Consider the following 69,261-nt stretch of genomic DNA (forward strand, 5'->3'; position numbering starts at 1 on the left):
GAGGGTGAGCCTGTAGGACATCCAGCAAGATGAATCCTGTGACCCAAAACAAACTACAGCACAGGTTTAGCACTGATTATAATATGGGATCAGAAAGACCCACAAAACAGCTTAACCTTCCCGTCACACACCTCTCCCGAACCACTCGATTTCCACACTGTAAGAGCGCAGCAGGTTCAGGCAAGACAGTGGCGCCTGTCTGACCTTCATCCCCAATGAGGCCGAGGAGAACAACCTGCTGCCTATAATTAGCTGCCTAATTGGTGGAAGACGATTGGTGGGGAGACAGTTAAAAGGCACGAGTGGGAAGCCTTCAGCCTGGTGCTGCCTGGGGACAGAGGTCAGTTGTGCTGAGCAGAGCAGGAGGGAAGAGCTGCTGAGCTGCGTCAGGGGGAGGATGTCTGACTGCTGAGCCTGGGAGCTGTGAGTCTGGCTGTCTTCACAAAGACCTGCTTTGAAGACGACTGCAAGTCTACCTAGAGCTCAGAGAACAGGTTTGTTTTGTGGTTTCTGGACTGCTTTATCCCAAACTGTGAATAAAGAGCACCGTTTCCTTACCTTGTGGCTGTGAAAGTTTGTTCTGAGAGCTGCCTCACTAGGAGGAGGGGGATTGGGGCCATGAACTGAACTGGACAGGATAGGTCTCCTGTCACCCTCTGAGCTGCAAAATTACCAGGTTTAGCTTCTGGTCAGCCAGGGACTCTACTGTCCTGGACAGAACAGCTGGATTCTGCTCACAGAGGGAGAAACTGAACTGCTGGAGGGGCACCAGTGATCTTCCAATCCAGATCAAGGGTAAAAACAGAAGCAATAAAACGATGAGTACCTGCAAAATATGCAGGACCTTGTTTTAGGTGATGGATGTCTTAAGTTAGGCACACCAGTGCTCCTGTGCTGTTAAACTGGGAGAGAAATGATACCCCTGCCCCTGCCTGGCGAGAGCTTGGAGGGGCTTGTTGTAAACTGGTCTGTCTTCTCTGGCTGCAGCAACACTGGGAGCCTCCACTTCCTGCTTTTCAAACCTCCCCTGACCAATCATGTTTCTCCAGCTGGTCAGGTGACTGACAGCTACACTGCATTCTGGGTCATGCAGTTGTGACCAAGTACCATCACAGCAAAAATTGGTCAAGCTATGAGCTGGAGTGTCAAAAGGAAGCAAAATACCGATAAAAGTTCTGGAGAGTGAATTAAGATATAACCTAAGAGAAAATAAATAGGATCGTAGATGGCAGAACTCTTATTCAGCAGCTTTCAATTTTATTTAAATTAACCCAGCTCGTTGACAAGTACATTATCCTTCATCACAGCTTCCCTGCTCTTATCTACCTCCAGGCTCCAGCCCCCTGCAGGAAATCGAACCAGCCCTGGGCTCTCTCTTTTTGAGCTCATTATATACACAGGCTGTGGGCTTGAACAGACAACACCTGCACCAACCCAGGGGAGGTAGCTTATTGGCCACCATCGTCCTCGTGGCCTGCTGGGAGATGTAGTTCATGAAGGCCTGCAGCAGGACAGTGTCAGTGAGAAAGGGACAGCAGGTTGAGACTGCACTCCTCCCTCTTCACACACTAACACTGCCCCCCCCACCTTTATCTCACCCTGTAGTACGAGTCCAGCTCAGAGTGGGCGACTGCTCCGTGGGACTACCAGCAGGGTAGCACATTAGCTTTAAAAGAAAGCAGAAAACATGCGCTCATACACACCCTGCCCTCTGGCAGAGAAAGACTGTTTCTGGACCTCGTCTTCATGAGAAACGCGAGGCAGCCCTTTCAAATCGGAAAAAGTGCCTCCCCTTACTGGAAGAAGGGGGTAAAAACCTCAGCTTAATAAAAATCAAACCAGAGGGAGGGTGTTCAAGTGAGGACAAAGCCAACAGCCCCTGGCCTTGGGCAATCTCAAGCCTCACAGTCCTTTCCAGTCGATTTGTGCGGACCGTGGGAGATACAGGTCGGCTCTTTCCCCTTTCACCATTAAGGGACAACTAGACCTGAGGCCCTCCCACCCCCAGGCAAATTAGTAGTCGCACTACGGGCAATAGGCACAGAGGCACCAGCTCTTACACAGCAGCCCCATGGGTAGGGAATGTAGGACAGAGGGCATGAGGCACAGAGGCTACTGTTCTCAGGAGATACCTATGCCGTTCAGAGCCAAATAGGACACATACCCCTCTCGCCTAGAGCAGATATAGAGGGAGATTCACACAGGCAGGCAGTCGGTGAATTCATGAAAGGAAGGGAGTTGTGATCAGGGACAGAGTGACTCAGGGAGCTGAAGTAAAACACAGCGAACAGTCCAGCAGGGAAAGGTGTCAACCTCTGCCTCCTGAAGCTCGCGGGAGGTGAAATTTCACCACAGTAGGGGTGAAAGGGGAGGTTTGAATATTACAACAGTCGCAAGAAGAGTTTAAGACACAGGTCCGAGCACTGCAGCATAGAAAGGGGCAGAGGCAGAAGCCCAGCCTGGACAGTTGCAATAGAGGAGAGGTGACGTCTCAGGACACAGGTCCACCTGCACCAATACAGTCCAGGGGCCAATTTACAACACCGCCTACAGCTCTAGGTATTACAATACAGTCGAGCAAACTTCAGGCCACATGTTCACAATACAAAACAGTACAGATGACAGTTCACAGTACTGGACAGTACACAGCTCAGCATATTACAATAGAGTAGAGGTGACAGGTCAGGACTCAATTACACATCTTAAAAAACAGTACAGATGACAGTACACAGCACAGAACATAGCTTAGGATGTTATAATACAGTAGAAGTGACAGTTCAACATATTAGAACACAGTACACAGCTCAGGATATTACCATACAGTCCAAGTGACAGTTCACAGCACTGTACCGTACACAGTTCTGGGTATTACAATAGTTGAGCAAACTTCAGGCCACATATTCACAATAGAAAACAGTACAGCTAACAGTTCACAGCACTGGACAGTACCCAGCTCCGCATATTACAATAGAGTAGAGGTGACAGTTCGGGACTCAATTACACATCTTACAAAACAGTACAGATGACAGTTCACAGCCCAGCACTGAACACAGCACAGGATGTTACAATACAGTAGAAATGACAGTTCAGGACACAGTGCAGCATATTAGAATACAGTACAGTTCACATCACAGTACACAGCTCAGCATATTACAATACAGTAGAGATGACAGTTCAGGACACAGTAACACATGTTACAATATAGTCCCGGTATCAGTACCACATATTATAAAAGATCACAGTTGTAAGTTCACAATGCAGTACAGGTGACAGTTCAGGACTCTGTTACACATCTTACAAAACAGTACAGATGACAGTTCACAGCACAGAATATAGCTTAGGATGTTACAATACAGTAGAACTGACAGTTCAGGACAGTTCCACATCTTAGAAGACAGTTCACATCACAGTACACAGCTCAGGACATTACCATACAGTCCAAGTGACAGTTCACAACACTGTACCGTACAAAGCTCTGGGTATTACAATACAGTCGGGCAAACTTCAGGCCACATATTCACAATACAAAATAGTACTGATAACAGTGCACAGTACAGAACACAGCTCAGCATATTACAATACAGTACAGGTGACAGTTCAGGACTCTGTTACACATCTTACAGAACAATACAGATGACAGTTCACAGCACAGAACAGAGCTTAGGATGTTACAATACAGTAGAACTGCCAGTTCAGGACACAGTTCAACATATTAGAGTACAGTACAGGTGACAGTTCACATCACAGTACAGAGCTCAGCCTATTACAATACAATAGAGGTGACAGTTCAGGACACAGTTACAATACAGTACCGGTATCAGTTCCACCTATTTCAAAACAGTACAGATGACAGTTCACAGAGCTTAGGATGTTACAATACAGTAGAACTGACAGTTCAGGACAGAGTTCAACATATTAGACTGCAGTACAGGTGACAGTTCACATCACAGTACACAGCTCAGGATATTACCATACAGTCCCAGTGACAGTTCACAACACTGTACAGGACACAGCACAGAGTATTACAAGAGACTACAGGTGACAACAACACCTCTTCGAATACAGTACAGCTCAGCATATTACAATACAGTACAGGTGACAGTTCAGGACACAATTACACATGTTACAACAGAGTCCAGATATCAGTCCCACATATTACAAAACATTACAGATGATAGTTCACAATACAGTACAGGTGACAGTTTAACATATTAGAATACAGTACAGGTAACAGTTCAGGACACAGTTCAACATATTAGAATACAGTACAGGTAACAGTTCACAACACAGTACAGTACACAGCTCAGCATATTACAATACAGTACAGGTGACAGTTCACAACACAGTACCGTACACAGCTCAGGGTATTATAAAACAGTATAGGTGACAACACCACATCTAAGAACACAGGACAGGTGACAGTTCACGGCGCGGTACACAGCTGGGGCACTTACAACAGTACAGGTACAGGCCACAGGTCCACCTATTACAATAAAGTCCAAGTGACAGTTCACACCACTACCCTACACAGCTCAGGGTATTACAACAGAGTAAAGGTGACAGCACCCCTTCTTAAAATATAGTACATGTGACAGTTCAGGACACAGGTGCACATCCAATACAGTCTAGGGGGTAGTTCACAGCCCAGGACATTACAATAGAGGTGAGGTGATAGTTCACAATACAGTACACAGAGGTGGGTATTACGTCACAGTACAGCGCACAGCTCTTGAGTTTTACAATTGAGTACAGGTGACAATTTGGCACAGGGGTCCGATTACTACTCTGCAGCAGAGTACAAACAGCTGGGTATTGCAACATATAAGTGACAGTTCACAGCACCGTAGGTAAGGCTGAGTTTTACAACACAGTCCCATGGGAGTTTAGCACACAGATCCTCATCTTGCAACACAAGAGATGGCAGAGAGAGTTCAGCACACTGATGAACAGTATTACATCACATAACTGTACACAGGTCTGGATTTTACAAATTGAGGACAGGTGACAGTCTGGGACATAAGTCTAAATATTACAAAGAAATACAGTACCCAGGGCTGAATGTTACTACACAGTACAAGTGACAGTTCAGTATACCAGTCCATGGATTACAACACAATACACAGGGCTGTCTTACAAAACCGTAATCAGAGCCGAATATTATAAGCGTACACCCGACAGTTCAGCCCAGTGATCTGAGAATTAAAATACACCACAGGTGAAGGGTCAACAAACGATTGGGTCACTCTGTTTTACAGTTCAGTACTGGTGAGAAATCAGCACACTGGTTTAAGTAGTCTGGTACAGTCAGGGTGAGAGCTGACCCTACAGATAAGTATTAAAGCAGGATACAGGTAGAGGTTTAGTTGACAGGTTTGAGTATCACCACGCATTACAGTCAGAGAGATACGCACACAGGTTTTTGAAACAAAGGTCAGCGGAGACGAAAGTTCAGAACACAGGTTTCAGTCTTAAAAGCACAGAAAGAAGCCCTAGTTGAAGTTTTTTTAGCACAGTCCAGGTGAGAGATGACCACACCGGTTTCAGTATTGAAGCACAGAAAGCTGAAAGCTCAGCACACAAATTTAAGTATTAAACTTATGTCACTATGTATTAAAATTTAGTACAAGTGAGGGTTCAGCACGTTGATTAAAGTCTTTTAGTACAGCCCAGGTGAAAGCTGACCACAGATGTGAGTATAAAAACATTAAAATGATAAAAAAAATACTATTAAAGCACAGAGCTGTCAATGAGTATTAAAACTCAGTATAGATAGGAGTGTAGCACACACATTTGAGTATTAAAGTACACTACAGACGAAGGTTCGACAGACTGCGTCACTGAGTGGCAAAGCTCAAAACAAACAGTTCAGCACACAAATTTGAGCCGGAAACACACTGCAGGTGAAGATTCAACAAACAGTTGTGTCATTGAGTATTAATGTTCAGCACACTGGCTGCAGTCATTTAGTACAGTCCAGGTGAGAGCTGACCACACAGTTTAGAGCATAAAAAAGGTAATTAAAAAAGGCGAGAGTCAAGCACACAGGTGTCATTTGTTTATTAAAACTCAGTAAGTGTAACGCACAGATTTGAGTAGTGAAGGAGACTGCAGATTAAGGTTCAGCATACATGCACGTCACTGAGTACTGAAGCTCGGTACAAGTGAGTTCAGCACCCTGGTTTGAGTATTAAAGCTTAGTAAAAGTGAGAGTTTACCACGCCAACTCAAGTATTAAAGTTTACTACAGCAGAAGGGTCAGCATACTGGTGTGTCACTGAGTACTGAAGTTTAGTACACGGGTTCAAGTTTTATAGTACAGTACAGGTGAGAACTCAACACAAAGGTGTGTGATTGAGTATGAAAGCTCAGCACTGGTGAGTCTCCAGAACACAGGTTCGAGCGTTTCAAAATGGTACCAGTGAGTCCACTTAGCTGAGGATTACAACAGTACAGTACACAGGGCTGGGTATTGCAATAGAACAACAGAGCTCAGCACAGAGGTTTGAGATTAAAGCACAGGAAAGGTGAGAGTTTAGCACACAGGTGTATCACTGAATATTGAAGCTCAGTACTGGTGATCGTTCAGAACACAAGTCTGAGCATCGCAAAATAGTACCAGTCGGACTTGTGAGCTCACATTACAACAGTACAGGTGACAGTTCATCACACAGGGCTGAGTTTCTAACAGTACAACACAGATCTGAGTATTGAAATACACTGCAGGTGAAAGTTCAGCAAACTGTTGGGTCACTGTGTATTTAAGTTCAGCACACTGGTTGAAGTCCGTTAAGCACAGTCCAGGGGAGAACTGACCACACAGGTTTGAGCATTAAAAAAAATTAAAAGGTGAGAGAGAGTAAAGCACACAGGTGTGTCATTGAGTCAGTAAAGGTAAGAGTGTAGGACACAGATCTGAGTATTAAAGTACCTGACAGATGAACATTGAGCACACATGCACGTCACTGAATATTATAAAGCTCAGTACAAGCTCACCTCCCTGGTTTAAGTAGTTGAGTACAGTCAGGGTGAGAGCTGACCACACAGCTTTGAGTATTAAAGCACGATAAAGGCGAGAGTTTAGTTTTCAGTTTTGAATATTTTCACACACACAGGTTTTTGTATTAAAGCTCAGTGGAGAGGAGAGTTCAGAACACAGGTTTCAGTTTTAATGCACAGAAAGAAGCCCTGGTTTAATTATTTCAGTCCAGCCCAGGTGAGAGCTAAGCACAGAGGTTTGAGTATTAAAACACAGTAAAGGAGAGAGTTTAGCACACAGGTGTCTCACTATTCAACTCTACTTACAAGTTAAAGAGTTCAGCAAACTGGTAACACTGGTTTAAGTATGATAGTCCAGTCCACATGAGGGGTCGGGTACACACTTTTGAGTATGAAAGCCCAGTAAAGATGAGAGTTCAGCACTCGTGTGTCACTGTGAGAATTAATGCTCAGTACAAGTGAGTTCAGCACATTGGTTTAGATATTATAGTACAGTTCACGTGAGGGTTCAGCACACAGGTAGGTCATTGAGTATTAAAGCTCAGTACAGGAGAGTTTCGTATGCAAGTGTGAGGATTACCAGTATTAAGGCTCAGTGGAGATGGGAACACAGTACAGCACACAGGTGTGGGTATTAAAGTATGATATAGGAAAGAATTCAGCATGCTGGCGTATCATTGAATACTAAAGTTCAGTACGCAGATGTGTCTGTATTAGGGTACAATACCCTTGAGAATTGAGTACACTATTGTCAACACTCCACTCCCTACAGTACAGCCACTGATAACCAGGATCAGAACAGTCTATCTGAGCAAAGTACCTCACCCTGGGGTACAAGACTGTGCCCCCCTCTGGAATCAAACCTGCAATCCACAGTCAAAAAGCCCTGTTTAATACTGCAGAAGTGTAGTGTTTTACAGAGCACAAGCAGCTGGACTGAGAGAAAGACACGTCACAGAGACCGACACAAGGAGGAAGAAAGACAGGAAAGAGCTCCTCACCTCCATCCCAACTCCCAGCCATATCCGTCTTCCCACTGTCAAGTTTGTCAACAGCCTGGAAAATTAGGAGAAAGATTGCATGAGAGAGCTTCCGACTTCTATCCCATCTCCCAACTATTATTATTATAATACCTGTCTCTCGCCAACCTGGAAAATTAAGAGAAAAGAATACAGGAGAGGGTTCAATCTTCATACATACCTAACTTCCTACTGTCAGCCTCTGGATATCCTGGAAAATTAGGGAAGAGAGGGACAGGAGAGAAGAGAGAGAATGGAATTTTACCATTACATTCCAACTCTACCTTTCTTCCCACTGTCGGCCTTTGGACATCCTGGACAATTAATAATAATAATAATAATAATAATAATAAATTGCTTACACTTACATAGCGCTTTTCTAGACACTCCACTCATAGCGCTTTACAGGTAATGGGGAATCCCACTACCACCACCAATGTGCAGCATCCACCTGCCAATTAAGGAAAATAATTCAGCAGAAAGAGTCCAACCTATGTCCGATCTCTCCATCCATACTTGTTGTGAACGGACGTGCCCACTGACCTCAGACCTGGACAGCTCCCGGGCTCGGTAACCCGCTCTGTAGAGTGTAGAGGAGAAGGGCAGCTCTCTGCAGATCGCAGTGGCCCTGAAAGCAAGGAAACAGCTCCTGTGTGCTCTGGATGTGGACAGAAGGGACATTATAAGTCCCCCAGTTTGTGTCCCGTCCCCACAGTGAAAGGGATTCCGATGCGTCCCACACCTGACACACCCAGGTGACATTAGCGATGCTCTAACTCCAGGGAGGGTCTCCTCCCAGTGACGACTGTGGGAAGATCTGACAGCACACAGCCGCTGAGAAGACCTGCGCTGCGGTCATGGAGATCAGGAGGAAGACCCTGAAGCAGACAGGACCGTCAGAACCGAGGGACACGGCTCGAGGCTCGCCATGGGTAGTACTGAGGAGTCACTGTACCCGGCAACTCTCGGACAAGACGTACCCATCCTGGTGGACTCGTTGCAAGATTCCAATACAAGCTCCTGTCTCTCCATCGTCTGCCTCTGGACATCCTGGAAAATTAGGAGAAAGACGGACAGGAGAGAGAATCCCACCTCCATTCCAGCTCCCAAACATACCCGTCTACCCACTGTCTGCCTCTGGACATCCTGGACAATTAAGGAAAATACAGTAGAAAGAGTCCAACCCATGTCCGATCTCTGCACCCATACTTGTTGTGAACTGACGTGCTGGTGGACTCGTTACAAGATTCCAAGTGTCGGGATGCAAGGAGTCCCAGCACAGTCCCCGGAAGGATTGAGATGAGTTCAACTGTAACGAAAATGCCGGAGAACACAGGAGACACACACACACGAGGTGTTATTTCCCCACAGAGCCCAGAACCGGAACAGCTTTCCAGAGGTTTTTATAGGCCGAGCCCAGCCATGTTCTTACCCTGAAGGGGGACTGAAGAGTCTGCTTACGGCCCAGTGGCTGTTCTTGATGATGCTGTCCCAGGCTCTCGGCTGTTTCTCTGGTGTCAAGTTCAGAATCCTGCCAGGCCAGGTCAGGAGACCAGGTCAATGACCCCCCCCCCAGACCGGAGCCCGATATCCACACGGAGCGTGCGTGACCCCCAGGTCTCGCGCCAAGGGCAGCGAGACAGCGGTACGAGGCGAACTCCCTCCCTCCGCTGCGGGAGACTGAGAACACCCTGTAGACGGGACAAGAGAGAGGGGAACGGGTACGACCGGGCCCGGAGGAGGCCGGTGCTGTACCTGTGCCCAGGGGTGGGGAGCAGCTCGTCTGCAGAGAGAGACGAGCCCCTCCCCGGCCTCGTGCTGGGAGGAGCTCACCTGCGGAGATGGACCCCTCCCCAGCCTCTTGCTGGGAGCAGCTGGGAGGAGCTCACCTGTGGAGATAGACCCCTCCCCAGCCTCTTGCTGGGAGCAGCTGGGAGGAGCTCACCTGCGGAGATAGACCCCTCCCCAGCCTCTTGCTGGGAGCAGCTGGGAGGAGCTCACCTGCGGAGATGGACCCCTCCCCGGCCTCTTGCTGGGAGCAGCTCACCTGCGGAGATGGACCCGGCCTCTTGCTGGGAGCAGCTGGGAGGAGCTCACCTGCGGAGATGGACCTGGCCTCTTGCTGGGAGCAGCTGGGAGGAGCTCACCTGCGGAGATGGACCCCTCCCCAGCCTCTTGCTGGGAGCAGCTGGGAGGAGCTCACCTGCGGAAATGGACCCGGCCTCCTGCTGGGAGCAGCTGGGAGGAGCTCGCCTGCGGAGATGGACCCGGCCTCTTGCTGGGAGCAGCTGGGAGGAGCTCACCTGCGGAGATGGACCCCTCCCCGGCCTCTTGCTGGGAGCAGCTGGGAGGAGCTGACCTTCGGAGATAGACCCCTCCCCAGCCTCTTGCTGGGAGCAGCTCACCTGCGGAGATGGACCTGGCCTCTTGCTGGGAGCAGCTGGGAGGAGCTCACCTGCGGAGATAGACCCCTCCCCGGCCTCTTGCTGGGAGCAGCTGGGAGGAGCTCACCTGCGGAGATGGACCCCTCCCCAGCCTCTTGCTGGGAGGAGCTCACCTGCGGAGATGGACCCCTCCCCGGCCTCTTGCTGGGAGCAGCTGGGAGGAGCTCACCTGCGGAGATGGACCCCTCCCCGGCCTCTTGCTGGGAGCAGCTGGGAGGAGCTCACCTGCGGAGATGGACCCCTCCCCAGCCTCTTGCTGGGAGCAGCTGGGAGGAGCTCACCTGCGGAGATGGACCCCTCCCCAGCCTCTTGCTGGGAGCAGCTGGGAGGAGCTCACCTGCGGAGATAGACCCCTCCCCGGCCTCTTGCTGGGAGCAGCTGGGAGGAGCTCACGTGCGGAGATAGACCCCTCCCCAGCCTCTTGCTGGGAGGAGCTCACCTGCGGAAATGGACCCGGCCTCCTGCTGGGAGCAGCTGGGAGGAGCTCGCCTGCGGAGATAGACCCCTCCCCGGCCTCTTGCTGGGAGCAGCTGGGAGGAGCTCACCTGCGGAGATGGACCCCTCCCCGGCCTCTTGCTGGGAGCAGCTGGGAGGAGCTCACCTGCGGAGATGGACCCCTCCCCAGCCTCTTGCTGGGAGCAGCTGGGAGGAGCTCACCTGCGGAGATAGACCCCTCCCCAGCCTCTTGCTGGGAGCAGCTGGGAGGAGCTGACCTTCGGAGATAGACCCCTCCCCAGCCTCTTGCTGGGAGCAGCTCACCTGCGGAGATGGACCTGGCCTCTTGCTGGGAGCAGCTGGGAGGAGCTCACCTGCGGAGATAGACCCCTCCCCGGCCTCTTGCTGGGAGCAGCTGGGAGGAGCTCACCTGCGGAGATAGACCCCTCCTCGGCCTCTTGCTGGGAGCAGCTGGGAGGAGCTCACCTGCGGAGATGGACCCGGCCTCTTGCTGGGAGGAGCTCACCTGCGGAGATGGACCCCTCCCCGGCCTCTTGCTGGGAGCAGCTGGGAGGAGCTCACCTGCGGAGATGGACCCCTCCCCGGCCTCTTGCTGGGAGCAGCTGGGAGGAGCTCACCTGCGGAGATAGACCCCTCCCCGGCCTCTTGCTGGGAGCAGCTGGGAGGAGCTCACCTGCGGAGATGGACCCCTCCCCGGCCTCTTGCTGGGAGCAGCTGGGAGGAGCTCACCTGCGGAGATGGACCCGGCCTCTTGCTGGGAGGAGCTCACCTGCGGAGATGGACCCCTCCCCAGCCTCTTGCTGGGAGCAGCTGGGAGGAGCTCACCTGCGGAGATAGACCCGGCCTCTTGCTGGGAGGAGCTCACCTGCGGAGATAGACCCCTCCTCGGCCTCTTGCTGGGAGCAGCTGGGAGGAGCTCACCTGCGGAGATGGACCCGGCCTCTTGCTGGGAGGAGCTCACCTGCGGAGATGGACCCCTCCCCGGCCTCTTGCTGGGAGCAGCTGGGAGGAGCTCACCTGCGGAGATGGACCCCTCCCCGGCCTCTTGCTGGGAGCAGCTGGGAGGAGCTCACCTGCGGAGACAGACCCCTCCCCGGCCTCTTGCTGGGAGCAGCTGGGAGGAGCTCACCTGCGGAGATGGACCCCTCCCCGGCCTCTTGCTGGGAGCAGCTGGGAGGAGCTCACCTGCGGAGATGGACCCGGCCTCTTGCTGGGAGGAGCTCACCTGCGGAGATGGACCCCTCCCCAGCCTCTTGCTGGGAGCAGCTGGGAGGAGCTCACCTGCGGAGATAGACCCGGCCTCTTGCTGGGAGGAGCTCACCTGCGGAGATGGACCCCTCCCCAGCCTCTTGCTGGGAGCAGCTGGGAGGAGCTCACCTGCGGAGATGGACCCGGCCTCTTGCTGGGAGGAGCTCACCTGCGGAGATGGACCCCTCCCCGGCCTCTTGCTGGGAGCAGCTGGGAGGAGCTCACCTGCGGAGATGGACCCCTCCCCAGCCTCTTGCTGGGAGCAGCTGGGAGGAGCTCACCTGCGGAGATAGACCCCTCCCCGGCCTCTTGCTGGGAGCAGCTGGGAGGAGCTCACCTGCGGACATAGACCCCTCCCCAGCCTCTTGCTGGGAGCAGCTGGGAGGAGCTCACCTGCGGAGATGGACCCCTCCCCGGCCTCGTGGTGGGAGCAGCTGGGAGGAGCTCGCCTGCGGAGGTGGACCCCTCCCCCTCCCAGCTTCGTACCCGGAGCAGGCTGTGGAGGCCGAGGAAGACTCCGTGGCGAAGGGTGACTGGCTTTAACACACAGAAGACAAAGAACAACAGCTAGTTTAGAGGGGGGGGGGGGGGGAGACTGCAGACTGGTTCTTAAATCTCGGTCACAAAACAAATTCACCGACGTCACTGAGAACGTTTTACGCCTTTTAAATTGGAGCACCAAAGCGTGAACTCCCCCCCAGGTCTGGTCGTAGGCGAGAGAGCGAGACTTCGTGAACCGGCCCTTCGCGCTCGCGAGTCCCTGTGATGGGACTGGCGAGGGACCACAGGCTGCGCATTACTGCAGAAATGTTTCGGCGTGATCTGCGGGCAGTCAGGCAGCATAGGCGGGCAAAACCGTCTTGAAGTCGAGAGCGATATTCCTACTGGATCACAAGAGGCCTTTTTCCCCGCAAGCCTGCTCGTTTCCAAAAGTAATAAGGACACTTCGCCTCGTCGGAGACGTTTCGTGCCTCGTCCTCAATTGGAGGATATGGAGACCTGCAGCAGACCTGGAAACGTCCCTCGATCCTGTGGTGTCAACTTGGAAGGTTTCCCCCAAGTTGGCTTGGACATTTGACCGTGATCGTGGTTTGAAATGCACTCAGCGACGCCGAATCTTTCTCACCCCGAAAGAGAAACCGAGCTGCAGTGCCCCCTTTAACCCAGGGCACTGAGTGGCCAGACGTTTTCACTGGCCCTGCCCGGTCCAGATTGCCAGCTCACCTGCAGCTCTGAGCAGCAGCAGCAGGGGGGGTTACAGGGTTTCCGGTCAGCGCCGAGCTGGTCTCTCACGCGGCGAGATGGAGACCGTCGGGCCTCCGGAGAGGAGCAGGACAGGGAACCAGGTCCATTCGGCTACCCCGCTGTTGACGCCGCCCGGTATCCCAGAGTCCGCCCCTGGGAGAAAAAACAAAAACAAAAACCAAGCAAATGATTCTGCACTGGTCCAGCTATTTTCACCAGTAGGAATCCCACGCGCGACTAAACACACCAGGGAACTCATTTTACTCTGAAACCACTGGGGGCCCCAGTACAGACCTCGCCGGGAATCCGAGGGTGGAAGTCGTCTCCTTACCCAGTCTTAACAGTTCCTGAAAAACCGGCTTCGGAGATCAGGGCCGCGCCGATCCGGACTTCCCAGGCCGATTAACCACCGGCGATAATTAACAGCTCGTCGTGGCCGATACGGACAGCCGATCGTTTCACTTTCCGGGCATTTTTTTGAGTTCACGCCAGAATCCACGGTTGATGCGCAACGAGGGTAAGAAGGCTAAAACCGTCAAGCTCGGTGCTGCTCGTCGGACCGACGTCAGAAAGTCCGCACGTCCGTCGTGAAGCGGTCTCCGACGCGCACCCCATCAGAAATCCGTTTCCCGTGTCGGGACTCCTGGCTGCCGCAGTTGACGTTTGCCTCTGGAAGAGGGGACTTCGCAGGCTTCCCCGCCCCAACACCACCACCCCGGTCGGGCTGCTCTGTGGCCGTACAGCGTGAGGACACCGCCCCCCCCTCCCACTGTCTGTAATAAAAGAGGCAGGAGAGAATGACCAGGCCCCCCCTCAGCAGCTGCACGTCCTAAAGTCCCGTTGGAAAAATGAGAGACGGGCGCCGGGATTAAGACATGTTCAAGGGGGAACACCTTTCACTCCCGGACCGAAAGTCCCACCGCTGCTGCTGGGGACGATTTCCCATTAACAGCGCGAGACCACCCCCCCCCAGTCTGGAGGGAGAGGGGGCAGGAAGGAACGAACAGCTGCACGTCCCAAGTGACGCTTTAAAAGCAAGGGATGAGCCGGAGGAAGGAGTCGGGTCCGAGCAGCGGACCTCCACGGTCCCGGACAGAGGGTCCCGCCGGCCGCCTCCTCTCTGAGGGGGCAGGTTTCCCTACGAAGTCATCTCCACGACTCGCGAAAGGTCCGTGCCAGACGGGGGGGGGGGGGGGGGGAGACGCACCAAGCTTTCCGCGGCGATTTGCGAGAAGTGTGGCCGAGGGTGGGGGGGGCAGCTTCCTGCGAGACTCTTCTCCCCCTCCCGGACGCATCGGGGGCGGAGCCGGTGTCTCTGTGGCTCAGGATCTGCGCCTGGGGCTGGAAGGGGTTTGCCGGTTCGAATCCCGCGGCCGGCAGAGGAATCCTACTCCGTTGGGGGCCCCCTGAGCGAGGCCCCGAACCCCAGCTGCCGTAGAAATGGCCGACCCTGCGCTCTGACCCCCAGGTTCTCTCTCTCCCTGTCTGTGTGTCTCCTGGAGAGCCAGCTGGGGTCTGCAACAAGACCGATTCCTCATGCCAGACACTGTAAAGGGTTAATAAAGTGATCTGGTCTTACCTTCCGAGCTGTATTTCCCAGGATTGAGGTCCGAGGGGGACCCCTGCTCACCTCGCCCCATTCCCCATCCCCGGCTTTTATCAATCCCGGCCTCTTAAATAATCTCCAGTTCTGAACTGGTTTCATCCGTCCTCACCGAGAGCTGAGGATGGGTGGGGAGAGTACTTCCGCACACTGGTGGCCATCGCGCCATGACGCCGCTGTCCGCACGAGAGTCCCCGTTACCGGTGAAGTGCCAAGTGAATCCAAGCGCCGACGGACCACCTTCCGGAAGGACATATAAGCGACGATGGACCAGCGACAGGAGTCCCGCGCCTCTCCCGCTCTGTCCAGGGGCTCGGCAGGAGGGACGGCGGCGGCGGCGGTCCCGGTCCCACAGCGTTGAGCCGACGGGGAGAAGGGGCCGGTCCCGAAACGGGACTCGAGGAGGGGCGCCGGCGCACCCAGTCCAGGTGCCGAAACGAGAATTTGGAGACCCCGACCAGAACCGGACCGAACGTCCGGTCCCGACGCAAGAAAGACGGAAGTTTCAGATTCTGCGGGGACTTGACCTCTGACATCTCCCATGTGCGACACTGGAAGAAATGCTGCCGGGGGGGGGGGAGGGGGGAGGGTTAGGAACAGATATCGGCACAGGAGACCTCCATCAAGGACACAGACGGTTGCCACTAACTGACCCTTAACGAGAGAGGGCCCGATCAACGTTTTGTGAGGCTGATTCCGTCAGCAGGACCGGCGACTGGCCGATACGGATACGATCCCTGGTGTGTGTGTGGGTGGCGCGTGTTACTATCCAGCCCAAGACGCACAAGACGGTACGAGCTCAAACGGTTTCTTTAACAAGACGGACAGCGATTGCTACAAGCGGCCGACGAGACGGTTCTTTTATCCAAAGCAGACGACCGGACGCCATGATCCGAAGAGTACTTCCGACAGGAAAGGGCAGAGCGCACGCGCGCCGCTCCAGGCGGGATATCAAGCGACAGGATCCTACATCTTCGGCAACCGGGAAACGACTGGTTATCTCGCGCGATAAATCCCGTTATTTCGGTCGTGATTCCTTTGGCATCTCTCGAACGCCGCGCTGTACCGTCGGTCGCCTTGGCGTCTGTGGAGCTTCGTCCGTCTCCAGCTCTGCTGGTTTCGGATACCTGCCGGCTTCTTGAGTGTCGCATCAGGCGAGCCGTGGTCAATTCTTTGCGTTGCTCCCCACCCCGCCCACCAGAGATGCGTTCGTGTCGCAAACGCTGCAAACGGCGGCGGCCGGGCCTGGAGCAGATGCGTTCAAGAAACTGCCCGAGGGACGAAGGCACGCGGCGAAAATTCTGGCGCCGCGGATCGGCCCAACGCAAGGAGCACGGGCCGGTTCTGATCTACTGCCCAGCGATCCCACCACCCCGACCTTTAACTGCTTTCCAAACACCCAGAGGTCCGTTTCCAGTAAGGTGAGGCCTTCTGGATTACAGGAGGCCACAGTGACTGAAGCATGAAGCGCTGAGGGGGGGGTGGAACACACAGGGGCAGACGGTGGTGATGTCATCATCTACGGCCCCTCCCGGACCGAGCATCCCCAAACGACAAAGACGTCTTTCAAGGGAACCGCAAAGCGGGCAAGGAGGTGTACGTCGAAGGTTCCCTCCTCCCAGCCCGGCTCAGGCCTGAGGAGTCTGGGAGAAGCCAACAGGAAGCAACTCCTCCCGGACCTCGACTCTGGGAGGAGCCCCAGCGCCTGGACCCCCCCTCCCCGGACACATCCGTAGCTCCCTTCCTGGGCCTAGAGGGGTGGTACCGCAGAATTGTTCCTGGGTTCGCCCCACAGAGACCCGACTGAAGACACTGCTTGGCGAGACAGCACGACAGACCGAAGGAGGCGAGCCAGCATTTTCCGACTCGAGACGGACCACTGGGAGCAGGACCTCAGTTGCAGCGTCCAGGCCGGCTTCTCTTCCGCTGTCTGGACAGGACTACAGGAAGAGAAGCTCCTGTATCAGGAAGCTGCTGTATCAGGAAGACGGCCGGTCGAGGTGCCGTCTTCCTGCATCAGCAGGAAACTCTTACCCCGTGGACCCAGGTCTTCCGTCGGGGAACCCGAGTGGGTCTCCGGACACTCGGAAGCATCACCTGCAAGGAAAACGACTCTCTCGTTGCGACTGACCACCGTAAGGGTGCAGGGTCCCCGGACAGCCTTTTCCACGGGATAGAGAGCCGATAAACTCGGGAGGCGGTAAGAGAGCCGGCGTGCGGACCCTCAGGGATTAGGATCCCTCGCTAGGGCGAGACGGGGCGCGCCGGGAGGAACACTTCGAAAGAATTCTCCCGAGAGGTGAAAGAGTGCGCCGTGGCTCTGCGGGCCGCTGGCGGGGATCTAGGGCGGACGAAGGCTGAAGACCGGGCGTCGCCTGCGAGGGAAATCCGGAGAAGGAGAGACTCACCTGGTCTGTGCTTATCTGCCTGGCTGATGGGGGGGGGGGGGGGGACCCTGCTCCCCTTGTCCTCCACCTGCAGGTCTGGGGGTTCCCCCTCCTGCGTGGTACAGTGTTACCCCACTCTGCCCCTGGCTGCCTGGTCCTGTTTCCTAACATGGGGAGGGGAGCTCCTGCAGGAGCTGCGTCTGGTGGGAATAAACGTGCCTGAGGGCAGCCTGTGCTCCACCGAGTCCCGACCGCTCCGGTCCAGATGTCGGGGCTCCTTCTCCTGGCCAGCCTGAGTCTTCGGGGGGTCCAGATGTCGGGGCTCCTTCTCCTGGCCAGCCTGAGTCTTCGGGGGGTCCAGATGTCGGGGCTCCTTCTCCTGGCCAGCCTGAGTCTTCGGGGGGTCCAGATGTCGGGGCTCCTCCTGGTCAGCCTGAGTCTTCTGGGGGGTCCAGACGCTGGGCTCCTCCTGGCCAGCCTGAGTCTTCTGGGGGGTCCAGGCGCTGGTGCTCCTCCACCTGGTCAGCCTGAGTCTTCTGGGGGGTCCAGGCGCTGGTGCTCCTCCACCTGGTCAGCCTGAGTCTTTGGGGGGTCCAGGCGCTGGTGCTCCTCCACCTGGTCAGCCTGAGTTTTTGGGGGGTCCAGGCGCTGGTGCTCCTCCACCTGGTCAGCCTGAGTCTTTGGGGGGGTCCAGGCGCTGGGGCTCCTTCTCCTAGTCAGCCTGAATCTTCGGGGGGTCCAGATGTCGGGGCTCCTCCCAGTCAGCATGAGTCTTCTAGGGGGTCCAGACGCTGGGCTCCTCCTGGCCAGCCTGAGTCTTTGGGGGGTCCAGGCGCTGGTGCTCCTCCACCTGGTCAGCCTGAGTCTTTGGGGGTTCCAGGCGCTGGTGCTCCTCCACCTGGTCAGCCTGAGTCTTTGGGGGGGTCCAGGCGCTGGGGCTCCTTCTCCTGGTCAGCCTGAGTCTTTGGGGGGGTCCAGGCGCTGGGGCTCCTTCTCCTGGTCAGCCTGAGTCTTCAGGGGGTCCAGATGTCGGGGCTCCTCCACCTGGTCAGCCTGAGTCTTCTGGGGGTCCAGATGTCGGGGCTCCTTCTCCTGGCCAGCCTGAGTCTTCTGGGGGGTCCAGATGTCGGGGCTCCTCCACCTGGTCAGCCTGAGTCTTCGGGGGGTCCAGGGGCTGGGGCTCCTCCCAGTCAGCCTGAGTCTTCAGGGGGGTCCAGGCGCTGGGGCTCCTCCACCTGGTCAGCCTGAGTCTTCTGGGGGGTCCAGATGTGGGGGCTCCTTCTCCTGGCCAGCCTGAGTCTTTGGGGGGGTCCAGGCGCTGGGGCTCCTTCTCCTCGTCAGCCTGAATCTTCGGGGGGGTCCAGATGTCGGGGCTCCTCCCAGTCAGCCTGAGTCTTCGGGGGTCCAGGCGCTGGGGCTCCTTCTCCTGGTCAGCCTGAATCTTTGGGGGGTCCAGGCGCTGGGGCTCCTCCTCCTGGCCAGCCTGAGTCTTTGGGGGGTCCAGGCGCTGGGGCTCCTTCTCCTGGCCAGCCTGAGTCTTTGGGGGGTCCAGGCGCTGGGGCTCCTTCTCCTGGCCAGCCTGAGTCTTTGGGGTATCCAGGCGCTGGGCTCCTCCTCCTGGCCAGCCTGAATCTTTGGGGTATCCAGGCGCTGGGGCTCCTTCTCCTGGCCAGCCTGAGTCTTTGGGGGGTCCAGGCGCTGGGCTCCTTCTCCTGGCCAGCCTGAACCTTCGGGGGGTCCGGGCACTGAGGCTCCTCCCAGAGTCGAGGTCCAGGAGGAGTTTCTCCCTGTTGGCTTCTCCCAGATCTCCCAGACTCCTCAGGCCTGAGCCGGGCTGGGAGGAGGGAACCTTCCCCGAGATCCTGGAGTCCGACGTCCAGACGACACGACCGGAGAGATGGAGCCGATGGGGGAGGATGTGGGCGTCGGGGCTCCCGGTGTCCGACTGGGGGAGAGCTCCGATGTCGGGGCGTCTGTCCTTCCTCTTGACCTGAATGTTCCTCTTCAGGGTTCCACAAATAATTCGGTAGCCCGATACCCCCGCTCTCAGCCAGCTGATACCCCGTTCCTACTGCTCTCACCCAGCAGATACCCCAACACCTGCTCTCATCAAGACCATCATGATCTTAGTAACAATTACAATAAACATCTAGTACATTGAATATCCAGAACAAAAAATGATTCAGGACAGAGACTGACTAGCAATTACAGCGAACATATACAACAACTATTCAAGAAATCCACTGGTTTAGTGCTAAACAATTACGGTAAAATCCCAGTAGAGTCAAGTCAGTAATTATCCAGAATAGGAACTGACTGGTTCCGCGATTAAACGTTACTGGGGATACGCAGTCCACCGATTCTTTATTGATGGACATTCACTGTACGTCGGCGAACCCCTACGGTGAATTCCCACGAAAAGTTCAGGACAGAGACTGCGTAAGTGACAAAGCACCGACGTGGACACCCAGCGTGGAGAAAACGTAGGACAGCCGTTCGCGAAAAAAAACACCGCCTGGTTCGGCGGCTCCAATTTCACTGCGCAAACAGTCCAGCAGATGCATCCTAAAATAAGTAAGAAAACTAGAACTAGTACAGTACAAAATGGGTACATCCCAGAAAAAGGGCTCCATGTTATTTCTTTGCCCGGTTTTGTACACGCCGTTGTGTCTAGCGCACATCCGGTCGATGACGGGACAGGAGTTCCGGTCTTCGGCGAACCGAAGACTGCTCTGCCGCGGGTCGCCCGCAGAGCTGCGTCAGGGAGGAGTGAAAAGTACCTTTGCGCGGGGACCACGCCGAACTCTCACTCCCCAGTCTCCCACCCCGCGCGATTAAAACAGGACTCTGGTATACAGCGGAAAAACCAGGTGAACATCCAACACACTCATGGCTCAGGACAGAAACCAATGCGTTTAATAAGAAGCCATGAGTGTGAACATACTGGAGAGTAATTATTCAGGAGAGACGCCCCCCCATCATCTGCAAGTGGTGTTCAATATCCCCTCCATAGGTCGATTGAGTTTGCTTGCACAGCAGTGGGACTATTCTGTAATAAACAAGTTAACAGCGTAACTCTTGACAAAACGCTGACAGAAACGGCGCATCAGGCGAAGAATAGGTCTTTTTACCCTCAAAATCAAAAACGCAACACTCGGGACTATACATCACAAAGCACAAGGCAGCCTACGCTTGTCAGAACGGTTTCCTACCTAGATACACCAGCAAAAAAAAAAAAAGCAAATGAACCTCTTTTTTCCACAGAGATACTCACCTCCCGTTTCAGTTGAGAGAAGCGTCAAGATGGACATTTGCTGGAGAACTGGTCAATTATCCATCACAAGCCATACCACCCTGCAACTCACAACTGGCAGCCCCCCCACTGGAGCTCAGCAGGTGTGAGCCTGGTCAGTACCTGGAGGGGAGACTCCTGGGAAAAACTAAGGTTGCTGCTGGGAGAGGTGTGAGTGGGGCCAGCAGGGGGCGCTCTCGCCCTGCGGTCTGTGTGGGTCCTGATGCCCCAGTATAGTGACGGGGGACACTGGACTGCAAACAGGCGCCGTCCTTCGGATGAGACGTCAAACCGAGGTCCTGACTCTCTGTGGTCATTAAAAATCCCAGGGCGTTTCTCGAAAAGAGTAGGGGTGTTACCCCAGTGTCCTGGCCAAATTTCCCATTGGCCCTTACCCATCATGGCCTCCTAATAACCCCCTTCTCTGAACTGGCTACATTACTCTGCTCTCCTCCCCACTGAGAGCTGCTGTGTGGGGAGCGTTCTGGCGCACTATGGCTGCCGTCGCATCATCCAGGTGGGGTCTGCACATTGGTGGTGGTAGTAGGATTCCCCATTACCTGTAAAGCGCTTTGAGTGGAGTGTCCAGAAAAGCGCTATAGAAGTGCAAGCAATTATTATTATTAAAAGCTTGCTAAAAATAATGTTGCTTCTCATCTCGGAAAAGGAACATTTCTAGAGTAAAATTAAACCACCAACGCTCACAAACACATCACAGACACAACAACTGAAGCGCCCGAAATATTTAAAATCCACCAGCTGAATTCTGACCAGAGACTGAAACCTTCCTTTTCATATCGTGTGCAGGGGCAGCTTTTTAAACCCGTTTCTCATAATTATGTATGGGGGGGGCCCTCTCCCAACAGCGGGAAAATAACAGCAATACTGCTCCAACGAGTCCTGCTCCTGCTGAAAATAACTGTTTCTGACACACGTACTGCTAATGGAACAGTCCTGCTAATAGTGTTACTGTGAATTAAACTAGAACACTTCTTGATTAGAGTACTAAATCAAGGCACTTAAAATGATACCAGCACTCCTCCCTCACCAGCAGGGTTGTGTTCATGCCCCGAGTGTGATATAGGAGTGACAGGACTAACCTGACCTTGTGCTTGTGCTGGAGGCTGGTGTTGGACTCGGGTACGAGAGTGTAGGGTCAACAGCACACTGACCAGGTTCTTGTGGGCGAGAGACAGCAGGAGGTCAGGACACAGCCCTGAGGGTCACTCCCTGACACCCCGATAGGAGGAGTCCACTGGCTCTCCGCATGGAGCTTGTCTCTAAGGAGCAGCCTGAATCAGGGTCACCTGCAGCTCTTCACAATCATCATCATCCTCACAGGCTCCAGCAGGCAGGAGATCGGGACACCCTGGATGTCTCCCCGAGACGACTCCTACTCTGTCCCCTCAGAGTCTGCGGATCCCAGATTGGTCCGATCAGCCCCGATCATGCAAGACCAGCGTCGCCTGCGAGGGACAGCCAGTGAAGGAGAGACTCACCTGGTCTGCACTCACCTGCCTGGCGCCTCGTGTCCTTCAGTGCTGATGGGGTACCCTGTCCCCCTCCTGTGCTGACCAGGTCAAGCACACCCCCTGTCCTCTGAACAGCAGGTCTGGGGGGCGCCCTCTCCTGCGTGGTACAGCCCTGGCTGCCTGGTCCCGTTTCCCCCCCAACATGGGGGGACAGCTCCCACATTCCCTGCCTGCTGGGGGCGAGATCCTCCTCAGCAATAAACACGCCTGTGCCCCACCGAGCCCCGACTGCCCCGGTCACCTCGGATAAACCGCAGTGTCGGTGAACAGCAGCTCCACCTCATCATCGGCGAACACAGGGACTGAGGTCTTCTCCAGGCTCCACGCTGCAGGTCCGAGCTGAGAGAGTCACTGTAGGCAATATATCACTGGACAGGCCAGACAGCCCTCGCACAACACACACACGTAGCCGCAGGTGCAGACAGACACACACACACACCTGTAGCAGCAGGTGCAGACATACAAACGCACAACCGAGACACACACACACCTGTAGCAGCAGGTGCAGACATACAAACGCACAACCGAGACACACACACACACACCTGTAGCAGCAGGTGCAGACATACAAACGCACAACCGAGACACACACACACACACACCTGTAGCAGCAGGTGCAGACATACAAACGCACAACCGAGACACACACACACACCTGTAGCAGCAGGTGCAGACATACAAACGCACAACCGAGACACACACACACACACCTGTAGCAGCAGGTGCAGACATACAAACGCACAACCGAGACACACACACACACCTGTAGCAGCAGGTGCAGACATACAAACGCACAACCGAGACACACACACACACACCTGTAGCAGCAGGTGCAGACATACAAACGCACAACCGAGACACACACACACACACCTGTAGCAGCAGGTGCAGACATACAAACGTACAACCGAGACACACACACCTGTAGCAGCAGGTGCAGACATACAAACGTACAACCGAGACACACACACACCTGTAGCAGCAGGTGCAGACATACAAACGTACAACCGAGACACACACACACCTGTAGCAGCAGGTGCAGACATACAAACGCACAACCGAGACACACACGTATAGCAGGAGGTGCAGACATACAAACGCACAACCGAGACACACACGTATAGCAGGAGGTGCAGACATACAAACGCACAACCGAGACACACACGTATAGCAGGAGGTGCAGACATACAAACGCACAACCGAGACACACACGTATAGCAGGAGGTGCAGACATACAAACGCACAACCGAGACACACACGTATAGCAGGAGGTGCAGACATACAAACGCACAACCGAGACACACACGTATAGCAGGAGGTGCAGACATACAAACGCACAACCGAGACACACACGTATAGCAGGAGGTGCAGACATACAAACGCACAACCGAGACACACACGTATAGCAGGAGGTGCAGACATACAAACGCACAACCGAGACACAAACGTATAGCAGGAGTTGCAGACATACAAACGCACAACCGAGACACACACACCTGTAGCAGGAGGTGCAGACATACAAACGCACAACCGAGACACACACACCTGTAGCAGCAGGTGCAGACATACAAACGCACAACCGAGACACACACACCTGTAGCAGGAGGTGCAGACATACAAACGCACAACCGAGACACACACACCTGTAGCAGGAGGTGCAGACATACAAACGCACAACCGAGACACACACACCTGTAGCAGCAAGTGCAGACATACAGACGCACAACCGAGACACACACACCTGTAGCAGCAAGTGCAGACATACAGACGCACAACCGAGACACACACACACACCTGTAGCAGCAGGTGCAGACATACAAACGCACAACCGAGACACACACACACACACACACCTGTAGCAGCAGGTGCAGACATACAAACGCACAACCGAGACACACACACACACCTGTAGCAGCAGGTGCAGACATACAAACGTACAACCGAGACACACACACACCTGTAGCAGCAGGTGCAGACATACAAACGCACAACCGAGACACACACACACACCTGTAGCAGCAGGTGCAGACATACAAACGTACAACCGAGACACACACACACCTGTAGCAGGAGGTGCAGACATACAAACGCACAACCGAGACACACACGTATAGCAGGAGGTGCAGACATACAAACGCACAACCGAGACACACACGTATAGCAGGAGGTGCAGACATACAAACGCACAACCGAGACACACACGTATAGCAGGAGGTGCAGACATACAAACGCACAACCGAGACACACACGTATAGCAGGAGGTGCAGACATACAAACGCACAACCGAGACACACACGTATAGCAGGAGGTGCAGACATACAAACGCACAACCGAGACACACACGTATAGCAGGAGGTGCAGACATACAAACGCACAACCGAGACACACACGTATAGCAGGAGGTGCAGACATACAAACGCACAACCGAGACACACACGTATAGCAGGAGGTGCAGACATACAAACGCACAACCGAGACACACACGTATAGCAGGAGGTGCAGACATACAAACGCACAACCGAGACACACACGTATAGCAGGAGGTGCAGACATACAAACGCACAACCGAGACACACACGTATAGCAGGAGGTGCAGACATACAAACGCACAACCGAGACACACACGTATAGCAGGAGGTGCAGACATACAAACGCACAACCGAGACACACACGTATAGCAGGAGGTGCAGACATACAAACGCACAACCGAGACACACACGTATAGCAGGAGGTGCAGACATACAAACGCACAACCGAGACACAAACGTATAGCAGGAGGTGCAGACATACAAACGCACAACCGAGACACAAACGTATAGCAGGAGTTGCAGACATACAAACGCACAACCGAGACACATACACCTGTAGCAGGAGGTGCAGACATACAAACGCACAACCGAGACACACACACCTGTAGCAGCAGGTGCAGACATACAAACGCACAACCGAGACACACACACCTGTAGCAGGAGGTGCAGACATACAAACGCACAACCGAGACACACACACCTGTAGCAGGAGGTGCAGACATACAAACGCACAACCGAGACACACACACCTGTAGCAGCAAGTGCAGACATACAGACGCACAACCGAGACACACACCTGTAGCAGCAAGTGCAGACATACAGACGCACAACCGAGACACACACACCTGTAGCAGCAAGTGCAGACATACAGACGCACAACCGAGACACACACCTGTAGCAGCAGGTGCAGACATACAAACGCACAACTGAGACACACATACATACACCTGTAGCCGCAGGTGCAGACACACAAACACAACTGAGAAACCGAAAACGCTATTTGTTACAGAAGTCAAGATCCCGAATAAGAAGCGGTGACGACAACCAGCGGACCCGTCCGGCTCCTCTCGCCAGAGCGCAGCCATGAAGCCGTCTCCCCCGCTTCTGTGCGGGGCCGGAAGTGACGAAGTGAAGAGGCGCCCCCGACGTTGCTCGGCGACGCACTTCCGGCGCAGGTCGCCGAGAGGGAGAGACCAGCTGAGGCGGCGGTTTCCCTCAACGCGAGTTAACTGTCCTGCAAACTGACCGGCTCCCCTCTTTTGTTTTTTTCCGCGACGCTGTTGGGGGGAGAAAATAAAGAGACATCCCCCTTATTCCGTCCTCCTATGAGGTCGAATGGCCGTGACTAAAGTAGAAAATATGTGGGAAAAAAAACAAGCTCCTTTCTTTTTTGGCGCACTAGGATTAATTTTCGGGGGGAGGGCCGTCTCTCTCTCTCTCTCCAAACCGGGTGGAAACTCTCCCCCCTTCAACCAAGAGAAACGCGTCGTTAACAATAAAACACAGTTACAAACAGCGTCAACTTCCACTTCTGTCTTCGCGTTGTTGTTTTTTTTTTAAAAAACAAAACCATCCCCACCCTCTCAGTTGCTAAAGCCACAGAAAGGAGATTCACCCTCCTCCCTTTATATGAACCTGTTAGCTGTTCCCTGTCCAGTCTGGGGCGGCTCAGTGGGAGAAAGAGAGGATGAAGAATGGCGTCGTCTCCCGGCCCCGGGAACGAGGCATGATGGGAACCCGCTGCTACAGGTGTTTCAGGCGAGAGGGGGGAGGGGCATACCACATGTGGGCGGGGTTTCGCGGCCCCGCGAACCTTATATGGAGTTCCTGTGGGCGGTTCTCAGCCCTATAAGAGAGGCCTGGAGGGTGATCCCAGTTCTTCCAGTGGAGTTGAGGTTTACCTTTGATCAGGTGAAGACTTGTTGGTGTTCTCCGATGGCGGTCTGTTGCGTTTCCCGAGTGTGTCGCTTCTGGTTCCGAACTGGGGGTGGTCTCTCAGTGCTCTGACTGGCTTTAAACGCTCAGTTTGAGCTTTCAGGTTTATCTTCTGCTGTAGCTTTTTTTTCTAGTTGAATAGAATTGCAGCCTGTGTTTTTACAGTATGGGATGGTTGTATTGAAGGCTGCTCAGTGTGGAAATGTGGGAGACTACAGAGGTATTTTTTTTTCCTTCTTGGTTGGGCGGGGGAGTGAGTCCTTCAGGTTCTTGGTGAAGACTTAGAATGTGCCTTTCCTGCAACTGTCTCATTGCTAGGTCAGTCGTTGGAAGTGTCTTCACACCTGTTTGTCTAAATAACTTTTTCCCCCTGTCGTGACAGGATAAATTGGCTCTTTCTCTCTCCGACGGTCGCCTCCGACGTACCATAACCATGTCTCAGTGTCAAGGTAAGGAGGAGTGGAGTGTTCTGCTGAAAAGGTCTGAACAAGGTCTTGTTTATCTGACTTCAAAAATATTCTTTTTGGGACATGCTGTAATAGTGTAAGGCAGTATTGTGTGTGTGTGTGTGGGGGAGAAGTGGTTCCCCAGTCCAGTTGGCCTTATCCCCAGTCTTGTTATCCAACTACGTTTGGGGAGGGATACAGGCCTTGCCCTCCCTGATAAAATAACCTCCCTGTGAATGGATCTGGAGCTTGTGTGCTGGTTTCCAAACCAGTAACCAGCCCCCAGCCCTCTAGGCTCTCGGTACTTGATTTGCTATAATGAGTCGCATGGTGTTTGTAGATCAGGAGCTCCTATAGTGGTTTCTTTTTTTATTGCACCTCATTGACAACATTAAGCTGATAATGGACCAGTGTAAAGAATTAAGTGGGTTTCTGGGCACTCCGCATGTACCATCCTAAATGCTTGTTTTTGACTAGTTCTGGAGAGGGTGGGCTTTGGCGGGGGGGGGGATCCACCTGGATGATGTGACACCAGTCAGTGTGCCAGAACACTCAACCCACAGCAGCTCACAGTGCAGAGCAGAGAGATGGAGCCAGTTCAGAGAGGGGGGTTATTAGGAGGCCATGATTGGTAAGGGCCAATAGAAAATTTGGCCAGGACGCCGGGGTTACACCCCTATTCTTCTCCAGAAACGCCCTGGGATTATTAATGACCACAGAGAGTCAGGACCTCGGTTTGACGTCTCATCCGAAGGACGGCGCCTGTTCACAGTCCAGTGTCCCCCGTCACTATACTGGGGCATCAGGACCCACACAGACCGCAGGGTGAGAGCGCCCCCTGCTGGCCCCACTCACACCTCTCCCAGCAGCAACCTTAGTTTTTCCCAGGAGGTCTCCCCTCCAGGTACTGGCCAGGCTCACACCTGCTGAGCTTCAGTGGAGGGGCTGCCAGTTGTGAGTTGCAGGGTGATGTGGCTGCTGGATATTTCCACTCCCAATAAATGGGAATTCCTAATGATCTCTATAGTGTTTCTGGGCTCTCCACTCGGAGGTATTCCTAGGTCATGGGGATCCCCTCCAACCCCCCCAGTGTGCAGCCCCACCTGGATGATGCTTTCCTAAGAATACAACTGCTCAGCACCCTGGTCTATGGCAATCGAGAGGGCTGATGTCCTCACTTGGATATCCACATTCTCAGTTTGCTCAAAGTGGATGTGCGGTCGTCTTCACCAAGCTTGAGTGCTCGATGTTGTGGAAGCTAAGACTTTAAAGCCAACTTCAAATTTTTTTTTGTCCCACTCAGACCTAGTGCCTGCTGACCAGCAGCTGATGAACGACATGGGGATGTTCCGAGATCTGCTCCCGGCCGCAGAGAAGACGGCTCTGCTCTTCCACCTGTCCTACCTGTGTCTGGCCACCCACCCCGAGCTGGAGAGGAAGCTGAGGCTCAAGGCCACCGAGAGCCAGCAGCTGTTCGCCTCCTCCGAGGTCCTGCTGCTCCAGGTGGGTCTGTGTGCCTGCTGCTCCAGGTGGGTCTGTGTGCCTGCTGCTCCAGGTGGGTCTGTGTGCCTGCTGCTCCAGGTGAGTTTGTCTCTTGGGTCAGAGCTTAAGAACACAAGTTGAGTGATTTTAGGACCTGTCAGGCCCGTTTGGTATCTGCTTCAGTAACTGGGCTGGCCAGCTTGTTCCACACCCCCACCACCCTTTGTGTGAAGTGTATGTGTATCACAATCAACCCAAGATACACTCCACCCCCAAGATTTAATACGTGTAACCCTTCAGCTTGGTGGTGTGGGCATCTAATTAGTGAGACTTTCTCTTTTCATCTGGATCTAATGGAAGACTTGTTTTGGCTCATGACTATTGATGTCTTAGTTCTATGAAACCTATTCTACCTGTTGCCCTAGATCTTCATGGGGGGGGGATGGAAGAACTATACCTTTGGCATAAATGTCAGTGTGATGTTTGAGGAGATGGGTGCTAAAATTGCCATAGAGAGTTGCATTCCTAGTTGAATGAAGGGCCCTTGAACTGGTCAGTTAATACTGAGGACACCCCAGTGGCTTTGTCCTGTGGAAGCCATTTTGGCTCAGGTATAGCTCCATAGAAGAGCCAAAATGGCTGCTGACGGCAGCATGAAGGTCCTACCAGCTGTTTTGTGGTTCTGCAGGGCCACAGGATTTAAGTAGGCCGAATAAGGGGCATCCTTAACTCGAGCGTGAAGGGGTGGGTGGGGGGGGGCGATGGGAGCAATGGTGCTGATGCTTGATCTCTCGCTCGCAGTGCGCCAGTACAGCGACCAACATCCTCGGCACCATGCTGCCGATGATCCGGACGGCGGTGAAGAAGAGGAACGTGGAGCTGGCCAAGAAGTTCCTGGACAAGTCGAAGGGCTGGATCGAGGACATCTGCCACCAGGTGGACCGCTCGGTGGAGAAGTAAGCTCTGGCTTCGTTTTGTGGGAACCAGCCATTGGAAAGAGCCAAAGACTCTGGCTGCTTGTAAGCACATGAAAGGAGATATCCTGTTCTAACTGAGCGGCTTGTTCCCCCTCCCACCCCTCTTGGTGTACAGCACACAACCCTGCCTGGCTCGCTTGCTGGGATTCTCCTGTCCCATAACCTGCGACCTCTCCTCTTCACAAGAGGCTTACCACTCCCATCTCTTCCAGGTACGAAGCTCTGGGCAGGGGCGTGGGCGACACCTGCAGCGACGTGGTCAAGACCAAGGCGGACAAGGAGCAGCAGGAGAAGGAGAAGAGCGCGGAGGCCCAGGCCCTGGAGGGACAGTGCAGCAAGCTGGAGACCTCGGTCAAACAGCTGCAGGGGGAGAGGAACCAGCTGGAGACGGACATCCAGGACAAGAACAAGGAGCTGCAGGACCTCATCATCAGCATCGGGGAGCGGGACCGCAAGTTCGCCATCGTGGCGGCCGTGGTGCCCATCCTGGGCAACATGATCAACGCCATCCAGAAGGCCGCCAATGACCCCAAGGACAAGGCGGCCGTGGAGACCCTCAAGGTCCAGCTGGAGGAGCTGCACAAGAGCAAGGACGCCAAGGTGTCGGAGCTGTGGCAGAAGGAGAAGGAGCTGATCCGGCTGCAGCTGGACTACGCCAAGGTCCAGATCGACATCGGTAGGCAGGCGGGTTGCCAGATCATGGGGCCGCTGGGACGTGTTTTGTGTGGGGTATTGGCTTGTTCCACACCCCTACCACTCGGTGTGAAGAAGCCACTCCTGTCCTGACCGAAGTCCCGTTCTCGGCTTCAAGTCCATAGTGAAGTCAGGATTTAGGGAAATGCGTTTTTATTTTTTACGTGATTGTTTGCTTTTAACAGACCTGAGCTGTCACCAGAGTTGGAAACCACTTCTGTCTCTAATCCATTTCTACCATCCAAGAGTTAAATCTGCCAGCTGAGCTCGGGAGATGATTCCTGCTTTCCTCTTCCTCTGCCTCCCAGGATCCATTGGCGATCCCAGCACGCTGGCGGAGGTCCAGAAGTGCCTGACCAGGATCCAGGAGATCCTGCTGCAGATGAAGAAGTTCTGGGAGATGACTGGCGTGGCACTGGACAACCTCAAGCAGAGGACCTTCGCCGGAGAGGACATGCTGGACTTCCTGGAGGAGTGCGAGGCTGACTTCCTGTCCAGCTTGGATAAGGCCGAGCCGGTCAGTTTGTTTTTCTGCTCGATTCTGGTAGATCCATCTCAGAGGGTGGGGTGGACAGAGCTGTCCTGCTTGGGGTCTCTCTGTCGGGTTGAACTTCTCTGATCTGGTACCTGCTGGCCCAGATCTCTGTCCTGGACACCCCCCAGACACTCTGACTTGTCCAGAAATTGTGCCACAGCACTAACAATCCTACAGGCAGCCCCTGAGCTGCTGATACGCTGGTTAGCATAGGTAGGGGGAGACCTTTCTCCACAAAAGGCAACGCTGTTCTCGGGAAGGAAGAGCCTTCCCCTGGGAAGCCGGGACCCGAATGCCGTGATCTACGTCGTTGAGCGGATGAATTTCCTGGAAGTTTGGCCTCTGCCCTCAACTGTCATCCTAGATATTGTGGGTGGTGGTGGTGGGGGGGGGGCGCTTCCCAGTGGCTTCTGGGATATTACCCCGGTCGCTGAGTCTCATGTCGGTGCTTCTTCTCCCCCTTCCCCGCAGATCTGGAAGAGCTTCTGCAACGTCTGCATGCACGTCCGCGGGATGTTCATCCTGCAGTCCAAGGAGGCCTACAGGTTCCTGGAGGTCAGCCCCTCGGCCCTGAGCAAGGAGCAGTGGCAGCAGGAGTACGACGGCGTGGTGGCGCAGCTCGACAAGCTGAACCCCCCCGCCCCCCAGGAGGCGCTGCAGGTCGAGGGGCCGGAGTAGCGCGATGGGGCCGAGAGAAGTGGGGGCAACCTCCTGACTCAATCTTGGGGTTCGTGGGCTTCTGGCGCTGTGCAGTATGAACCGCAATAAAAAACATTTGAGCAGTACCCTTGTGTTTTGGCACTGTTTTTGCAGCAACAAATGAGTTTTTTTGGGGGGGGGACGATGCAACTTCCCCTCCCCAGCAGTGGGTCCTCGACTTTCTGGATTGTATTGGAAGGGGGGAAATAAGATCTGACGAGATGGCGGTGGCGGCCCTTCTCTGGAACTACATTCCCCAGAAGGCTTTGCAGAGTGACCCGCCATCTGCAGTCAGCTGACTCGTTTGGAAGGACACCATTGGTTCCCTCCCTCGCGCTTAATTGACAGTGCGGTTCTTGGTCTTGCCTCTGCTCTTGGTTTCTGGATTCCCTTTCAGTCACAAGGGAGGGGTGGGGTGTCAAAGTTCAGTCATGCGGTTCATGAAATTGTTCATGCTGTTCTGATGGGGGGGGTCCCTTTGTTTTGCTAAATGTTTCAGCTTCCTCAAATGGGCATGGTAACCCAAAAAGTGCCCCTGGAATAAACTCCTGGCTGAACTGGGCTTTGCAAGCAGATAGTAGCCTTTAAGAAGAAATCATATTTAGGAAGAGTAGACCTGGGATGGTTTTCCTTTCCTTTTAGAAACAAATGTTAAAGGAAAATGAACTATTTTTCCCCTCTCATACTGAGTTCTGACGGTGTTCAAGAGCCTTCTTGTGATGTTTCTTGAGGGGTGGAACAGTGGTTTTAGCGCTTGATTGCGTACCTCTGGTGTGTATTTATAAGCGCCGGACAAGAGGCTGTAGACGTTCACTTCACTGACGGGGAAATAAACTACAACCGGAAGGACCGCCCCAGGAAGAGGTTTCCTAGATCTCTGATTGGTCAAGAGGTGCTGAATGACAGCTGGTTCTACCTATCGGAGCAGCCCCCTTTCCTAAACCGGTCGATCTGAAAAACTATGAACATTTTCGGCCGCGATTTGATTTTGTTTCCTTATCGCCCCGGGATAAATTTCTCTGGACAACCGTTTTTATGCGTTTTTGGCGCATTTGAGCTTTTGCGATTGTGTTTTGCTGGAGAACTGATGCGCTTTCGGGACGTCTGAAAACTGCGACGCGAGATAAATATTCCTATGGAAAAGCAGTATTTTGGTTTTAAAAAAAAAAACAAGTAACAGGTTTATTCCCTGCTGAAAAGAGAAGAAAGAAAACGCAACGTTTCGGCCGTGGATCCTTCTACAGGTGTGAGTATTTTGGTTTATGCTGTTTTATCTGGTTGAGAAAAATAGTGTTGGCAAATTAAATGTAAGTTGTTTTATGACATATAGTCCGCGGTGTTTTGATTTCGCCGGTGAAAATATTTGTATTTATTTTCGCCTTGTTTTTACACCTGTTATGCGGTTTCTGCCCGAGATGTTGTCCTCGGTATTATGCTATTGGTTTGTTTGTTTATTGCCAAATAGATTCGCCGCTGTAAAAATAAACTTTATAGTTGTGTTCAGAGGCTACTGGGAATCTTTTGCGTTTGCGACGTTTTTTAGGAGCGCGTATTGTGTTTGTGGCAATGTACGCTTTGTAGTGTTAAACCGGGGACTGCTGGCCCAGTGTCTCCGACCGGTTATTAAATCTCCGTCTCAGAAGAAATTATTAAGGGTACTGCACAATGTGAGACATTCCGAGATCTTCACAAATTCCAGCAGCCAGATCACCCTGCAGTTCACAACTGGCAGTCCACTGGAGCCCAGCAGGTGGGAGCCTGGTCAGTACCTGGATGGGAGACTCCTGGGAAAAACTAAGGCTGCTGCTGGAAGAGGTGTTAGTGGGGCCAGCAGGGGGCGCTCACCCCGCGGTCTGTGTGGGTCCTGATGCCCCAGTATAGTGACGGGGGACACTGGACTGTAAACAGGCGCTGTCCTTCGGATGAGACGTAAAACCGAGGTCCTGACACTCTGTGGTCATTAAAAATCCCAGGGCGTTTCTCGAAAAGAGTAGGGGTGTAACCCCGGCGTCCTGGCCAAATTTCCCATTGTCCCTTACCAATCATGGCCTCCTAATAACCCCCGTGTGTGAACTGGCTCCATCACTCTGCTCTCCTCCCCACTGAGAGCTGATGTGTGCTGAGCGGACTGGAGCATCATCCAGGTGGGGGCTGCACATTGGTGGCGGTAGTGGGATTCCCCCTGACCTGTAAAGCGCTTTGAGTGGAGTGTCCAGAAAAGCGCTATATAAGTGTAAGCAATTGTCATTATAATTATTACTATTAAATTTGGGAACGTTGTGCAAGTCCCGCATGGGCGCCATGTTTGTGGAGATCAGCGCAGGGCTGCTCTCGTCACGGGCGAGAGCTCAGGAGAATTGTGACGTGGGGGCGGCTCTTCCTGCTGACCGGTCACTGTGGGGTCAGAAACAATAAAGCCAGGAAAACGTATGATATATGTAAAAAAAAATACAGTTTGATCACATAATTTACTTCATTACCTCCTGGCGGTTAAATGTTTTTTTTTTCTCTTGTACCTAGGGCTGGGCGATATGGCCCAAAACATTATCACGATAAAAATGTTCATATCAGTCGATATCGATAATTATCGCGCTAAATGTCAAATCGTTGTTTCTTTCAAGTTTGAAGGCAGATTTTTTTCCTCCTGAGTGAAAGTTGAAGAAACCAGACAGTTAACTGGTCAATTGAGCAACTCTTTTATTTTAAGAACACGACAAACGCTTGCCAACCAGCAGAGACGTTCAGCAAATCTGTGAGCTGCCCGGTTGGCAAAACACGCACGCGCACTCGCGCAAAGCATAAACGTATGTAGCGGGATGGACATCTGGACTGCCTTCCTAGGTGTCAGGTGTAAGGGAGTCGTATCTCACCTTGATCAACCAATCATGGACTGGTAACCCACGTGGGTCTCTGATGCCCACGAAACTTTCAGCCAATCAACGAGCTGAAGTTCCTCCAGGTAAAAACAGGCAACACAGCGAGCCTGGAGGAGGAGAATCTCTAGGGAGAATTCCAGCGGTGGGAGACAATTCCGGGGCAGGACGGCCCAGGAGCAGAAAGGCTCCCAAGGGCAGGACATTCTCGCAGAGCGCGGCCCCTGACCGTCCCGAGACTCAGCCCGGACCACCGTGGAACGGCCCGTGGGTCCGAGTGCCAGAACGTTCCTCTGTTCTAAGAGTCAGGAACGAACCGGTCCTCTTCCTGACCTGCTGGGACACCGCGGTCATCTTTTCTCCCGTGCTCGCAGGCCGGACAGCAGAGCCTGGCCCGGAGCCAGAGAGCGCGGATTGGACAGCAACAAGCCTGCAGCTGCCTCTTTGTGCCCGCAGGAGGTCTGAATCCCCACAGATCGGATGAGTCTTCACCTTCACTGCACTACAGCTCGAGAATTCAATTGCTATCCCAACCAGTTGATATCACTTTAATTCCTTAGAGTTAGGTACTCGTTTTGAGTATCTAGTGGAGACGTTGTGACCAAGTTCATTTCCGAAACGGTCTAAATGAATGATATACCGAACGTATGCCCTCTTGATATGTATAACTCTTTGTGACTGAATGAATATATACCTTTTGTATTCTGATAACCCTCAGGATAAGATCTGTTAGGTTTACATGCATATTGTATGTATTAATAAATGTATCCTTGTGTATTAGTACCTGTGTGTGTGTATGCGTTGTTTGAGTTATAAGGCTATTAAAATAATCAATTTTGTGACTTACTGCTACAGTTAATAATTGTCCCAGTAAATGTCCAAACCCTACAGAACTGGTGCCTCGTGAGAGCACACTACAGTTGTAAGGTCAGCAGGGATTGAAAAAGGACAGCAATTTCAAGTCTGGCTACATATAATAATAATTGCTTACACTTCTATAGCGCTTTTCTGGACACTCCACTCAAAACGCTTTACAGGTCAGGGGGAATCCCACTACCACCAGTGTGCAGCCCCACCTAGATGATGCGACGGCAGCCATAGTGCGCCAGAACGCAGCTCTCAGTGGGGAGGAGAGCAGAGAGATGGAGCCAGTTCAGAGAGGGGGGGTTATTAGGAGGCCATGATTGGTAAGGGCCAATGGGAAATTTGACCAGGACGCCGGGGTTACACCCCTACTCTTTTCGAGAGACGCCCTGGGATTGTTAATGACCACAGAGAGTCAGGACCTGGGTTTGACGTCTCATCCGAAGGACGGTGCCTGTTTACAGTCCAGTGTCCCCCGTCACTATACTGGGGCATTAGGACCCACATGGACCACAGCACCCCCTGCTGGCCCCACTAACACCTTCCAGCAGCAACCTTATTTTTTTCCCAGGAGGTCTCCCCTCCAGGTACTGACCAGGCTCACACCTGCTGAGCTCCAGTGGGTTACCAGTTGTGAGTTGCAGGGTGATATGACTGCTGGCTATGTAGGTCCCATTAGATTGAAATCGGGACGTTGAGTGGGCAACTCAAGGACATTGTGCTTCGGGTTTTGAATTGTTGTCCCAAAGAAAGGTACATTTTCCAGGTTTTTGGACACTCCACTCAAAGCGCTTTACAGGTCACGGGGAATCCCACTACCACCACCAGGTTTTTGTTTTTTAGCAGACTGAATCAGATTATCCTGTATATGTGATTTTAATTTAATTTCTCCAGTAAATGTAACCCTCAGTTTTGGGTTCAACTAGATATTTCGCTGTGCATTTGGACCAAAACTAGCTCCCTTCCTTTAACTTTGCCATGCAGACCAGCTTTGTGGAGAGACTGAGATATTGATTCATGGGTAGCTTTCTCCCATCTCTGCCACTGAAGTCTGTTGCTCTTTTAAAGCCCAAAACTGGCTTTCCGAGGACATCCTGAACCGTTTTCTTCCTTGCCCACCTGCTTACTTTAACAGTGTAGCCCGATCTCGGCAGTGTCTCAGTGATAGTTTATTCCTGGGTTAATAATAATAATAATTGCTTACACTTATAAAGAGCTTTTCTGGTGTGCCGCACTCCCTCCTGCTAAATACACAAGCAGACGTTCTGAAAAACTTGAAATGTGCGAAATCAGCACAAATGTCCCCTGCAGCTATTCAGGTTGTTTTGTTTTTGTTTTTTTGTACCGCAGAAAAGTCCAAAGAGCGACAGCTCGGCAGCAGTTTCCCTAATTTCACACGCTAGGGTAAAAAACGAGATTGGCACGCGCATTGTGAAACAGAGCAGAAAGAACCCTTGCTCGCCCTGGATTCGCCCACCGGGCAAATCGCCGGCGCCAGCAAGGAAAACGCTTACAAACGGAAAAATGACAACAGCCCTAAAAGCCAAACGGGAACTGAGAACAAAAGCCACCGTGCTCCCAGTTCTGCCGAGGTCAAAACAAACCGAGGGCCGCGTCTCAGCTCTTAACAGATCATCCCATCACTAAGAGTCCAGGTGGGGGCTGCACATTGGTGGCGGTAGTGGGATTCCCCGTGACCTGTAAAGCGCTTTGAGTGGAGTGTCCAGAAAAGCGCTATATAAGTGTAAGCAATTGTCATTATAATTATTACTATCAAATTTGGGAACGTTGTGCAAGTCCCGCATGGGCGCCATGTTTGTGGAGATCAGCGCAGGGCTGCTCTCGTCACAGGCGAGAGCTCAGGAGAATTGTGATGTGGGGGCGGCCCTTCCTGCTGACCGGTCACTGTGGGGTCAGAAATAATAAAGCCAGGAAAACGTATGATATATGTAAAAAAAAATAGTTTGATCACATAATTTACTTCATTACCTCCTGGCGGTTAAATGTTTTGACATCAGAAAAATAGTTCATTTTCCTTTATTTGAAATTTGTTTCTAAAAGGAAAGGAAAACCATCCCAGGTCCACTCTTCCTAAATATTATTTCTTCTTAAAGGCTACTATCGGCTTGCAAAGCCCAGTTCAGACAGGAGTTTATTCCAGGGGAACTTTTTGGGTTACCATGCCCATTTGAGGAAGCTGAAACATTTAGCAAAACAAAGGGACCCCCCCCATCAGAACAGCATGAACAATTTCATGAACTGCATGACTGAACTTTGACACCCCACCCCTCCCTTGTGACTGAAAGGGAATCCAGAAACCAAGAGCAGAGGCAAGACCAAGAACCGCACTGTCAATGAAGCGCGAGGGAGGGAACCAATGGTCTCCTTCCACACGAGTCAGCTGACTGCAGATGGCGGGTCACTCTGCAAAGCCTTCTGGGGAATGTAGTTCCAGAGAAGGGCCGCCACCGCCATCTCGTCAGATCTTATTTCACCCCACTTCCAATACAATCCAGGAAGTCGAGGACCCACTGCTGGGGAGGGGAATTCAAGGCCCTTGAGCCAGCCTGTCTATAAGTGAAGTTGCCTCATTTCCCCTCCCAAAAAACTCACTTGTCGCTGCAAACAAAGTGCCAAAACACAACAAATGTTTTTATTGCGGTTCATACTGGACAGCGCCAGAAGCCCACAACCCCAAGATTGAGTCAGGCGGTTGCCCCCACTTCTCTCGGCCCCATCGCGCTACTCCGGCCCCTCGACCTGCAGCGCCTCGGGGGCGGGGGGGTTCAGCTTGTCGAGCTGCGCCACCACGCCGTCGTACTCCTGCTGCCACTGCTCCTTGCTCAGCGCCGAGGGGCTGACCTCCAGGAACCTGTAGGCCTCCTTGGACTGCAGGATGAACATCCCGCGGACGTGCATGCAGACGTTGCAGAAGCTCTCCCAGATCTGCGGGGGGGGCGGGGAAGGGGGAGGAGAAGAAGCACCAACATGAGACTCAGCGACCGGGGTAATATCCCAGAAGCCACTGGGAAGTGCCCCCCCCTCCCACCACCACCACCACCCACAATATCTAGGATGACAGTTGAGGGCAGAGGCCAAACTTCCAGGAAACTCATCCGCTCAACGACGTAGATCACGGCATTCGGGTCCCGGCTTCCCAGGGGAAGGCTCTTCCTTCCCGAGAACAGCGTTGCCTTTTGTGGAGAAAGGTCTCCTCCTACCTATGCTAACCAGTACATCAGCAGCTCAGGGGCTGCCCGTAGGATTGTTAGTGCTGTGGCACAATTTCTGGACAAGTCAGAGTGTCTGGGGGTGTCCAGGACAGAGATCTGGGCCAGCAGGTACCAGATCAGAGAAGTTCAACCCGACAGAGAGACCCCAAGCAGGACAGCTCTGTCCACCCCACCCTCTGAGATCGATCTACCAGAATCGAGCAGAAAAACAAACTGACCGGCTCGGCCTTATCCAAGCTGGACAGGAAGTCAGCCTCGCACTCCTCCAGGAAGTCCAGCATGTGCTCTCCGGCGAAGGTCGTCTTCGTGAGGATGTCCAGCGCCACGCCAGTCGTCTCCCAGAACTTCTTCATCTGCAGCAGGATGTCCTGGATCCTGGTCAGGCACTTCTGGACCTCCGCCAGCATCTTGGGGTCGCCAATGGATCCTGAGAGGCAGGGGAAGAGGAAAGTAGGAATCATCTCCCGAGCTCAGCTGGCAGATTTAACTCTTGGATGGTAGAAAGGGATTAGAGAAAGAAGTGATTTCCAACTCTGGTGACAGCTCAGGTCTGTTTAAAGCAAACAATCACGTAAAAAATAAAAACACATTTCCCTAAATCCTGACTTCACTATGGACTTGAAGCCGAGAGCGGGACTTCGGTCAGGACAGGAGCGGCTTCTTCACACCGAGTAGTAGGGGTGTGGAACAAGCCAATACCCCACACAAAACACGTCCCAGCGGCCCCATGATCTGGCAACCCGCCCGCCTACCGATGTCGATCTGGACCTTGGCGTAGTCCAGCTGCAGCCGGATCAGCTCCTTCTCCTTCTGCCACAGCTCCGACACCTTGGCATCCTTGCTCTTGTGCAGCTCCTCCAGCTGGACCTTGAGGGACTCCACGGCCGCCTTGTCCTTGGGGTCGTTGGCGGCCTTCTGGATGGCGTTGATCATGTTGCCCAGGATGGGCACCACGGCCGCCACGATGGCGAACTTGCGGTCCCGCTCCCCGATGCTGATGATGAGGCCCTGCAGCTCCTTGTTCTTGTCCTGGATGTCCTTCTCCATCTGGTCCCTCTCCCCCTGCAGCTGTTTGACCGAGGTGTCCAGCTTGCTGGACTGTCCCTCCAGGGCCTGGGCCTCCGCGCTCTTCTCCTTCTTCTGCTGCTCCTTGTCCGCCTTGGTCTTGACCACGTCGCTGCAGGTGTCGCCCACGCCCCTGCCCAGAGCCTCGTACCTGGAAGAGACGGGAGTGGTCAGCCTCTTGTGAAGAGGAGAGGTCGCAGGTTATGGGACAGGAGAATCCCAGCAAGCCAGGCAGGGGTGTGTGCTGTACACCAAGAGTGGTGGGAGGGGGAACAAGCCGCTCAGTTAGAACAGGATATCTCCTTTCATGTGCTTACAAGCAGCCAGAGTCTTTGGCTCTTTCCAATGGCTGGTTCCCCCAAAACGAAGCCAGAGCTTACTTCTCCACCGAGCGGTCCACCTGGTGGCAGATGTCCTTGATCCAGCCCTTCGACTTGTCCAGGAACATCTTGGCCAGCTGCACGTTCCTCTTCTTCACCGCCGTCCGGATCATCGGCAGCATGGTGCCGACGATGTTGGTCCCCGTACTGGCGCACTGCGAGCGAGAGATCAAGCATCAGCACCATTGCTCCCATCTCCCCCCCCTTCAAGCTCGAGTTTAGGATGCCCCTTATCCGGCCTATTTAATCCTGTGGCCCTGCAAAACCCCAACACAGCTGGCAGGACCTTCACGCTAATGACCTTGCCGTCAGCAGCCATTTTGGCTCTTCTATGGAGCTATACCTGAGCCAAAATGGCTTCTATAGGACACAGCCACTGGGGTGTCCTCAGTATTAACTGACCAGTTCAAGGGCACTTCATTCAACTAGGAATGCAACTCTCTATGGCAATTTTAGCACCCATCTCCTCAAACATCACACTGACATTTATGCCAAAGGTATAGTTCTTCCACCCTCCCCCCCACCATGAAGACCTGGGATAAGGGGTTGAAAAGGTTTCATAGAACTAAGACATCAATAGTCATGAGCCAAAACAAGTCTTCCATTAGATCCAGATGAAAGGAGAAAGTCTCACTTATTAGATGCCCACACCACCAAGCTGAAGGGTTACACGCATTAAAACTTGGGGGTGCAGTGCATCTTGGGTTGATTGTGATACACATACACTTCACACAAAGGGTGGTGGGGGTGTGGAACAAGCTGGCCAGCCCGGTTACAGAAGCAGATACCAAACGGGCCTGACAGGTCCTAAAATCGCTCAACTTGTATTCTTAAGCTCTGACCCAAGAGACAAACTCACCTGGAGCAGCAGGCACACAGACCCACCTGGAGCAGCAGGCACACAGACCCACCTGGAGCAGCAGGACCTCGGAGGAGGCGAACAGCTGCTGGCTCTCAGTGGCCTTGAGCCTCAGCTTCCTCTCCAGCTCGGGGTGGGTGGCCAGACACAGGTAGGACAGGTGGAAGAGCAGAGCCGTCTTCTCTGCGGCCGGGAGCAGATCTCGGAACATATCCATGTCGTTCATCAGCTGCCGGTCAGCGGGCACTAGGTCTGAGTGGGACAAAAAAAATTGAAATTGGCTTTAAAGTTTTAGCTTCAACAACCTCGAGCACTCAAGCTTGGTGAAGACGTCCACACATCCACTTTGAGCAAACTGAGAATTTGGATATCCAAGTGAAGACATCAGCCCTCTCGATTGCCATAGACCAGGGTGCTGAGCAGTTGTATTCTTAGGAAAGCATCATCCAGGTGGGGCCGCACACTGGGGGGGCTGGAGGGGATCCCCATGACCTAGTAATACCTCTGAGTGGAGAGCATTAGGAACTCTTGGCTTAACGAGAATTATCTGAACCATTTGTTCCCAGCTCTTGAACACGATGGGGCTTTGACTACTGTAGTTTGCTCACAAAAAGAGTCACCACCATGTAGACTTTAAAACCCTCCTGCTCACCTATAAGGGTCCGCGTGGCTTGGCACCTCAGTACCTGTCTGAGCTATCATCGCCCTACTCCCCTGCTCTCCTTACTCTCCCCCCCAAGCCCGTCTGCATTGTAGGGGTGACAGGGCCTTCTCCTGTTGTGCCCCCAAGCTCTGGAACTCTCTGCCCAAGGATATCAGAGAGTCACCTTCTCTAAACTCCTGCCAATCCAGAGTCCAAACCCTCTTCTTCAGAAGAGCCTTTATTGAACTGGTTCTGTTCTTCACCCCTCTGCTTCTCTTCGTACCACCATCCACAGTCTCCTCTGTACATTGTGATTGTGTACTCTTACTTATTGTTGTCATCCTGTAAAGCGCTTTGAGAAGCCACCTTTGAGCAGGAGGATTTTAAAGTCCACACAGAATTTGACCGGAAGCCAGTGCAGGGACTCCAGGATAGGAGTTATGTGAACACTTGCACCAGACCTGGTCAGGATTCTGGCTGCTGAATTTCGGACATTCTGCAGTTTGTTCAGAGTAGATTTAGATACCCCCAGCGAGTAGAGCATTCCAGTAGTCAATTCGAGAGAACACAAATGTGTTGATCAGCTCTTCAGCCACAGTTAACGATAGCACAGGGTGTAGTCTTGCGATATTTCTGAGGTGAAAACAAGATTTTTTGGACAGTATACTGTCCGAGTTGGACCGAGTTTAAGAGTCAGGCGTGCAGCCTGGAGAGAACTGGGGCTGGTTACTGGTCTCGAAACACACAAGCTCCTGTGTGAACCAGATCGATTCACAGCAAGTTTATTTTACTGGGGAGGGCAAAGCCTGTATCCCTCCCCAAATATAGTTAGATAAGAGTGGGGTGCCCTGAGCTGTAAGGCCAACTGGGTTGGGGAACCACTACTCCCCAATACTGCCTCACAATTAAACAGCATGTCCCAAAAAGAAAATTCTTGAAGCCTCCTTACCGTGACACTGAGACATGGTTATGGTATGCTGGAGGCGACCGTCAGAGAGAGAGAGAGAGAGCCAATTTATCCTGTCACGACAGAAAAAAAAGATGTAATTTAGACAAACGGGTGTGAAGACACTTCCAATTACTAACCCAGCAATGAGACAGTAAGCAGCCCAATTGGGATTGAGTGGAGAAGCAGGAAAGGCACAGGCTAGTTCTTAAACAAGAACTTGAAGGACCCACTCCCCCACCCACCCAAGAAGAAATAAAACCTCTGGAGTCTCCCACATTTCCACACCGAGCAGCCTTCCAACACAACAGTCCGGCTGTGACACAGGCTGCAATTCGCTTCAATTAAAAATGCTCAAGTTGAGCTTTTAAAGCCAGTCAGAGCGCTGAGAGACCACCCCCAGTTCGGAACCAGAAGCGACACACTCAGGAAACACAATAGACCCCTAGCGGAGAACACCAGCAAGTCTTCACCTGAACCCAGCCCTGAAAGACCACTGTCTGAACCTCGACTCTACTGGAAGAACTGAGAGCACCCTCCCCCCTTCCGGGCCCCTCTTATAGGGCTGCGCACTGCCCACAGGAAGTCCATATAAGGTTCGCTGTTTGTAACTGTGTGTTATTGTTAACGACGCGTTTCTTTTCTCTTGGTTGAAGGGGGGAGAGTTTCCACCCGGTTTGCAGAGAGAGGAGGGAACTCAGTTGATCTGGCAGCCCAGTATGTGATCTCCTACAGAATATGTCAATATTTTATAATATGTCTTTGTTGTAAATGTCTGTAACATGTCTGTAGATTTTATTTTACTTCTATTTTTTGTTTTGTTTAATGTAAATATCATTACTTTCATCTGCTTTGGCAACACTGATTGTACCCATCGGTCATGCTAATAAAGCACCTTGAATTGAATTGAATTGAGAGGCCGCCCTCCCCCCCCGAAAATTAATCCTAGTGCGCCCAAAAAAAAAGGAGCTTGTTTTTTTTCCCCATATTTTCTACTTTGGTCACGGCCATTCGACCTCATAGGAGGACGGAATAAGGGGAATGTCTCTTTATTTTCTCCCCCCAGCAGCGTCGCGGAAAAAAAAGGAGGGGAGCCGGTCAGTTTGCAGGACAGTTAACTCGCGTTGAGGGAGACAGGGCAAACCGCCGCCTCAGCTGGTCTCTCCCTCTCGGCGACCTGCGCCGGCTGTGCGTCGCCGAGCAACGTCGGGGGGGCGCCTAGTCTTTTCGTCACTTCCGGCCCCGCACAGAAGCGGGGGAGACGGCTTCATGGTTGCGCTCTGGCGAGAGGAGCCGGACGGGTCCGCTGGTTGTCGTCACCGCTTCTTATTCGGGATCTTGACTTCTGTAACAAATAGCGTTTTCGGTTTCTCAGTTGTGTATGTATGTCTGCACCTGCTGCTATACGTGTGTGTCTCAGTTGTGCGTTTGTATGTCTGCACCTTCTGACATACGTGTGTGTCTCGGTTGTGCGTTTGTATGTCGGCACCTGTGGCGACAGGTGTGTGTGTGTGTCTCAGTTGTGTGTTTGTATGTCTGCACCTGTGGCGACAGGTGTGTGTGTGTGTCTCAGTTGTGTGTTTGTATGTCTGCACCTGTGGCGACAGGTGTGTGTGTGTCTCTCAGTTGTGCGTTTGTATGTCTGCACCTGCGTGTGTGTCTCAGTTGTGTGTTTGTATGTCTGCAACTGCTGCTACAGGTGTGTGTGTGTCTCAGTTGTGTGTTTGTATGTCTGCACCTGCAGCTACAAGTGTGCGTCTCAGTTGTGCGTTTGTATGTCTGCACCTGCAGCTACAAGTGTGCGTCTCAGTTGTGCGTTTGTATGTCTGCACCTGCAGCTACAAGTGTGCGTCTCGGTTGTGCGTTTGTATGTCTGCACCTGCAGCTACAAGTGTGCGTCTCGGTTGTGCGTTTGTATGTCTGCACCTGCTGCTACAGGTGTGTGTGTGTGTGTCTCAGTTGTGTGTCTGTCTGTCTGCACCTGCAGCTACAGGTGTGTGTGTGTGTGTCTCAGTTGTGTGTCTGTCTGTCTGCTCCTGCGGCTACGTGTGTGTGTGTGTCTGTCTGTCTGCGCCTGCTGCTACAGGTGTGTGTGTGTTGTGCGAGGGCTGTCTGGCCTGTCCAGTGATATATTGCCTACGGTGACTCTCTCAGCTCGGACCTGCAGCGTGGAGCCTGGAGAAGACCTCAGTCCCTGTGTTCGCCGATGATGAGGTGGAGCTGCTGTTCACCGACACTGCGGTTTATCCGAGGTGACCGGGGCAGTCGGGGCTCAGTGGGGCACAGGCGTGTTTATTGCTGAGGAGGATCTCGCCCCCAGCAGGCAGGGAATGTGGGAGCTGTCCCCCCATGTTGTGGGGGGAAACGGGACCAGGCAGCCAGGGCTGTACCACGCAGGAGAGGGCACCCCCCCAAGACCTGCAGTTAAGAGGACAGGGGGTGTGCTTGACCTGGTCAGCACAGGAGGGGGACAGGGTACCCCATCACCCGGAGCCCCCCCGAAGACTCAGGCTGACCAGGAGGAGGAGCCCCAGCGCCTGGACCCCCCCCCCGAAGACTCTAGGGAGGAAGGGGGAGCCCAGTGGTGCCACAACAATGAAGGGGAGCCCAGGGGTGTCAGAACCCCTGAACGTGGTGAGGAATGGGGAAAGAGAGAGCCTGTGGACCACACGCTTGTGTCTTTCCAGGACGGGTCACCAGAACAGCAGCTCTGGACCGGAAGATGGAGTCTGGACCGGTGTAGTCGGACTTGATGGAGCACAGGCTGCCCTCAGGCATGTCTATTCCCACCAGACGCAGCTCCGGGAGGAGTTCCCGGCCCCCGTTAGGAAACATGACCAGGCATATCGGTTACAACTGCGAACGGGCCAACCTGAGAAAAGGCAGTTATGGTTCAGGTTTTCTTCAGCTCTCTGCTCTTAAACTGTGAAAACCATAAATTCTTGCGATACTAATCAGTATTAAATAGTAGGTTGCTGCTGGGAGAGGTGTTAGTGTGGCCAGCAGGGGGCGCTCTCACCCTGCAGTCCTTGTGGGTCCTGATGCCCCAGTATAGTGACGGGGGACACTGGACTGTAAACAGGCGCCGTCCTTCGGATGAGATGTAAAACCGAGGTCCTGACTCTCTGTGGTCATTAACAATCCCAGGGCGTTTCTCGAAAAGAGTAGGGGTGTAACCCCAGTGTCCTGGCCAAATTTCCCATTGGCCTTTACCAATCATGGCCCCCTATATAAATCGCCATCTATAAACTGGCTTCATCCCTCTGCTCTCCTCCCCACTGAGAGCTGCTGTGTGGGGGAGCGTTCTGGCGCACTATGGCTGCCGTCGCATCATCCAGGTGGGGGCTGCACACTGGTGGTGGTAGTGGGATTCCCCATGACCTGTAAAGCGCTTGGAGTGGAGTGTCCAGAAAAGCGCTATATAAGTGTAAGCTATTATTATTATTATTATTATTAACTTACCGTTACACAGCGTTTTGGACCGTGCAAATGGAGGAGAGGCTCGTCAAACCTTTGGAGCCAGCACAGATGTCCGTCCGCTGTCCCGTGTTGGTTGTTTGTTGACTTTCGGACGGCGCTCCTCGTCGAATGGCTGCCAAATGAGGCGGCCTTGCGGTATTTGTGATCCTGAAACCCTGGAGCTGTGAGGCAGCCGTGCCATTCAGAGAAACCCCCCCCAGTTTCCAGGCAAACTGCTAAAGTGCTTTGGCAGGTGTCTTTCGGGTTAAATAAAACAGCTTTGAAGAGTGAGTGATGTTCATGATGGTTATCTCGTGTGCGTGTGGGGGGTGGGGGGGCAGAACTGTACCGTTTTCCAATGCATTCGACAGGATCTGTCGAGTTCTTGGCACATACATGGTCATTAAGAAAAACTGCATAGCGCCCCAACATCATATGACACTGTAGTGACTTTGATTCGAAAAACACGAAGTGTAATACCGTTCATTCTTTAGATAATAATAATAATAATAATAATTGTTTACACTTATATAGCGCTTTTCTGGACACTCCACTCAAAGCGCTTTACAGGTCACGGGGAATCCCACTACCGCCACCAATGTGCAGCCCCCACCTGGACTCTTAGTGATGGGATGATCTGTTAAGAGCTGAGACGCGGCCCTCGGTTTGTTTTGACCTCGGCAGAACTGGGAGCACGGTGGCTTTTGTTCTCGGTTCCCGTTCGGCTTCAGGGCTGTTGTCATTTTTCCGTTTGTAAGCATTTTCCTTGCCGGCGCCGGCGATTTGCCCGGCGGGCGAATCCGGGGCGAGCAAGGGTTCTTTCTGCTCTGTTTCACAATGCGCGTGCCAATCTCGTTTTTCGCCCTAGCGTGTGAAATTAGGGAATCTGCCGAGCTGTCGCTCTTTGGACTTTTCTGCGGTACAAAAAAAACCCAAAACAACCCGAATAGCCGCGGGGGACGTTTGTGCTGATTTTGCACATTTCAAGGTTTTTCAGAACGTCTGCTCGTGTATTTAGCGGGAGGGAGTGCGCTTTTGTGAGCTGTGGTTGACCCCAGAATAAATTCCCGCTTGTGGATGTCCTCTTAATCCCCTTAATACCCTGTGCATGTGGCACAAAAAAAGCTCTTGCTACGGCGCTAAAAAATATGTGTATATTTTCAACAGGTTTACACTCTGAATCTATAGATTCCTTTCTAAAGTCTCCTCTATGGTTGATGAATTAGGAAAGAGCTGCTGGTACGGGTGCCTCTATTACACACACAACCATGAGACCCAGTGATGCCGTTTTCTTAGCAAATGGTAGATTTCTGTCCAAGCCATTTGAAAAAGTGTTGCTTGTGAGATCTGCGTTCTTGGTTTCAGGCATATCTAGAGCAAGCACTTCAAGTTAAGGGCCAATGGGAAATTTGGCCAGGGTAACACCCCTACTCTTCTCCAGAGACACCTCGGGATTGTTAATGAGCACAGAGAGTCAGGACCTGGGTTTGACGTCTCATCCGAAGGACGGCGCCTGTTTACAGTCCGGTGTCCCCCGTCACTATACTGGGGCATCAGGACCCACACAGACCGCAGGCTCCACGCTGCAGGTACGAGCTGAGAGAGTCACTGTAGGCAATATATCACTGGACAGGCCAGACAGCCCTCGCACAACACACACACACACCTGTAGCAGCAGGTGCAGACATACAAACGCACAACTGAGACGCACACTTGTAGCCGCAGGTGCAGACATACAAACGCACAACTGAGACGCACACTTGTAGCCGCAGGTGCAGACATACAAACGCACAACTGAGACGCACACTTGTAGCCGCAGGTGCAGACATACAAACGCACAACTGAGACACACACACACACACCTGTCGCCGCAGGTGCAGACATACAAACGCACAACTGAGACACACACACACACACCTGTCGCCGCAGGTGCAGACATACAAACGCACAACTGAGACACACACACACACACACCTGTAGCCGCAGGTGCCGACATACAAACGCACAACCGAGACACACACGTATGTCTGAAGGTGCAGACATACAAACGCACAACTGAGACACACACGTATAGCAGCAGGTGCAGACATACATACACAACTGAGAAACCGAAAACGCTATTTGTTACAGAAGTCAAGATCCCGAATAAGAAGCGGTGACGACAACCAGCGGACCCGTCCGGCTCCTCTCGCCAGAGCGCAGCCATGAAGCCGTCTCCCCCGCTTCTGTGCGGGGCCGGAAGTGACGAAAAGACTAGGCGCCCCCCCGACGTTGCTCGGCGACGCACAGCCGGCGCAGGTCGCCGAGAGGGAGAGACCAGCTGAGGCGGCTGTTTGCCCCGTCTCCCTCAACGCGAGTTAACTGTCCTGCAAACTGACCGGCTCCCCTCCTTTTTTTTCCGCGACGCTGCTGGGGGGAGAAAATAAAGAGACATTCCCCTTATTCCGTCCTCCTATGAGGTCGAATGGCCGTGACCAAAGTAGAAAATATGGGGAAAAAAAACAAGCTCCTTTTTTTTTGGGCGCACTAGGATTAATTTTCGGGGGGGGAGGGCGGCCTCTCAATTCAATTCAATTCAAGGTGCTTTATTAGCATGACCGATGGGTACAATCAGTGTTGCCAAAGCAGATGAAAGTAATGATATTTACATTAAACAAAACAAAAAATAGAAGTAAAATAAAATCTACAGACATGTTACCGACATTTACAACAAAGCCATATTATAAAATATTGACATATACTGTAGGCGGCTGGAGCATTATTGGGAGACAGACTCACTGTTCCTCAGGCTGGGACACGAGATCACATACTGGGCTGCCAGATCAACTGAGTTCCCTCCTCTCTCTCTCTGCAAACCGGGTGGAAACTCTCCCCCCTTCAACCAAGAGAAAAGAAACGCGTCGTTAACAATAACACACAGTTACAAACAGCGAACCTTATATGGACTTCCTGTGGGCAGTGCGCAGCCCTATAAGAGGGGCCCGGAAGGGGGGAGGGTGCTCTCAGTTCTTCCAGTAGAGTCGAGGTTCAGGCAGTGGTCTTTCAGGGCTGGGTTCAGGTGAAGACTTGCTGGTGTTCTCCGCTAGGGGTCTATTGTGTTTCCTGAGTGTGTCGCTTCTGGTTCCGAACTGGGGGTGGTCTCTCAGCGCTCTGACTGGCTTTAAAAGATCAACTTGAGCATTTTTAATTGAAGCGAATTGCAGCCTGTGTCACAGCCGGACTGTTGTGTTGGAAGGCTGCTCGGTGTGGAAATGTGGGAGACTCCAGAGGTTTTATTTCTTCTTGGGTGGGTGGGGGAGTGGGTCCTTCAAGTTCTTGTTTAAGAACTAGCCTGTGCCTTTCCTGCTTCTCCAGTGAATCCCAATTTGGCTGCTTACTGTCTCATTGCTGGGTTAGTAGTTGGAAGTGTCTTCACACCCGTTTGTCTAAATAACTTTTTTTTTTTCTGTCGTGACAGGATAAATTGGCTCTCTCTTTCTCTGACGGTCGCCTCCAGCGTACCATAACCATGTCTCAGTGTCACGGTAAGGAGGCTTCAAGAATATTCTTTTTGGGACATGCTGTTTAATTGTGAGGCAGTATTGGGGAGTAGTGGTTCCCCAATCCAGTTGGCCTTACAGCTCAGGGCACCCCACTCTTATCTAACTATATTTGGGGAGGGATACAGGCTTTGCCCTCCCCAGTAAAACAAACTTGCTGTGAATCGATCTGGTTCACACAAGAGCTTGTGTGTTTCGAGACCAGTAACCAGCCCCAGTTCTCTCCAGGCTGCACGCCTGACTCTTCAACTCGGTCCAACTCGGACAGCATACTGTCCAAAAAATCTTGTTTTCACCTCAGAAATATCGCAAGACTACACCCTGTGCTATCGTTAACTGTGGCTGAAGAGCTGATCAACACATTTGTGTTCTCTCGAATTGACTACTGGAATGCTCTACTCGCTGGGGGTATCTAAATCTACTCTGAACAAACTGCAGAATGTCCGAAATTCAGCAGCCAGAATCCTGACCAGGTCTAGTGCAAGTGTTCACATAACTCCTATCCTGGAGTCCCTGCACTGGCTTCCGGTCAAATTCTGTGTGGACTTTAAAATCCTCCTGCTCAAAGGTGGCTTCTCAAAGCACTTTACAGGATGACAACAATAAGTAAGAGTACACAATCACAATGTACAGAGGAGACTGTGGATGGTGGTACGAAGAGAAGCAGAGGGTTGAAGAACAGAACCAGTTCAGTAAAGGCTCTTCTGAAGAAGAGGGTTTGGAGTCTGGATTGGCAGGAGTTTAGAGAAGGTGACTCTCTGATATCCTTTGGCAGAGAGTTCCAGAGCTTGGGGGCACAACAGGAGAAGGCCCTGTCACCCCTACAATGCAGACGGGCTTGGTGGGGACAGTAAGGAGAGCAGGGGAGTAGGGCGATGATAGCTCAGACAGGTACTGAGGTGCCAAGCCACGCGGACCATTATAGGTGAGCAGGAGGGTTTTAAAGTCTACATGGTGGTGACTCTTTTTGTGAGCAAACTACAGTAGTCAAAGCCCCATCGTGTTCAAGAGCTGGGAACAAATGGTTCAGATAATTCTTGTCAAGCCAAGAGTTCCTAATGCTCTCCACTCGGAGGTATTCCTAGGTCATGGGGATCCCCTCCAGACCCCCAGTGTGCAGGCCCACCTGGATGATGCTTTCCTAAGAATACAACTGCTCAGCACCCTGGTCTATGGCAATCGAGAGGGCTGATCGAGAGTCTTAACTTGGATATCCAAATTCTCAGTTTGCTCAAAGTGGATGTGCGGACGTCTTCACCAAGCTTGAGTGCTCGAGGTTGTGGAAGCTAAAACTTTAAAGCCAATTTCAATTTTTTTTTGTCCCACTCAGACCTAGTGCCCGCTGACCGGCAGCTGATGAACGACATGGATATGTTCCGAGATCTGCTCCCGGCCACGGAGAAGACGGCTCTGCTCTTCCACCTGTCCTACCTGTGTCTGGCCGCCCACCCCGAGCTGGAGAGGAAGCTGAGGCTCAAGGCCACCGAGAGCCAGCAGCTGTTCGCCTCCTCCGAGGTCCTGCTGCTCCAGGTGGGTCTGTGTGCCTGCTGCTCCAGGTGGGTCTGTGTGCCTGCTGCTCCAGGTGAGTTTGTCTCTTGGGTCAGAGCTTAAGAATACAAGTTGAGCGATTTTAGGACCTGTCAGGCCCGTTTGGTATCTGCTTCAGTAACCGGGCTGGCCAGCTTGTTCCACACCCCCACCACCCTTTGTGTGAAGTGTATGTGTATTGCAATCAACCCAAGATGCACTGCACCCCCAAGATTTAATGCGTGTAACCCTTCAGCTTGGTGGTGTGGGCATCTAATAAGTGAGACTTTCTCCTTTCATCTGGATCTAATGGAAGACTTGTTTTGGCTCATGACTATTGATGTCTTAGTTCTATGAAACCTTTTCAACCCCTTATCCCAGGTCTTCATGGTGGGGGGGAGGGTGGAAGAACTATACCTTTGGCATAAATGTCAGTGTGATGTTTGTCAGGAGATGGGTGCTAAAATTGTCATAGAGAGTTGCATTCCTAGTTGAATGAAGTGCCCTTGAACTGTTTAGTTAATACTGAGGATACCCCAGTGGCTGTGTCCTATAGAAGCCATTTTGGCTCAGGTATAGCTCCATAGAAGAGCCAAAATGGCTGCTGACGGCAAGGTCATTAGCGTGAAGGTCCTGCCAGCTGTGTTGGGGTTTTGCAGGGCCACAGGATTAAATAGGCCGGATAAGGGGCATCCTAAACTCGAGCTTGAAGGGGGGGGGGGGTGGGAGCAATGGTGCTGATGCTTGATCTCTCGCTCGCAGTGCGCCAGTACGGGGACCAACATCCTCGGCACCATGCTGCCGATGATCCGGACGGCGGTGAAGAAGAGGAACGTGGAGCTGGCCAAGATGTTCCTGGACAAGTCGAAGGGCTGGATCAAGGACATCTGCCACCAGTTGGACCGCTCGGTGGAGAAGTAAGCTCTGGCTTCGTTTTGGGGGAACCAGCCATTGGAAAGAGCCAAAGACTCTGGCTGCTTGTAAGAACATGAAAGGAGATATCCTGTTCTAACTGAGCGGCTTGTTCCCCCCCTCCCACCACTCTTGGTGTACAGCACACACCCCTGCCTGGCTCGCTTGCTGGGATTCTCCTGTCCCATAACCTGCGACCTCTCCTCTTCACAAGAGGCTTACCACTCCCGTCTCTTCCAGGTACGAGGCTCTGGGCAGGGGCGTGGGCGACACCTGCAGGGACGTGGTCGAGATCAAGGAGGACCAGGAGCAGCAGGAGAAGAGAAAGAGCGCGGAGGCCCAGGCCCTGGAGGGACAGTCCAGCAAGCTGGACACCTCGGTCAAACAGCTGCAGGGGGAGAGGGACCAGCTGGAGAAGGACATCCAGGACAAGATCAAGGAGCTGCAGGGCCTCATCATCAGCATCGGGGAGCGGGACCGCAAGTTCGCCATCGTGGCGGCCGTGGTGCCCATCCTGGGCTCCATGATCTACGCCATCCAGAAGGCCGTCAACGACCCCAAGGACAAGGTGGCCTTGGAGTCCCTCAGGGTCCAGCTGGAGGAGCTGTACAAGAGCAAGGACACCAAGGTGTCGGAGCTGTGGCAGAAGGAGAAGGAGCTGTTCCGGCTGCAGCTGGACTACGCCAAGGTCCAGATCAACATCGGTAGGCGGGATCATGGGGCCTCTGGGACGTGTTTTGTGTGGGGTGTTGGCCTCAACAACGTGGCTGGACGGCTTGCCCCACACCCCTACCACCCTTTGAGTGAAGAAGCCGCTCCTGTCCTGACCGAAGTCCCGCTCTCGGCTTCAAGTCCATAGTGAAGTCAGGATTTAGGGAAATGCGTTTTTATTTTTTACGTGATTGTTTGCTTTTAACAGACCTGAGCTGTCACCAGAGTTGGAAACCACTTCTTTCTCTAATCCCAGAGTTAAATCTACCAGCTTAGCTCGGGAGATGATTCCTGCTTTCCTCTTCCTCTGCCTCCCAGGATCCATTGGTGATCCCAGCACGCTGGCGGAGGTCCAGGAGTGCCTGACCAGGGTCAAGGATATCCTGCTGCAGATGAAGAAGTTCTGGGAGATGACTGGCGTGGCTCTGGACACCTTCAAGCAGAGGACCTTCACCAGAGAGGACACGCTGGACGTCCTGGAGGACTGCGAGAAGGACTTCCTGTCCAGCCTGGATGAGGCCGAGCCGGTCAGTTTGTTTTTCTGCGCGGTAGATCGATTTTTGGGGGGGTGGACAGAGCTCTTTGGGTTGAACTTCTCTGATCTGGTACCTGCTGGCCCAGATCTCTGTCCTGGACACCCCCAGACACTCTGACTTGTCCAGAAATTGTGCCACAGCACTAACAATCCTACGGGCAGCCCCTGAGCTGCTGATGTACTGGTTAGCATAGGTAGGGGGAGACCTTTCTCCACAAAAGGCAACGCTGTTCTCGGGAAGGAAGAGCCTTCCCCTGGGAAGCCGGGACCCGAATGCCGTGATCTACGTCGTTGAGCGGATGAGTTTCCTGGAAGTTTGGCCCTCAACTGTCATCCTAGATATTGTGGGTGGTGGTGGTGGGGGGGCGCTTCCCAGTGGCTTCTGGGATATTACCCCGGTCGCTGAGTCTCATGTCGGTGCTTCTCCTCCTCCCCCTTCCCCGCCCCCCCCGCAGATCTGGAAGAGCTTCTGCAACGTCTGCATGCACGTCCGCGGGATGTTCATCCTGCAGTCCAAGGAGGCCTACAGGTTCCTGGAGGTCAGCCCCTCGGCCCTGAGCAAGGAGCAGTGGCAGCAGGAGTACAAGAGAGTGGTGGCGCAGCTCGACAAGCTGAACCCCCCCGCCCCCCGGGGGGTGCGCGTCTTTTGGCCGGAGTAGCGCGATGGGGCCGAGAGAAGTGGGCTCAACCGCCTGACTCTATCTTGGGGTTGTGGGCTTCTGGCGCTGTGCAGTATGAACCACAATAAAAACATTTGAGCAGTACCCTTGTGTTTTGGCACTTTGTTTTTGCAGCAACAAATGAGTTTTTTTTGGTGGGGGGGGGGATGATGCAACTTCCCCTCCCCAGCAGTGGGTCCTCGACTTCCTGGATTGTATTGGAAGTGGGGTGAAATAAGATCTGACGAGATGGCGGTGGCGGCCCTTCTCTGGAACTACATTCCCCAGAAGGCTTTGCAGAGTGACCCGCCATCTGCAGTCAGCTGACTCGTTTGGAAGGAGACCATTGGTTCCCTCCCTCGCGCTTAATTGACAGTGCGGTTCTTGGTCTTGCCTCTGCTCTTGGTTTCTGGATTCCCTTTCAGTCACAAGGGAGGGGTGGGGTGTCAAAGTTCAGTCATGCGGTTCATGAAATTGTTCATGCTGTTCTGATGGGGGGGGGCCCTTTGTTTTGCTAAATGTTTCAGCTTCCTCAAATGGGCATGGTAACCCAAAAAGTGCCCCTGGAATACACTCCTGTCTGAACTGGGCTTTGCAAGCAGATAGTAGCCTTTAAGATGAAATCATATTTAGGAAGAGTGGACCTGGGATGGTTTTCCTTTCCTTTAAAAACAAATGTTAAATAAAGGAAAATGAACTGTTTTCCCCCTCTCATGTTGAGTTCTGACAGTGTTCAAGAGCCTTCTTTTGATTTTTCTGGAGGGGCGGAACAGTGGTTTTAGCGCCTGATTGCGTACCTCTGGTGTGTATTCATAAGCGCCGGACAAGAGGCTGTAGACGTTCACTTCACTGACGGGGAAATAAACTGCAACCGGAAGAACCGCCCCAGGAAGAGGTTTCCTAGATCTCTGATTGGTCAAGAGGCGCTGAATGACAGCTGGTTCTACCTATCGGAGCAGCCCCCTTTGCTAAACCGGTCGATCTGAAAAACTATGAACATTTTCGGCCGCGATTTGATTTTGTTTCCTTATCGCCCCGGGATAAATTTCTCTGGACAACGGTTTTGATGCGTTTTTGGCGCATTTGAGCTTTTGCGATTGTGTTTTGCTGGAGAACTGATGCGCTTTCGGGACGTCTGAAAACTGCGACGCTAGATAAATATTCCTATGGAAAAGCAGTATTTTGATTAAAAAAAAAACAACAAGAAACAGGTTTATTCCCTGCTGAAAAGAGAAGAACGCAAACGCAACATTTCGGCCGTGGATCCTTCTACAGGTGTGAGTATTTTGGTTTCTGCTGTTGTATCTGGTTGAGAAAAATAGTGTTGGCAAATTAAATGTAAGTTGTTTTATGACATATAGTCCGCGGTGTTGTTTTGATTTCGCCGGTGAAAATATTTGTATTTATTTTCGCCTTGTTTTTACACCTGTTATGCGGTTTCTGCCCGAGATGTTGTCCTCGGTATTATGCTATTGGTTTGTTTGTTTATTGCCAAATAGACGCACCGCTGTAAAAATAAACTTTATAGTTGTGTTCAGAGGCTACTGGGAATCTTTTGCGTTTGCGACGTTTTTTAGGAGCGCGTATTGTGTTTGTGGCAATGTACGCTTTGTAGTGTTAAGACGGGGACTGCTGGCCCAGTGTCTCCGACCGGTTATTAAATCTCCGTCTCAGAAGAAATTATTAAGGGTACTGCACAATGTGAGACATTCCGAGATCTTCACAAATTCCAGCAGCCGTTTCACCCTGCAGTTCACAACTGGCAGTCCACTGGAGCCCAGCAGTTGTGAGCCTGGCCAGTACCTGGAGGGGAGACACCTGGGAAAAACTAAGGCTGCTGCTGGGAGAGGTGTGAGTGGGGCCAGCAGGGGGCGCTCTCACCCTGCGGTCCATGTGGGTCCTGATGCCCCAGTATAGTGACGGGGGACACTGGACTGTAAACAGGTGCTGTCCTTCGGATGAGACGTCAAACCGAGGTCCTGACTCTCTGTGGTCGTTAACAATCCCAGGGTGTTTCTGGAGAAGAGTAGGGGTGTAACCCCAGTGTCCTGGCCAAATTTCCCATTGGCCCTTACCAATCATGGCCTCCTAATAACCCCCCCTCTCTGAACTGGCTTCATCACTCTGCTCTCCTCCCCACTGAGAGCTGCTGTGTGGGGAGCGTTCTGGCGCACTATGGCTGCCGTCGCATCATCCAGGTGGGGGCTGCACATTGGTGGCGGTAGTGGGATTCCCCCTGACCTGTCAAGCGCTTTGAGTGGAGTGTCCAGAAAAGCGCTCTACAAGTGTAAGCAATTGTCATTAGAATTATTGTTATTTAATTGGGGAACGTTGTGCAAGTCCCGCATGGGCGCCATGTTTGTGGAGATCAGCGCAGGGCCGGTCTCGTCACGGGCGAGGGCTCGCGAGAATTGTGACGTGGGGGGGGGGCGGCCCTGCCTGCTGACCGGTCACTGTGGACTGAAAGCAGCGCCCCCAAACTGGGAGTTCAGCCTTCAGACCAGTTGCAACAAACATGGCCGCTGAAATTAGCCCCCTCTATAACTTGACTTACCTTCAGTGTTGACAGCATGAAGTCTGCAGAAGAATTTCTCGCTTAGAATGTTTTTTCTTTCCATTTACAATGATGGTTTTCCTTTTTGTCTGTTTGCAGATCGTACAGCAGCTCCACTGTTTCCTGTTTTTTTTTTTAATTATTTGCTATATTTTCTCCTGTGATTCCTCCTATCCTTACCTTATATTGGGTCATTAAGCTACGGGGTGTCTTACCCGTGCGGCCCTGTTTGCTGGGTTGTGAGATTGTCTGATTCCCAGTTTCGTCTCCTTTGTGTTCGATCAGCAGCTCGTCTGGAAAGGGGTCTCGACACCCTGGATCGTTCACACTGCGCCGTGTCGCAGACGGTGGCTGCCGTCACCCCACTTTGGCCATCTCTGGACCTGTCATCGAGAGCATGAATGCTAAAAAAAAAAAAACCCCAAAGAAATAGTTTTCGATCCCAGAACAGTTGGTGTGATCACACATAGGTAGTAATCCACAATAAACTTATAATAATAATAATAATAATTATAATAATAATAAAAAACTTTATTTTATATAGCGCCTTTAATGGTGGCTTCTCAAAGCGCTTTACAGGATGACAATAACAATGAATATGTTGAATACAACAATAAATAAGAAGAATACACAAGATAAAACACAATTACAACAATACAACAATAACAATAGAGGAGACAGGGGATGATGGTACTAAGAGAAGCAGAGGGGTGAAGGACAGAACCAGTTCAGTAAAGGCTCTTCTGAAGAAGAGGGTTTGGAGTCTGGATTGGCAGGAGTTTAGAGGAGTGTAGACGGGCTTGGGGGGGCAGTTAGGAGGGCAGAATTTGAAGAGCGGAGGTTGCGAGGTGGGGAGTAGGGCGATGATAGCTCAGACAGGTACTGAGGCGCCCAGCCATGCAGAGCCCTATAGGTGAGCAGGAGGGTTTTAAAAGTCCACACGGAATTTGACCCGAAGCCAGTGCAGGGACTCCAGGACAGGAGTAATGTGAACACCTGTACTAGACCTGGTCAGGATTCTGGCTGCTGAATTTTGGACCTACTGCAGCTTTCATGCCACCTTATCCCTCAGGTTGATTCATATAAGTACTCATGGACCGTAAACCTGTGCTGGTCTACTCATGTCAAGACTGTTTGCTCCAAAGGTCAGCAGCGCTTATATTTCCTGCGAAGACTACGAGTGTCTGGGGTTCGACGGGAAGTGATGCTTCTCTCCTGCCGCGCTGTAATCGAGAGCGCGATCAGATACGGTGTTTCGGTGTGGTTCGGGCATCTAGCAGTTCGTTTTGACATGCCAAATGACACCGCCTCATCCAGACAGCTCTGAAGGTCAAGGGAGCGAGACAGCAGCCCCTCCCTGCTGACAAGCTTTGAAAAATCCGCCAGGAAAAAACGATATCAGGTCCTTCCCACATCCTCAGCCCTGGCCAACGTTTCAGGGCTCCCAAACGTAAGTCGAACAGATACAGGCCGTTCCTTTGTTGCACTATGTGTGATGGCTGTCACCGCAAATGTCCGGGATAAACACGCTTCTGCCTCTTACAGCCCACTTGAGTGCGATATGTTTTGTCATGATGTGTCAGAAACGTCCCATGTTGTTGTGTGTCCCACTGTATGTGTGCAATAGAGTGATGTGCGATGTTTTTCTGATTTTTTTGGGACAGTAAAATGTGCAACGATGTTCTTTTTTGCCTGCTATTGGAGTGTACAGGAGTGCTGGGCGTCCATACAGACACTCCCTCGCTGGGGACAGTAAAAGTCTTCTCTCTTTGCTGGACATTTTGTTTTTTTTGCCCATCGGTTGAGAGAGTTGACGTGTGAAAGAGTGTGGGGTGTTAAAGTAGTTGATTTTATTGCTCTTGCTTTGTGTGAATGTGCTGTGATCTGTTGGGGGAGTTTAAAGATGATCTCATCTGTGCCAGTGTGGACTTAGCTTGTAACTCATTACTGCACACCGAGATAACGAGAAGCAGCAGACGAATGTCTCTTGTGATCTCTGTGATGGACTTGTCTCCTGTCCAGGGTGTGTGAGTGTGTGTGTGTGTCCTGTGATGGACTGGTGTCCTGTCCAGGGTGTGTGAGTGTGTGTGTGTGTCCTGTGATGGACTGGTGTCCTATCCAGGGTGTGTGAGTGTGTCCTGTGATGGACTGGTGTCCTGTCCAGGGTGTGTGAGTGAGTGTGTGTGTGTCCTGTGATGGACTTGTCTCCTATCCAGGGTGTGTGAGTGTGTGTGTGTGTCCTGTGATGGACTGGTGTCCTGTCCAGGGTGTGTGAGTGTGTGTGTGTCCTGTGATGGACCGGTGTCCTGTCCAGGGTGTGTGAGTGTGTGTGTGTCCTGTGATGGACTGCTGTCCTGTCCAGGGTGTGTGTGTGTGTCTGTGTGTGTGTCCTGTGATGGACTGCTGTCCTGTGCTGTCCACGCCTGCGTCTCCTGCAAATCTCCCCTTCAGCGAACGCAGAGCAGGAGCTGCTGCCCCCTAGTGGTTACTGGTGTAGGGGGACGAACTTGACATCCCCTCTCCATGTGGTTTAGGCAGCTGGGTAACTGGAAGAGACTCACACTAGAAAGTCCCAAGATAGGGTGGACATAATATAGTCACGACTGTCACGAGTCTGTTCTGCAGCTGTCGCTGGGAAAATTGTCATATTTAAACTGGAAACTGCTCTCTAGTGAACGTTAAAACCTGAAACGGGTTCGCTCTCCTCTGAGTGTCAGGGGAATAGAGGTGTTGCGCTTTATTTGGACGGGACTCCACCCTCTTGGCTCTCAGGGGAAAGCAGGGATGTGGAGAATAGGCTGTGTAGTCAAACGGAAGGGTATGTGTCTGGAGAGAAGCCAGGGTATCGGCTTCCACCACACAGGGCTGGGCGGCTTGTTCCCCACCCCCGCCACCCCTCTGTGTACAGAAGAGCCTCCTGTCCTGACTGGAGGAGCTCACCCAGCTGTGTCTGGAGAGAAGCCAGGGTATCGGCTTCAACCACACGGACTGGGCAGCTTGTTCCCCACCCCCACCCCCCTCTGTGTACAGTAGAGCCTCCTGTCCTGACTGGAGGAGCTCACCCAGCTGTGTCTGGAGAGAAGCCAGGGTATCGGCTTCAACCACACGGACTGGGCAGCTTGTTCCCCACCCCCACCCCCCTCTGTGTACAGTAGAGCCTCCTGTCCTGACTGGAGGAGCTCACCCAGCTGTGTCCTGAGAGAAGCCAGGGTATCGGCTTCAACCACAGGGCTGGGCAGCTTGTTCCCCACCCCCACCCCCCTCTGTGTACAGTAGAGCCTCCTGTCCTGGCTGGAGGAGCCCACCCAGCTGTGTCTGGAGAGAAGCCAGGGTATCAGCTTCAACCACACGGACTGGGCAGCTTGTTCCCCACCCCCACCCCCCTCTGTGTACAGGATAGCCTCCTGTCCTGCCTGGAGGGTCTCACCCAGCTGTGTCTGGAGAGAAGCCAGGGTATCGGCTTCAAAAACAGGGCTGGGCAGCTTGTTCCCCACCCCCACCACCCTCTGTGTACAGAAGAGCCCCGGCGCCGTTTTCCCTTAAATCCTGAAAAATGAATTCGCTAGAACATCGTTGAGGACACGGTGGTAGCCGAGATCTAATAAGCGGGTCTTTGAGCCGTAACTTCAGCAGTAACGAGTAACCTTTTTTTTTGACTAGTTGTTTGAGGACGCCTCATGGCTGAACAGCCGGGCGGCTGGTAATGCGGCCCTTTCCCCGCCAGAGGGCGCCCAAAGTCCTATCGGACTTCCGTCAGGTCTACGCGTTCCCACAGTTGAAGCGATTTGGACAGAGGGAAGAGATTGGGAATTTATGAAGTATAAAATTAGGGAGTTAGCTATTAAAAGGAGCAAAACCCTAGTTATGTTAAAAAGAAATAAAAAAGATACTCTTATTAAAGATATAATCGAATTAACTCAGATTACTGATTACAGTCAGGAAGAAAAAGAAAAATTGAATCTTTTCAATTGCAATTAGATCAGATTTATGAAGAAAAAGCTAAAGGTGCATTTATACGATCAAGAAGAATGTGGATGGAAATATTTTTATAATTTAGAAAAAAGAAATTTAGAATATAAATTGATTGACAAGTTAAAAATTAATGGCAGTATTACAGATAATCTCAGAGATATAGCTTTATATGTTACGGATTTTTACAAAACTTTATACTCAGCAAGACAGAACAGGTCGGATATGGATGTATTTTTGCATTCCATAAGGAGAGACGCTAGATTTATAGATGAGGAATTCCGTATACAATGTGATCAACAAATTACTAAGAACGAAATAAAGATTAATATTGATAAGTTAGAAGACAATAAATCCCCTGGGAATGATGGTTTATGTAGTGAATTTTATAATTTTTTTCAAGATTTGTTAATTGATTTTTTTATTTGGTGTTTTTGAAGAAGCTATACAAAAAAAAAGAAATGCCACCTTCTCTGAAACAGGGTTTGATTTCACTTATTCCCAAACCTGACAAGGATAAGCTAATATTAGAAAATTGGAGACCTATACCTCTGTTGAATAATGATGCAAAATTATTAGCTTTGATATTTGCGAATAGATTAAAGAAAGGGTTGGCTCAGATTATTGATGAGACGCAATCTGGTTTTATGAAAGGCAGGCATATTTGTAATAATATCCGTTTAAGCCGCCTTGCGCGCGTCCCTCTCGACTTCGGAGTTCCCGACACACGTACCCGTATTCTCCGCCATTTTCGGTCGCTGATCTTCTCTAACTTCTGGAAAAGAGAGGGTTGTTGTTGTTGTTGGTGGTGGTGGTGTTTTTTTTTTTTAAAACAACACCCTAAACGTCATCCAGGCCGGGCTGCGGTGGAGGGGATCCCCGTAACTCGGAGAGAGCTGGAGAGTCCGGAAAAGGCGCTATATAGGTGTACGGGGGTGGGGGGTTGAATAATATGAGCTGCCTTTTGGGTAAGAGGAAACTTTATCCAGGATTCTTCATTATAGGGGCAGCTCTTGGGGTCGCTGGTGTGTTTCGGCCGGTGCCTAATTAATTAATTGAATTAATTCCTTATACACAAAGGAGTGGTGGCTCTGTGGCTCTGTGGCTCTGTGGCTCAGGATCTCTGCAGGGTGTGTGAGTGTGTGTGTGTCTCCTGTGATGGACTGGTGTCCTGTCCAGGGTGTGTGAGTGTGTGTGTGTCTCCTGTGATGGACTGGTGTCCTGTCCAGGGTGTGTGAGTGTGTGTGTGTGTCCTGTGATGGACTGGTGTCCTGTCCAGGGTGTGTGTGTGTGTGTCCCGTGATGGACTGGTGTCCTGTCCAGGGTGTGTGTGTGTGTGTGTGTGTGTGTGTGTGTGTGTGTGTGTGTGTGTGTCCTGTGATGGACTGGTGTCCTGTCCAGGGTGTGTGTGTGTGTCCTGTGATGGACTGGTGTCCTGTCCAGGGTGTGTGTGTGTGTCCTGTGATGGACTGGTGTCCTGTCCAGGGTGTGTGTGTGTGTGTGTGTGTGTGTGTGTGTGTCCTGTGATGGACTGGTGTCCTGTCCAGGGTGTGTGTGTGTGTGTGTGTGTGTGTGTGTGTGTGTCCTGTGATGGACTGGTGTCCTGTCCAGGGTGTGTGTGTGTGTGTGTGTGTGTGTGTGTGTGTGTGTGTGTGTGTGTGTGTGTGTGTGTGTGTGTGTGTGTGTCCTGTGATGGACTGGTGTCCTGTCCAGGGTGTGTGTGTGTGTGTGTGTGTGTGTGTGTGTGTGTGTGTGTGTGTGTGTGTGTGTGTGTGTCCTGTGATGGACTGGTGTCCTGTCCAGGGTGTGTGTGTGTGTGTGTGTGTGTGTGTGTGTGTGTGTGTGTGTGTCCTGTGATGGACTGGTGTCCTGTCCAGGGTGTGTGTGTGTGTCCTGTGATGGACTGGTGTCCTGTCCAGGGTGTGTGAGTGTCCTGTGATGGACTGGTGTCCTGTCCAGGGTGTGTGTGTGTGTCCTGTGATGGACTGGTGTCCTGTCCAGGGTGTGTGTGTGTGTCCTGTGATGGACTGGTGTCCTGTCCAGGGTGTGTGAGTGTCCTGTGATGGACTGGTGTCCTGTCCAGGGTGTGTGTGTGTGTGTCCTGTGATGGACTGGTGTCCTGTCCAGGGTGTGTGTGTGTGTGTCCTGTGATGGACTGGTGTCCTGTCCAGGGTGTGTGAGTGTGTCCTGTGATGGACTGCTGTCCTGTCCAGGGTGTGTGAGTGTGTGGTGTGTGTCCTGTGATGGACTGCTGTCCTGTCCAGGGTTTGTGAGTGTGTGTGTGTCCTGTGATGGACTGGTGTCACATCCAGGGTGTAGGGACTCAGGCTTTGCGCCTGGGGCTGGGAGGGGTTTGCCGGTTCGAATCCCGCGGCCGGCAGAGGAATCCTACTCCGTCGGGGCCCCCCCCTGAGCGAGGCCCTGAACCCCAGCTGCTCCAGGGGGCGCTGTACAATGTCTGCCCCTGCGCTCTGACCCCCAGCTTCTCTCTCCCCCTGTCTGTGTGTCTCCTGGAGAGCCAGCTGGGGTCTGCGACAAGACCAATTCCTCATGCCAGACATTGTATAGGGCCAAGAAAGTGATCTGATCTGGGGAAGTAACTCACAAAGAACAACTCTCTCTGTGTGTGTGTGTGTGTGTGTGTGTCCTGTGATGGACTGCTGTCTTGTCCAGGGTGTGTGAGTGTGTCTGTGTGTGTGTCCTGTGATGGACTGGTGTCCTGTCCAGGGTGTGTGAGTGTGTGTGTGTCCTGTGATGGACTGGTGTCCTGTCCAGGGTGTGTGTGTGTGTCCTGTGATGGACTGGTGTCCTGTCCAGGGTGTGTGAGTGTCCTGTGATGGACTGGTGTCCTGTCCAGGGTGTGTGTGTGTGTCCTGTGATGGACTGGTGTCCTGTCCAGGGTGTGTGTGTGTGTCCTGTGATGGACTGGTGTCCTGTCCAGGGTGTGTGAGTGTCCTGTGATGGACTGGTGTCCTGTCCAGGGTGTGTGTGTGTGTGTCCTGTGATGGACTGGTGTCCTGTCCAGGGTGTGTGTGTGTGTGTCCTGTGATGGACTGGTGTCCTGTCCAGGGTGTGTGAGTGTGTCCTGTGATGGACTGCTGTCCTGTCCAGGGTGTGTGAGTGTGTGGTGTGTGTCCTGTGATGGACTGCTGTCCTGTCCAGGGTTTGTGAGTGTGTGTGTGTCCTGTGATGGACTGGTGTCACATCCAGGGTGTAGGGACTCAGGCTTTGCGCCTGGGGCTGGGAGGGGTTTGCCGGTTCGAATCCCGCGGCCGGCAGAGGAATCCTACTCCGTCGGGGCCCCCCTGAGCGAGGCCCTGAACCCCAGCTGCTCCAGGTGGCGCTGTACAATGTCTGCCCCTGCGCTCTGACCCCCAGCTTCTCTCTCTCCCTGTCTGTGTGTCTCCTGGAGAGCCAGCTGGGGTCTGCGACAAGACCAATTCCTCAAAGTCGTAAAGTGATCTGATCGTATAGCTGCTGCCTCTACGTTAAACCTTGCTGGGGATCGTGGGAGTGAAGGTCCAAATTCTGACCGAGTGACATTTTTTCGTGCTCTTCACACGAGACGGGGGGAACCCGCAAGAAAGCCACGCGCGTGTCTCTTTTTATCCTGATTGCATCGCGCAAAAAAACAAAACAACCCACCACCGACGCAGATCCGAACTTTTCTGAGTGGGAGAGAAACCCCGACACACCCACAGCCCTGCTCCGTGGAAGAGCGCAAACGGACACACACCCTGGACAGGACAACAGTCCATCACAGGACACACACACACACTCACACACCCTGGACAGGACACCAGTCCATCACAGGAGACACACACACACTCACACACCCTGGACAGGACACCAGTCCATCACAGGAGACACACACACACTCACACACCCTGGACAGGACAGCAGTCCATCACAGGACACTCACACACCCTGGACAGGACAGCAGTCCATCACAGGACACACACACACACTCACACACCCTGGACAGGACAGCAGTCCATCACAGGACACACACACACACACACTCACACACCCTGGACAGGACACCAGTCCATCACAGGACACTCACACACCCTGGACAGGACAGAAGTCGATCACAGGACACACACACACACACACTCACACACACACACACACACACACACACACACCCTGGACAGGACACCAGTCCATCACAGGACACACACACACACACCCTGGACAGGACACCAGTCCATCACAGGACACACACACACACACCCTGGACAGGACACCAGTCCATCACAGGACACACACACACACACCCTGGACAGGACACCAGTCCATCACAGGACACACACACACACACACACACACACACCCTGGACAGGACACCAGTCCATCACAGGACACACACACACACACACACACACACACACACACACACACACACCCTGGACAGGACACCAGTCCATCACAGGACACACACACACACACACACACACACACACACACACACACACACACCCTGGACAGGACACCAGTCCATCACAGGACACACACACACACACACACACACACACACACACACACACACACACCCTGGACAGGACACCAGTCCATCACAGGACACACACACACACACACACACACACACACACACACACCCTGGACAGGACACCAGTCCATCACAGGACACACACACACACACACACACACACACACACACACACCCTGGACAGGACACCAGTCCATCACAGGACACACACACACACCCTGGACAGGACACCAGTCCATCACAGGACACACACACACACCCTGGACAGGACACCAGTCCATCACAGGACACACACACACACACACACACACACACACACACACACACACACACACACACACACCCTGGACAGGACACCAGTCCATCACGGGACACACACACACACACCCTGGACAGGACACCAGTCCATCACAGGACACACACACACACTCACACACCCTGGACAGGACACCAGTCCATCACAGGAGACACACACACACTCACACACCCTGGACAGGACACCAGTCCATCACAGGAGACACACACACACTCACACACCCTGGACAGGACACCAGTCCATCACAGGAGACACACACACACTCACACACCCTGGACAGGACAGCAGTCCATCACAGGACACTCACACACCCTGGACAGGACAGCAGTCCATCACAGGACACACACACACACTCACACACCCTGGACAGGACAGCAGTCCATCACAGGACACACACACACACACACACACACACACACACACACTCACACACCCTGGACAGGACACCAGTCCATCACAGGACACTCACACACCCTGGACAGGACAGAAGTCGATCACAGGACACACACACACACTCACACACCCTGGACAGGACACCAGTCCATCACAGGACACACACACACACACTCACACACCCTGGACAGGACAGCAGTCCATCACAGGACACACACACACGCACACACACACCCTGGACAGGACACTAGCCCATCACAGGACACACACACACACACTCACACACCCTGTACTGGACACCAGTCCATCACAGGACACACACACACACACACCCTGGACAGGACACCAGTCCATCACAGGACACACACCACACACTCACACACCCTGGACAGGACACCAGTCCATCACAGGACACACACACACACACACACACACACACACACACACACACACACACACACACACACACACACACCCTGGACAGGACACCAGTCCATCACAGGACACACACACACACACACACCCTGGACAGGACACCAGTCCATCACAGGACACACACACACACACACACCCTGGACAGGACACCAGTCCATCACAGGACACACACACACACTCACACACCCTGGACAGGACACCAGTCCATCACAGGACACACACACACACTCACACACCCTGGACAGGACACCAGTCCATCACAGGACACACACACACCCTGGACAGGACAGAAGTCGATCACAGGACACACACACACTCACACACCCTGGACAGGACAGCAGTCCATCACAGGACACACACACACACACTCACACACCCTGGACAGGACACCAGTCCATCACAGGACACACACACACACACTCACACACCCTGGACAGGACACCAGTCCATCACAGGACACACACACACCTGCTGTCCAGTTTTCAACCCGCTTCTGCGCAGTTTGAGCTCGGAGCCCAGCTCCGGGTGGTGTCTCCTCCACGAGCAGTACGATACTGGGGGAGAACTGAACTCCAGCCAGACAGGCTGAAGCCTTATTTTTTTAAGCGACTTCTGCATTCCCGAAGGCTGACTGGTGACGTGCACAGACGTGATTTTAAGAAGGTCCCCTTCTTAAAAGAAGGTTTTAAGATGGACACCAGTCCATCACAGGACACACACACACACACACACACACACACCCTGGACAGGACACCAGTCCATCACAGGACACACACACACACCCTGGACAGGACACCAGTCCATCACAGGACACACACACACACACCCTGGACAGGACACCAGTCCATCACAGGACACACACACACACACCCTGGATAGGACACCAGTCCATCACAGGACACACACACACACACACACACACACACCACACACACACACACACACACACACACCCTGGACAGGACACCAGTCCATCACAGGACACACACACACACACACACACACACACACACACACACACCCTGGACAGGACACCAGTCCATCACAGGACACACACACACACACACACACACACACACACACACACACACACCCTGGACAGGACACCAGTCCATCACAGGACACACACACACACACACACACACACACACACACACACACACCCTGGACAGGACACCAGTCCATCACAGGACACACACACACACACACACACACACACACACACACCCTGGACAGGACACCAGTCCATCACAGGACACACACACACACACACACACACACACACACACACACACACACACACACACACACACACACACCCTGGACAGGACACCAGTCCATCACAGGACACACACACACACACACACACACACACACACACACACACACACACACCCTGGACAGGACACCAGTCCATCACAGGACACACACACACACACACACACACACACACACACACACACACACACACACACACACACACACCCTGGACAGGACACCAGTCCATCACAGGACACACACACACACACACACACACACACACACACACACACACACACCCTGGACAGGACACCAGTCCATCACAGGACACACACACACACACACACACACACACACACACACACACACCCTGGACAGGACACCAGTCCATCACAGGACACACACACACACACACACACACACACACCCACCCTGGACAGGACACCAGTCCATCACAGGACACACACACACACACACACACACACACACACACACACACCCTGGACAGGACACCAGTCCATCACAGGACACACACACACACACACAGACACACACACACACACACCCTGGACAGGACACCAGTCCATCACAGGACACACACACACACACACACACACACACACACACACACACACACACACACACACACACCCTGGACAGGACACCAGTCCATCACAGGACACACACACACACACACACACACACCCTGGACAGGACACCAGTCCATCACAGGACACACACACACACCCTGGACAGGACACCAGTCCATCACAGGACACACACACCCACCCTGGACAGGACACCAGTCCATCACAGGACACACACACCCACCCTGGACAGGACACCAGTCCATCACAGGACACACACACCCACCCTGGACAGGACACCAGTCCATCACAGGACACACACACACACACCCTGGACAGGACACCAGTCCATCACAGGACACACACACACACACACCCTGGACAGGACACCAGTCCATCACAGGACACACACACACACTCACACACCCTGGACAGGACAGCAGTCCATCACAGGACACACACACACACACTCACACACCCTGGACATGACACCAGTCCATCACAGGACACACACACACACACTCACACACCCTGGACAGGACACCAGTCCATCACAGGACACACTCACACACCCTGGACAGGACACCAGTCCATCACAGGACACACACACACACCCTGGACAGGACACCAGTTCATCACAGGACACACACACACACCCTGGACAGGACACCAGTCCATCACAGGACACACACACACACCCTGGACAGGACACCAGTCCATCTTAGGACACACACACACACCCTGGACAGGACACCAGTCCATCACAGGACACACACACAAACACACACACACACACCCTGGACAGGACACCAGTCCATCACAGGACACACACACAAACACACACACACACCCTGGACAGGACACCAGTCCATCACAGGACACACACACACAAACACACACACACACCCTGGACAGGACACCAGTCCATCACAGGACACACACACAAACACACACACACACACCCTGGACAGGACACCAGTCCATCACAGGACATACACACTCCATCACAGGACACACACACACCTGCTGTCCAGTTTTCAACCCGCTTCTGCGCAGTTTGAGCTCGGAGCCCAGCTCCGGGTGGTGCCTCCTCCACGAGCAGTACGATACTGGGGGAGAACTGAACTCCAGCCAGACAGGCTGAAGCCTTATTTTTTTAAGCGACTTCTGCATTCCCGAAGGCTGACTGGTGACGTGCACAGACGTGATTTTAAGAAGGTCCCCGAGGGGCCTGAGGCTATTTGGGTGACCTGTTGTTGAGATTTCACAATGAACCCGCCCACCTCAACCGAAACGAGCCTGCAATTAAAAATTCAATCAGGCCTTCGCTCTTTTTCCGGGATGGAGTCTGCGAGCAGAATCCGTGTGTTACCCTGTGCCCCGATAGTGGTAGGAGCGGTGAACTCCTGCTGCCTTCACATGCTAAGCTCTGACCTTCACTGGCTGGCTTGGGCGCAGATGCTTCTCCCTTCCTGTCCTAAATTCCCAAATGGGGAACGTTGACCCGAAACTCCCTGATAAGAAAGGAATGTTTTAAGTGCTTTCTGATTCCTGGAATTTCTTGAGAAAGCTACCTCAAAGACAGGAGGGGGAGGGTGTAGAGAAACATGTGTATATATCAGCTGTGTAGAGCCACGTCCCCCCTGAGCTACTAAACCTACTATAGTCCTTACTGTGGTTCCTTGTGTGCCTATTATAAAGCTTGCCTACTGGCTTCAACAACAGTGCTGG

General features: G+C 52.7%; 3 protein-coding genes and 1 long non-coding RNA gene across 5 annotated transcripts; 2 read left to right on the forward strand and 2 right to left on the reverse strand.

Moving 5' to 3' along the window:
* Positions 1-7,144: 7,144 nt before the first annotated feature.
* LOC138243213 (uncharacterized) lies at positions 7,145-9,828 on the reverse strand. Of its 2 annotated transcripts, XR_011192043.1 has the most exons (4): positions 8,559-9,828; positions 8,384-8,466; positions 8,197-8,226; positions 7,145-8,052 (listed from the first exon to the last, which is right to left on the reverse strand). It is a non-coding gene; the product is annotated as an uncharacterized lncRNA (long non-coding RNA). The 2 variants fall into 2 exon arrangements; XR_011192042.1 differs by having other exon boundaries at positions 8,384-9,828.
* A 16,569-nt stretch (positions 9,829-26,397) lies between these two features.
* LOC107076117 (uncharacterized) lies at positions 26,398-31,384 on the forward strand. Its single transcript, XM_069198262.1, has 7 exons — positions 26,398-26,442; positions 26,849-26,915; positions 28,216-28,415; positions 29,196-29,350; positions 29,584-30,047; positions 30,373-30,581; positions 31,071-31,384. Exons 2-7 carry the CDS (start codon positions 26,900-26,902, stop codon positions 31,275-31,277), a joined length of 1,251 nt encoding a protein of 416 aa, XP_069054363.1. The 5' UTR covers positions 26,398-26,442; positions 26,849-26,899; the 3' UTR covers positions 31,278-31,384.
* A 6,279-nt stretch (positions 31,385-37,663) lies between these two features.
* LOC138242702 (uncharacterized) lies at positions 37,664-42,740 on the reverse strand. The gene is made up of 7 exons (XM_069198264.1): positions 42,635-42,740; positions 42,165-42,235; positions 40,625-40,824; positions 39,714-39,868; positions 39,021-39,484; positions 38,487-38,695; positions 37,664-37,981 (listed from the first exon to the last, which is right to left on the reverse strand). The coding sequence occupies exons 2-7, from the start codon at positions 42,178-42,180 to the stop codon at positions 37,778-37,780; spliced, it is 1,248 nt and encodes a 415-aa protein (XP_069054365.1). The 5' UTR covers positions 42,181-42,235; positions 42,635-42,740; the 3' UTR covers positions 37,664-37,777.
* A 5,846-nt stretch (positions 42,741-48,586) lies between these two features.
* LOC107076116 (cingulin-like) lies at positions 48,587-53,608 on the forward strand. The gene is made up of 7 exons (XM_069198263.1): positions 48,587-48,678; positions 49,078-49,144; positions 50,490-50,689; positions 51,449-51,603; positions 51,839-52,302; positions 52,628-52,836; positions 53,300-53,608. The coding sequence occupies exons 2-7, from the start codon at positions 49,129-49,131 to the stop codon at positions 53,501-53,503; spliced, it is 1,248 nt and encodes a 415-aa protein (XP_069054364.1). The 5' UTR covers positions 48,587-48,678; positions 49,078-49,128; the 3' UTR covers positions 53,504-53,608.
* Positions 53,609-69,261: the final 15,653 nt, after the last annotated feature.

The sequence above is a fragment of the Lepisosteus oculatus genome, chromosome 14, assembly GCF_040954835.1.
Source record: "Lepisosteus oculatus isolate fLepOcu1 chromosome 14, fLepOcu1.hap2, whole genome shotgun sequence".
In the NCBI taxonomy this organism is placed as follows: Eukaryota; Metazoa; Chordata; class Actinopteri; order Semionotiformes; family Lepisosteidae; genus Lepisosteus; species Lepisosteus oculatus.

What these genes read in the sequence shown, in the direction of transcription:
- LOC107076117 (XM_069198262.1), top strand. An exon ending in CCGAGGTCCTGCTGCTCCAG is followed by an intron (nt 28,416 to 29,195) that starts GTGGGTCTGTGT and finishes TCTCGCTCGCAG; the next exon opens with TGCGCCAGTACAGCGACCAA. An exon ending in CAAGGTCCAGATCGACATCG is followed by an intron (nt 30,048 to 30,372) that starts GTAGGCAGGCGG and finishes TCTGCCTCCCAG; the next exon opens with GATCCATTGGCGATCCCAGC.
- LOC138242702 (XM_069198264.1), bottom strand. An exon ending in CCGAGGTCCTGCTGCTCCAG is followed by an intron (nt 39,869 to 40,624) that starts GTGGGTCTGTGT and finishes TCTCGCTCGCAG; the next exon opens with TGCGCCAGTACGGGGACCAA. An exon ending in GTGGACCGCTCGGTGGAGAA is followed by an intron (nt 39,485 to 39,713) that starts GTAAGCTCTGGC and finishes CGTCTCTTCCAG; the next exon opens with GTACGAGGCTCTGGGCAGGG.
- LOC107076116 (XM_069198263.1), top strand. An exon ending in CCGAGGTCCTGCTGCTCCAG is followed by an intron (nt 50,690 to 51,448) that starts GTGGGTCTGTGT and finishes TCTCGCTCGCAG; the next exon opens with TGCGCCAGTACGGGGACCAA. An exon ending in CAAGGTCCAGATCAACATCG is followed by an intron (nt 52,303 to 52,627) that starts GTAGGCGGGATC and finishes TCTGCCTCCCAG; the next exon opens with GATCCATTGGTGATCCCAGC.